Source organism: Gossypium hirsutum, chromosome D04 (genome assembly GCF_007990345.1).
Source record: "Gossypium hirsutum isolate 1008001.06 chromosome D04, Gossypium_hirsutum_v2.1, whole genome shotgun sequence".
NCBI classification, from domain to species: domain Eukaryota; kingdom Viridiplantae; phylum Streptophyta; class Magnoliopsida; order Malvales; family Malvaceae; genus Gossypium; species Gossypium hirsutum.
The window spans coordinates 11,127,539-11,199,627 of NC_053440.1; the positions used below are offsets into that span (position 1 = coordinate 11,127,539).

A 72,089-nucleotide genomic window follows, 5' to 3' on the forward strand; every position below is an offset into this window, starting at 1 on the left:
TGAACGAAAATAACTATAATGAATAGAAAATGAACCTTATGATTTTTTCTGAGTTGTAAGAAACTCAAAGCAATCCTTAATACTAAATGCCTGCCGGCCACTAAGCTGAGGCTAGAAAATGTTGGGAGGAGCCTGATGAGATAACTCATTGCTATATGCTGGCAAGCCTGACTAGCACCCTTTGTAAGAAAATAGAGAGATGTAAGATTGCTAAAGCAATTCTAGAAAAACCTAAAGGACATGTTTAGAGGCCAATCTACCTTGGCTCGACAGTCGGCTATAACTAGTTTATGAATGCTAAACAAAAGTTTAACATTTCGATCAAAGACCATATGATCACTCTTATAGGCTACTTTGCTGAAGTCGTGGATAATGAGGCCAATCTGGATCAGAACACACAAATAGAGATGATGTTCAAAAGCTTTTCCAAGGCTTTTGTAGGCTTTAGGGCCGCATATAATCTTGGAAACAAGAATATGACACTTACACAACTCATGAAGGAGTTATAATCCTATGAGTTGATGTTGAATGACGACAAACTGGTCCAAAAAGTAGAACCAAACTTAGCATTTGCTTCTTTCTCTAAAAGGAAGGGAAAACATGTTAAAAGAAACAAGACAAAGTCCTTTAGGCCACCTAAAGTGGAAAGGAATAGAACCAAGAAGCCTAAATATGTATCTAAGTCTAAATGTTTCTTCTGCAACAAGAAAATGAATTTTAAGGCCAATTATAAAGAGTGGAAGGATTACCTAGCCATTAAGGGCAAATGTATAGAACTCTTTATGATAGGAATTTTCTTAGTGAAAGATTCGATATACCACTGAGTCGTTGATTTTGGAGTCACTAACCATGTGTGTGTTTCTCTACTAGGGTTTGAGGAAACAAAAGATATTAGTTTTGATGATTTTAGAAAGAATGAAAAATTTGTAAATTGAAAATAGGGCAAGTCTAGCAGCTGAAGCAATGGGAGACATACGTATTAATTTTGATAGTTTTAGGAAGAATATTTTGAAAGACGTTTTCTATGTACCAAGTTTCAAAAGAAACTTAATTTTTGTTTCATCTTTATTTAAAGACTGCTTGACCGTAACTTTTAATAATAGTATTGCAATACTTAGAAATCATATTCTTATTTGTAACGAATGGATGGATAATAATCTTTATTTTATCAGACCAAAAATGTACACATTGCTTGAAACTGAAATTCCGAATAAAAGGCTTAAAACTTCTCACTCTAATGAGGCGTACCTTTGATATTTGAGACTTGGTCATATTAACCAAGAAAGAGTCACAGGACTTGTGAAAGATGACACTTTAAGTTTTCTTAAAAAATTTGATCTTACACAATGTGAATCTTTTTTTGGAAGGTAAGATGACTAAGTGATCTTTTAATGCAAAAGGAATGAGGGTCGTGAAACCCTTAGAACTTATGTATATTGACGTATGTGGTCCCATGAACATCAGTGCAATAGGTGGTTACGATTATTAAGTAAAATTCATACATGATTATTCCATATATGAGTATATATAGCTAATACATCGCAAGAGTGAAACCTTTTATAAATTTAAAGATTTTCATACGGAAGTGGAGAAATAACTCAGTTTACCCAAAAAGACACTTCGGTTTGATTGAGGTAGAGAATATTTATCGAATGAGTTCTTAGGGTATCTCATAAAAAATGGGATATTATCTCAATTAACATCACCGAGAACTCCACAATCGAATGAAAGGAATCAAACTTTTTTATACATGGTTTAATCAATTTTAAGTTATTCGAAGCTACCAATATCCTTTATGAGATACGCCTTACAAATGGCTTTCTATATTCTGAATGATGTAGCAACTAAGGCTGCATCTAAAACTCTATATGAATTGTGGCATGACAAGAATCCAAGTGTAAATCATTTAAGGATTTGAGGATGCCAATACCACTATTAGGTAAAGATGCAATGAAGTTGGATTCATGGATTGAACTATGCATGTTTGTGGGATATCCTAAGGGAACAAAGGGTGGTTTGTTTTGTAACCCGAAAGAGTAAACAGTGATAGTGTTGAATCATGCTACCTTTCTTAAGGAAAGTTACATGAATGAATTTAAACCTCGAAGTAAAAAAGTACTTGAGGAACTTTCAGGAAATACACAAAGCCCTATAGTAATTGTTCCAGGACCAACTTCTAATAGTAGAATTGCAAACGGCCAGCAAAATAGAAAGCTTTGTCATAAAGGAAGGGTCTCTCGTAGGCTTGAGTTCTTCCAATCTGAAGAAAGTGTTCTAAACATCGAGTCTACAGAACATGATGATGATGACCCACTCACATTTGATGAAGCGATGCAAAATGTTGATTTCAAACTCTAGAAAATAGCTATGAAAGCTTAGATGAATTCTATACAATCTAGCTCAGTTTAAGAACTTGTAAACTTCCCGGAAGGGATGAAACCCATAGGGTGTAAGTGAATCTACAAGAAGAAAAGAAATATTGATAGAAAAGTGGAAAATTAAAAGGCCGGACTTGTAGCAAAAGATTATATTTGGAAACAAGGTATTGATTACGAAGAAACCTTCACTTCAGTTTCCATGCTCAAGTCAATCCGCATATTGTTATCCGTTGTGATGGCTCCTAATTATGAGATCTGACAAATGAATGTCAAGACAGCATTCTTGAATGACTAACTTGAAGAGAGTATTTATATGATGCAACCCACTAGATATATAGCTAAAAGAAATTATCATAAATTTTGCAAACAACTTAGACCTATATATGGACTTAAACAAGCATCCTTCTCATGGAATCAAATATTTGATTTAGTGATAAAAACTTTTGGGTTTGAGCAAAACTTAGATGAACCTTGTGTTTATAAATGTATTGGGGATGAAATAGTTGTCTTTCTCGTTCTATATGTCGTTGGAATTCTACTAATTGGAAATGATATAGGGAAATTATCATCAGTTAAATTATGGTTAACTCAACAATTTAGCATGAAAGACTTGGGAGAAACTAATTTTGTTCTAAGTATTTGAATCCTAAGGGATTGAAAGGATAAAGTGATAGCATTATCACATGCTTCATACATAAATAAGATATTGGAACATTATGCAATGATCGATTCTAAGAAGGGAACCTAACCCTCAGTATCAAGATTTCATCTCTCTTTGGAGGACTGTCCTAAGACAATGAAAGAAAGAGAAAACATGTGAAAGGTTCTTTATGCTTCTATAGTAGGAATTCCCATGTATTTGTTATGAACATGTCTATATATCTATTTTGCAGTAGAGTTGGTGAGTTGATATTAGACAAATCCCAGTCTAAGACACTATAAACAGTTAAGCATATACTCAAGTATTTACGAAGAACAAGGGATTATATACTTTTGTATTTTGGAGGAGACGTTACTTCTACCGAATATACCAATTTTAACTTCCAAACGTGTCAAGATTTGAAGAAATTGACATCGGGTTGTTTCTTTGTCCTAGGCTACAGGTCCATAGTGTGGAGAAATGTCAAATAGAGTTGTTTTGTTGACTCCACTATGAAGGTCGAATATGTGGCTACTTCTGAGGCTACAAAAGAAGCAATATAAATTCAAAAGCTCCTTACAAATCTTGAAGTCATTCTTTGTATAGAAAAAAATATCACACTGTATTGTGGTAATAGTGCAACAATAGCTAAAACAAGAAAATTAGAAACTACAAGAGGATGAAACTCATTGATAGAAAGTATCACATCATAAGGGAGGCAGTAGCAGATAAAATCGTGGATGTAGTTAAATTCACATAAGAAGATAAATTTGTGGACCCATTTACCAAGACTCTACTAGCTAAGAGCTTTGAGAAACATGCAAAGAGCATGAGAATGTGAAATATGACTCATCTACTTCACTAGGCCAAGTGGGAGATTGTTGGATCTAGTGCCCTCAGTGTCCCTCAGTGTAGTAAATTCATTTGTATACCTGTATTTTTTTAATAAATTGGTTTAATAAAATTATCCATGAATTACATTAATACCTTTTAAATATTGTCCTCAATGGTTTTTGCATGCAAAGCAAAATGGAAAAAAAATATTATCTTATTGGTTATTTAATATTTAACTAATACTAAGTGGTATTATGTGGTCGAATCGTAATACGAAAAGACAACTCGTATTAGTTGGTGAACTTAAACATGTCCATAGTCTAATAAAAAATGAGAAAATTGATTAAAATACTAATATGTCATCTATCAAGTTCAATTGGGGAGATGCTTTGTCGTGAGCATAAGAACATATCACTTCTAGAAGATAGAGACATAGATGTGACTGACTAGACTGAAAGTATATCAGACAAGACCCAAATATAATAGATCCTAAATTTGTTTATAGATTTATTCACTTGTGACATTCATAGTGTGACATAACTTAATGTTGAATGGATGGTGGACTATGTATGCGTGACTCATACACTTTAATGTAAGTAAAAGCCTGAGTTTAAATAAATAAGGAACCGAAAGCCGGTGTGTTCGGTATACGACTTCTGCAATATATAGCACCATTAACAATAGTGGAATTCATATCCCATAATATTGGTAAATGATATTCTCTCATTGGCATTACATGATAGATGATGTCACACCCAGAAACCTTTTAACCAGAAAATTAAGAACTTTAGGGGTTAAATTGGAAGAGATAAAAAACTAGCGGTCTCTACTAGAATGTTAGGAAAATTTAGTAATTGAAATTGGATAGGGTCAAGAACCAAGTCTGGTTCGGTTGGATTAGAACCAACCAGTCACTTAGTGGAAGAGAAATTAATTACAAATGAATGGTTGATATACAATTGGAAACTGAGCATGAAGGGTTATAAATAGCTGAGAAATAAATCCTTAGATGAATTCCTCTCAGTATGTTTCATTTTCTCCACTTCTTCAATCTCCATGGTTGCTTCGAGGAAGTGATGATCAAGGAAAGTTCTGCACGGAGCGATGATTGGGAGGTTTAAGTTGGAAAAGTATATAACCAGTAAACTGGTAAGATTCTAATCCCTTTGGTATACATAAAACTTAGAAAATAAAGTTAAGAGTTTCCATAAACCATTTTGAGGGTTCTACATGTTTTTTTTGTAAATTGAGGTCTAAAATGAAATCACTGGGTTTAACCCATGATTGGGTTGCGTTGCTTAGCTTCCAAGAAGAAGAAAGCTCTAGCGTTGGGAGAAAGTAAACAGACAAGGCGACGAGGCATCAGGTGAGTTTCTGTTCTCAAACCCAGAACTACAAATGCATGATACATTCTTTCATAAGATTATGAGTATTTGCCATCTTAGTTTAATATTCATGAATAAGGGAAATAAAGAAAGGGTGTAAAAAAGTTAAGAAACGGAAAAATAGCGTAATTCTATTAAATACCGCCATACAGTATTGTAGAGTGCAAACCATGTTCGCACGGAGCCTTGCAGAAGGGACACTGCGGTGTTCGAGCATCAAGGTATAGGATGGAAAAATGGAGGAATGGATGGAAAGCAATGGGGAGAGTAAATAAAATTTCTTGGCTAGGTCATAAGACCAATCGGAGGCTATACGCCTAAAAATGAGTAATAGCATAGCTAAAAGATGCTATGGCATCATGATATAAATGAGTAAGACCATGGCTGAAATACACCATGAAATCGTGTTAAGTAAGATTAAGACCATAGTTGAAAGATGCTATGGCATCCAAGCAGTCCATCAAGACAATAAACACAGGGAATATAAGGTGTAAGGCCATAGTTGGTGTAACAGCCTGTTTTTCAGTGGTTTTGGGGCCACAAATCTAACAAGTTCGTTAATGTTATTATTTAATATTTACGAGTCAAATATGATATTAAAATAAATTTTGAATTGACAATTTATGCTATTTGAATGAATAATTAGGTTTAAGTGGTATGACCCTAAAGTCAAGTGGTTTTAGAAAATGAGGTATCGGGACCTCGTTTTTATAAATCGAGCCGTAAATATTTTATTAAATGATTTTTATTTTTAAAGTTTCGTCAAAAAATTTTGATGTTTAAATGATTAATTAATTGGAAATGACTAAATTATAAAGATGTGAAATTTAATAGCTATAGATTTATTTGTATTTAATGGATATAAAAGCATGAAATAAAGGCCTTAAGTAGTAATTCAACCAATTTTAAGGTTAGTGGATGATCATGGCTTGGCATTTGGTGAAATTTGGTTTAATATTTAAAGGTAAAATGGTAATTAGCCAATTAAACTTAAAATAAAGTAAGGAAAAAGATATCATCTTTTTCATTTAGAGAAGGGGATGATCGACACACCATTTTTTTAGGGAAAAAGTATTTGGCCAAATTGATTTTGATGCATGGCAAGTGTTTTGATCCCGTTTTTAATGATTTTTATATTTTTTTACTCGTATTAGCTTAATCTAGCTAACCCGAGGGTCAATTTGTTAAATTTTCAAATGTAATGGAATGTGCCATTGATGAATTTAAGATGTTCTTGAAAGTTTATGGTAGAATCTTAAGCTTGGTTGCTAGATAGAACTATTTTAGTAACTTTTGGTAATTTTAATGTTTAAGGACTAAAATGTGAAATTAGTAAAAGTACAAGGACTTGCTATGAAATAACAGAAAATATGGGCTTTAATAGGGTTCCAAACAATTCGGTTAAACTTGAAATTGAATAAAAATGGTTAATTTGCATGTTTTGGAATAAGGGACTAAATTGTATAAAAGTAAAATATTGGGAGAAATTTTGTAAAAATTTCAAAAATGACTTAATTGCATAAAATGAACTGAATTTTCTATTAGAATTAGTAAATTGAATGAAATTATTATTTTAGATCAAGAACGAGTGGAAAATCGAGGAGAAAAGAAAATTATCAAATAGCCCTATACTTAGTCATTGATGCAATTTAGTCTGGTAAGTTCGTATGAACTGTAATCGTTATAATTTTATTTAAATTAAATGTTTACTATGTTGTTTTTAATGTAAATGAATCAATATATATGATAATGTATCCACATTATGATGAATTGAAGGATATCTAGTCCCGATTGAACTTTAAAAATTCTTAGGATACAAATGACATGTTACTAGGGATTTCATGTTTCGAGTGCTGGTCTTGAATGTCCTACTGATGGCTGAGGTCCTACATTTGTTGCAGATTCTCCACAGCTCGTGTGAGCAGCATCATGTAGCTTACATTCCGAACTCACAGCTCATGTGAGCAGGCCCATTTCACAGCTCGTGTGAGCATTGATGTAAAGGAAATGTTACGTTTATTTGTAAAGGCACACTTTTTCTGAGCTTTCTCGAGTATCTGACGTAATTCTAGATGGTTCAACGAGTAAGAAAAGGAGTGGAATGGTAAGTTACTTAATGGAAAGGTTCATGACTATATTAAAGGGTTGATGCTTATGTAATGTATCCTATGAAATTCTACTTATGATGTAAATGAGTTTATATGTGTTATTGACGAACCTATTAACATGTGAGTTTGATGATGCTTGAATAGGCTTATACTAAACTCATTGCATCGGTAATGGTTTATGTTTAATCTGTGAATTGTAATATTGGAATTAGTAAGTAAGCAAATGGAATGAATCATGATTGTATGTTAACAATGTTGAATTATTTTGGTATCTTTAAATTATTTGTTTTATAAGGTTCTCTTAGTATGTTGATGATGATTTGAAAATGGTTAGTTGTGACATGTTTTAGTTCATATTTGAACTAGGTTAGTATGTACCGAAATGGCAATACTAACATGTATAGGGTGGTTTATAATGTTGTTTTGATGAATATGTAAATGGTAAATTCAGTATGTTTGTGCCTTGATGTTTATGTATGGTTCATAGACTTATAATGCTTGTTTAGGTAAGTCCTTTTGGTCACTTTTTGATAATTGATGTGTATGGCATTTTGGTACAAGATGTTGACTTGGAAATGGTCATTTATGATGTGTTTTAGGCACAAAATAGAAAGAGGTCTTTATGCATGCAATTAGGTAATGTTAACATGTTTCGATAAGTGATTGAACTAGGCTATGATGCTTGAAATAAGGAATTGTTGATTTGTTTTGACATGTTATGCTTGGTATATTTGTGGTGCCTTTGAATGGTATATTGGTTAGGTAATGTAGGATGTTTGAAATGGTATGTTTATGCAAGTTTGAATGTTTATGCTTGGTTAGGTTATGAAATGGCTTGATTTAGGTGAAGTTTGGGCTCACACGGCCTAAGACACGGGTGCGTGACTCAGCCGTGTGAGGCACACAGTCTGGCGACACGGTCGTGTGTCATTGGAGGTTTTCTTAGGCTTCAAGTCAGTGAGTTACACGACCTGACACATGCTTGTGTGACACAGTCGTGTGACCCTACTCAATGAATTACACGGTGAGGACACGAGTTGTGACACGACCATGTGTCCCTTGTTCGAAAGTTACACTGCCTGGGGTGCTTTCACACAACCGTGTGACCCTTGTTTCCAATTTTTGCAACTTTTTCCTAAACTTTCTGTTTAGTTTCAAATTAGTCCCGAATCGTTCCTAAGCTATTTTTAAAGCCTCAAGGGCTCGATTTAGGGACAATATGCATGTAAATGAATGGTTTATGATATTATTAACATGTTGAATGATATGATGTTTAAATGTTTTTTATTGTACGATAATGCTTCGTAGCCCTAATCCGGCGACGGAGACGGGTTAGGGATGTTACAATTGGACTATGGCAACCCAGGTAGTCTATCGGGACAATAAACACATGATTATATTGAGTAAGACCATAGCTGAAAGATGCTACGACATCAAAAGAGGATTTTACAGTGTAATAAGTAAGACCATAGTTGAAAGATACTATGACATTGTAGATGTCCGATGGGACATTAAACATGGGATAGTCCAATGTGACGTTAAACACGAGATAGTCTGACAGGACGTTAATCATGGGATAGTTTGATAGGACGTTGAACATAGGGAAGTCTATCGAGACGGCAAATAAAAGGATTTGGGAGGTAAAACTCCAGTGCGATTGTGGCAACCAATGGAGTCCGCTAAGACATTAAACATGGGGTTCTTGCGAAGACCTTAGCTCAACTATGACAATATGGAGAGAGGAGTGAAAGTCCGCAGGGACAATAAACATAGGAGAGAATTCAGATCAAAGATCTTAAGACAACCCGCTAATGGGGGAAAAGTGCCAAAAGGAAAAATGAAAGTATGGATAAGCAACAGACGAGTGGTGAGTCGAAGATTTCCACTAAGGAATGGGAACTTAATGGGAATGAGAAAGGACTACGAGAATAGTAGTCGTGTACCTAGAGGGGTATAAAGATGTTAATTAGGAGGTAGTTGTAGAAGTCGAAGGACCAGTGGTGCCCAATATACAAACGTATGAGAAATGGTAAAACCAAGAATCGTGGATAAGGATCTGCCATTAAGGATTTATCGAGAGTGCTTCAGACACCCAGCAAGTTGTTAATTGATCGAGAGTATGAGACTCTCCCCTAATGAATGGAGTTAGCTAGAATCCAAAGGATAAAAAGGAAACCCTAATAAGGGGGAAACATCTAGTGACAGACTTGTTTGTCCAGACTATTCCTCTCTAAGGGGGAAGAACTGGTGTAAAGGTATTCGCCAAATTTTTAGTTCCGTGAGAACCAACAAGGTAATGATAGCTAGAACAACTAGTTAGGCAAAAATAAAGTAAGGAAGGGAACTCGGGAAATTGTATGGTCACCCAGCGGCATTTACTGATTAACCTAGGCCTTAACGTTCAGTAGCAAGAGAATGTGCTACGCTTAAGGGTAAGTTAAAATTATTAAGGCAGAGTACAAGGAAGTAATCCAACTGCTGTAACACCCTAAATCCAGTCTAAACGTTATGACCGAATCTGGCGATGTCACATTGTAACACCCCTTACCCGTATTCGATGCCGGTATAGGGTACGAGGTATTACCAGAACACATACACTTATAAACATGTTAAACCGAGTTATAAATTTTCATTCAAATTTAAACTCTTCAAATTTTTAACATGCTTTTATAAATCTTCACGTTATAACTTCAAAATACTATATTTGTAACAAATAGGGTTTCTGAGACCCAGTACATACTCATACAATTCAATACTTCATTTCCATTTCATTTAATTCACGATTCTCATGTTCACGATTCAATTCAATTTCTCAATCCAATATACATTTCAATACCACAATAATTCATTTAATTCAAATCATATCATTTGCAATTTTCATTTAATTCACGTACAATTCAATTTCATTAAGTTCAATACTAATACATATTTATCATTTAACTTAACGTCCCCTTTTTGCATCATTTTACACTTCAAGCATGAACCTAGTATTTCATTTCCTTTCCACTCCCGTTTCCTATGCATATCACACAAGATATAAACATTACACTCAACCATAGTCGCAAGCTAGTCTTTTTGAAGACTAACCACATAATAAACCATTTTAATAAAGATTACAAACTTTAAACCTTACCACTCTTTTATGATTACAAGCATATTTCCATCTAGACATTTACCATCTCAATGCATAATTTTATAAATTTAATGTGGCGTAATCCAGCCACAACTTGGCCAAAGCCTAAGCATACACACCAAACATGCTAGCCAAATAAACATATAGTATAAGCATTATAAGCATGGATAAACACCACATTTATTTATGTATCAAATGTATCAACATGAGTTAATTCATAAACCATTTCTGACATTGCTACATACCAAACCATATACCAAGTATACCACATACACATACTATGAAACTTTATTTTCTCACATGAACTTTAACTATAACTAATAATGCACAATTATAAACATCATTTCTTTTCAATCGTTTATCGATTATAATTGAGCATATGGCAAATTATACATAAATAATTCATATTTTCTTCCAATTTTCGTCCTCCTCCTCTCCATTCCACATCCTTAATGTGTATAACACACTTAAACAACATTAACTACAATTTCACTATTCACTCACATGTATATTCAAAGCTGTCTATTCGAGTCAGATGCACTAAATTATTTTTACCTAGAGCTAAAGAACTCCAAATTAAGATCTGTAAATTTTCAATGAAACTAGATTTACATATCTTCTTACCATAAAATTTTCAAAATTTTTAGTTTAGCCAAATAGTACAGTTTATTCTTTAAATTTTCCCCTATTTCACTACTTGACAGTTCTGACCTCTCTTCACTAAAAATTAATTATCTCATTGTACAGAATTCAAATATTGTTTTTGTTTGTTTCTACTGAAAATATATTCACTTAATATTCTAAAAATATAAAATTTATCCCATAATTATTTTTGTACAATTTTTTAAAATTTTACAAAGTCAGAATAGGAGATTCCAAACTCATTCTTACTCTGTCTAACTAAACTTCAAATATCTCAAAATATATAACTCTTTTTTTTGCTCTGTTTCTTTTATGTGAAAATAGACTTATTCAGATTCAATTTAATATATTATTTAGTCTCTAATTAAATCTCTCCCATTTTTGGTGATTTTTCAAAGTCACACAACTGTTGCTGTCTAAACTATTTTATTGCTAAATGTACTCTTTCATAATTTCACTTTTTCACTTTTAATCACAATTTAATTCAAAATTCACTATTCCATTTCTAAGTCGATATTCAATTCCATTCCATACCTATATTCATTATTCAATTACACTTAGTCAATTTCCAGATGAACACTTCGGAATAATAACAGATACTCGTTGGATTCAGCACATAGCAACCACCTTATTAATCAATGATGTCCGGTGGAATCAGCACATAGCAACCACTTTACTAATCAATGATGTTCGGTTCACATAGTAGCCTACATATAGTACTACACATGTGACCATTACCATTCGATACACGTAGTAGCCTGCACATAGTACTACACACGTGATCGAAACTATCCGGTACGCATAGTAGCCTACACATAGTACTACACATGCGACCTTTCATTCCTAATGTGACACCCCAAACCCGACCGGAATAGGCCGGCCCGAATCCAAAGCGACACATTAATCACCGAAGTGACTCTCCAGCCCAAAATCACCTAAAGCACACCCCGACCTTATAACACCTCAACTCTAACTAATAACTATTTAATTTTTTTTAAAATAGCCATTTTTCATTAATACGTTTATTAATTAAGGCTATATTTGCTAAGTTTTATTACCTTAATTCATATATACAACTCTAATTAATCCAATTACAACTAATAAACATGTGTATAAATTTAAACATTCAAAATCATGCTTAACAAACAACAATTAAAACATACAATGGACTTACCATAGTCACAAAGCTATCCACTCTTGGACAAACTACAAATAAAATGTATTAGTGAAAATTTCATGCTTCAATCACCATGATTTCAATCACCATGTTATCACTTAGCAACATACAATAATACACTTAACATTTAACCATAAAATCAAACATTAAAACAAATATAACATCGCAAAATTAATGTCCAAATGCAAGTCTCAAACATCCATTACGAGTGTATCAAATTATCCCAATTAAGTGTCACAATGCCCTCTAATGTATCTATATAAAAGTCCTTAATCTATACTACCAAGTAGTCTTAAACTTGGACCAGCTTTGCCCTTGCTCCTCGACGGCCCAAAGCTAGAAAAATTTCACACAAAGCTGTGAGGGTGTGAGCTAAAAAAGCTTAGTGAATGGCCATAAATTCAATAAGTAAATCACACTAAAAGCATATTTAAACCAAGGCAAATCATGTATCAAATTTCAGGTATAAGACCCATAATTTCAATTATATTTTCATACTCAATTATAGAATTCAATTGACTAAAATTTCCAGCAGCAATGCAACATCATAACATCATAATTCTACATGTTATTCCATGAGTAAAAATTACATTTATTATGGCATATGAAAACATAATATTTACACTTATATTTGCAAATGATATCCATGGAAAAATATAAACATGTGATCATTTATTGGACAAACGGATCTTCAATCTCCCAAATATCGAATATAATAATCTGGTTGAGTGGGGCATAGCCACACACTCCCTTATGTTGCCTCGAAATCGCCAATGATTCAGTTGCGAAAAAGGCTCAACACTCTCTTATTCACTCTAGCAAAATCAATACACCTAGAGCCATATGCTCACATATAACACATGTAATGGTGAGTACTCACTAATCTTATGGCATGCCTTCTATATTTGATGGATCCACCATGCAATGTTGCCAATATAACCAAACACACAAGGCATAAACACTAATATTTAAGCACTTAATTCAAGATATAAAAATTTAATTTAAAGCATGTCACTTAGCAATTTTAACATCCACATAGATAAGCTCAATAAGTGTCTTTGTCCATGGATCTAAAACCAAATATAAAATCATCATCAAGTGCTCTAATATACATTAATCTATGCTCCAATTATTAATCAATACAATTTCCATAAATCATTTACAAATACGCTTTCATAAAATTAAAATCAATTTTGAAATCTAAACCATTTGAAATACAATTGAATCTCTAGAAACACAATTCAAAACCTCAATTCAGAATATAGGCATGTCTACCAATTGCCTTTAAAAACCACTCACATTCACAATTTGTTTATCAAGCCAAAGTGTATTAAGTAGCTGTGTTTGGACCTCAGTTCTGATTAGCAGTGACCCCTCCTCGATGTGGATCTTAAACAGAGGTAAAATACATGTTACAAGGTATCATTAACAACAAGAAAATCAAAAAATTATGAACTACACAGATCTAAAATGCCTCTTCAATCTACCTTACTGAAAACTCACAATCTAACCGAAACACAAATTGCAACCCCTAAATGACCTTCTCTGCACCAAAAATCATTTTTAAACATCATTCTTAATCTATAAACACAAAACCTAAGCAACAATTTCATCAAACAAACTGTTTCATAATTTTCTAGAAAATCAACTCATGTTCTTAGTTAAAAACGGATTTGTCAAAATTGATCAACCAAACGAGTTTGATCTTTTGTTTTCTGATAAAAAAATCTTAAAAAACATTATTTGAGCTTAAATATCCATTTAAACTTGGATTCCAACTCAAAATCATGAATTCACCATTGATGAATCTCATGTTTAAGAGCTAAGAGATCAAGATTTGAAAAATCATTTTATTCAATTTAGATTGAAAATAATGATTAAAAAAACCTTAGAATGAATTTAGAGTTGAGAAAATACATCCAATCGATCCGAAATCACCAATATTGAAGATTGGATAATTTACCATAGGACCACTCAAATATTTCCCTTGGTTTGCAAAATGGTCCTATAAAATTAATATTTCAAATTCTCTAAATTAAAGCCCCATTTTAATTTATTTTTCAATTCTAATTTGACCCAAAACATTTTTTTTACCAAAAATTATTTAAAACTATAAAATTAAATTTTCTAAAAAAAATTATTTTTCAAAATATTATTTCCCGATTTTTAAATGAAATTAAGCTAACTAAAAATTTACTAATAAACCCGATTAACTCCTAATTTTCACTCGGAACTCGGTAAACTTACCCGAAACTACTAGACCTATTTTTAGGGCCTTACACCATCACCCTACATTTTATTTCATCTCTTTTGTATTTAGGTTAATTTGCATCTAGTTAATTAATTTAATTTTAACATCTATCACTTCAAAATTATTGTCTTTTCTTTTACAACTCGTAAATTCATAATTTTGTAATTATTTGATTAACAGATACAGTCCCTATGGAGACGATAACTCTTTTACTTACTTATTATTTGATAAAGATTGTGTACACTTTCACAAACCTATGCGTTACATACACATACATTTATATAAATCTTGCACGAATTGTGAATAATTATGTTTGTGTATCTGTACTCGTGATTTTCATATTACATGCCTTATGAAACCGCTAAACTGGATATTTGAAAAGCATGTGTTTTTGCTTCTATATTGAATAGTTGAAAGTATTACTGCTATATTTCATTACTTATAGGCATGATAATTGTTTTTGTTATGATATGTTATAAGCATGTTTGAATCGTTGCATTGGATGAGACGTTTTGAAAGGAGGAAGTTCTGGCAAACTATAAATCTGCAAAATCTGGTGGTTCATCCACATATTATCTGTTAGCTTTCATTTGCAAACAGGTTGTGTATTCACAACCAACTATTAGCATATTAACCTGCAAATTTGGTGGTTCACCCACCTATTATCTCGCAACTTTTATCTGTAATAAAGTTGTGTATTCACAACTATCTGGCAGCGTATTAACCTGTAACATTTGGTGGTTCATCTAAAACCCGATGTGTAGGGATGAACGGATTCTGGAGAACTCATGTGGTAAGTAGTGGTCGGGTAGGATTTTATCTATTATACCGAATATGTTTGCATCTGTAAAGCATGTGCTTGAAATTCTGAAAATCTCAATATGATATGTTATATGTGTATTTGATTATACATTGTGAAAATTGTTATGTTATTCCAATATTCTGAATTTGCTAAGATGTGATTTAAGCTATATAATTTGATTTAATATGCTTATTGGTTACTTTGGTTATCTTGTGATGGAACTCGCTATAATAACCCGTTTTTTAGTGGTGTCAGAAATAATGGTTTTAGGACTATTCCAATGAGTGAGTCCGTAAATATTATTATTTAATATTTAAAAGTTAAATATGGTGATATTCTGAATTTTGATTTGATAGATTTTATCAATTGGTCAGGTAGTCAATGTACAAGTGGTTCGTATAGAAAGTCAATGGTTTTGGGACCTCATTTTCATAAATTGAGCTAGTAAATATTTTTCTATAATATTTACGGAGTTATATTATAGTTGAATCAATTTTTTTTCAGTAATTTTAATGTTTGATCGGTCAATTAAGGAAAAATGATTAAATCGTAAAAACCATAAAAGTTAATCGGTATTAGTTATTATTTGTTAAAATGCATAAGTAACATTTATTAAAGGTTCTATATTACAATTAATCCATTTTTATCTTAGCAGTTGGTTAATGTATATGATAATTAATTATTTATAAGTAAATATTTAGTTAAATTAAAGTTTAAGTAAATAAATTAAAAGGTTAAAAATATAAAAACGAAATTAAGTCATCTTCTTCATTTCTTTTCGTCTACACCGAACAACCATTTTTGGAGCTTCTCGTTTTTAGCCAACAATCCTTCTTGCATGGTACTGTTTTCTAAGCTCATTTTTCGTAATTTTTATGTTTTTGAGATCCTTACAACTAGGTCCAGCTAATTCGTATATTCATTTTTAAAACTGTTAAAGATTTCCAAAGTTACCATTGATGTTAATTGAAGTTTTTGAATATTTATGGTAGATTTTGAAGCTTAGAAATGAAATGGGATTAATTTATTAAGTAAATTTTATTAATGTTTGAGTTTAGGGACTAAATTGTGAATATATTGAAATTTATATGAATTTTTTGTAAATTGTGATCATAGTAGGCTGTATATGGACATAATTGAAGTGGTTTTAAAATTGGAGTTTAAATTCGGAAGATATGATAAGTTCGATTTTAGGGACTAAATTGAATAAAATGTAAAATTTTAAAGAGCAACCGAATAAGGAAATTGAGTTGATACATGTTTATAATTGGATGAAATAAGAGGTTTGAAATTGAATTATTGAATAGATCAGAAATTAGACCAAATTGAAGGTAATTGGGGAAATGGCAAAATTTGTTGATTAGTCCTTAGAGAGTTGTTTGTTTGTTGTCTTGACCAGATAAGTTCATACGGTATGTTTGTGTTAAATTCTTATGTATTTAGAATTATAATTGCAACTTTGTGTAATTACAATTTCACCAATTTCATGCTAACTGAATTTTCCATTATGCCATTTCAGCTCATAATTATTAAAATTTCACAAGAATTTCATGCCTAATTTATTATTTTATCAATTCAGTCCTTTAATTAAAAACTAACCAAAATCACTTTACAAAATGGTCTCATTTAACTATCAAGCTTAATAATCTATCATCAAACTTCAAAAACACGACAAATTCATCAATGACATAAATCAAAAGATTTAACAATTTTATGAATTAGTCCCTGGGTTAGCTAGATTAAGCTGCAACGATCTCAAAAAAATAAAAATTACTGAAAACAGGTAACAAAATGACTTATATGCATGGAGTTTTGTATTGCCGAACTTGGGAAGCTTTAACAATGGTGTTTTGGGTGTTTATCAATGATAGACAAATGAGGAAGATTATTATTTTCTTTTGTTTATTAATTATCATATAATTATTAATAATTAAACATATTTTAACATATATAATACTTAAAATTAATTATTTAACCGTCCACTTAGATTACTAAAGGTCTAATTTCCTTTTAAAGCCTTCAATTCATGTTTTTATACCCATTTAACACTTATATCCTAATAGCAATTAAGTTTTTTGACTTTTACGATTTAGTCCTTTTTTAATTAACCAAAAAATCACTAAAATTTTTGAACTAAATTTCAATTTACCTATATAACAACTCCATAGAATATTTATGGGATCAGTTTACGAAAACTAGGTCTCCGTACCTCATTTTTCAAAACTACTTAACTTTAGGGACAAATCACTTGTACTTAACTATTTATTAATTTAGCAAAGATTATCAAATCAACATTAAATATAATACTATATTTGACTCATAAATATTAAATAATAATATTTACGAACTCAATTATCAGATTTGTGGTCTCGAAACCACTGTTTCCAACACCACTGAAAACGGGTCGTTACAACTCTCCCCCTTAAAAAATTTCGTCCTAAAAATTTCTTACCTGATAATAGTTTTCATTATTGTACTCTCAAAGACTCTTCATTTTTTCAAGTCAAATCAAACCCAACTAGCTTGTTCTCACGCAATTGAACTCGATGATATAACACTGTAATATGTCCTCTAGAATCTAAATTATCCGTTCCAACTGTCCATTTGTTTGTGCCATAGCTTTGTGAAGTTTACTTTGGAATCTATAGGTCAATTTCCAATACATACAGCTTAACTGGCCTTTCAAACAAGTAATCTGTTCTAACCGAAATAAAATGAGTTGATTTCATTAGTAACAATAGTAACCCAGACAAAACTTGATATTCAACTTTGACCTGTTGACATACTAGACATCTCGATACAAACTTTGAAATTTCAAATTTTATTCTCGGCCACCAATAAATTTGTCTTAAGTCATTACACATATTGTCGCTGCCTGGTTTAAATTAGATAGATGTTGCTATGAACCTCATGTAAGGTGTCTCGTATAACCTCAGCATTGTTCAGCACAATATTCGATTTTAGAAATATATACTATTATCATAATCAATATTAAACTTAGTGATCTCATCATTCTGAATTTGTTCCCGTTTAGCTAACAGATTCGGATCTTTTCTTTACAACTCAAATTTTTCTGAAGAAATAATGTTTTAACTCTCAGCTCTATAATAATTAAACCATCTTAACTCAAGATCAACTAAGCTTTAATCAACCTCAATACAAATAAATATTTCTGACTCAAGGTATCAACTACTAAGTTATCTTTTCCCTGATGGTAGTCAATCATCAAATCATAGTCTTTTAATATTTCAAGTCATCTTTGTTGCCTCAAATTTAACTATTTCTTATTCATCAAGTATTTCAAGCTTTATGATCAATAAACACGTGTCATTCCTCACCGTAAAGAAAGTGTCTCCAACTACTCAAAGCAACACAATAGTTACCAACTCAAAATCATGTGTGAAATGATTCTTTTCATGAGTTTTAAGCTGTCGAGAAGCATACACATTAACATTGTCATCTTGTATCAGTACGCAACCCCAACTATTGAGTGAAACATCACTATAACAATGAATTTCTTCTCAGATTCATGCTGAAGCAGTACATGAGCTTCTGTTAGTAAATTTTTCAACTGGTCAAAAATCTATTGGCACTTATCCGATTAAATGAATTCAATGTTTTTCTGTAATAACTTTGTCATCGACAATGCAATTATCAAGAAATTCTTCACAAATCGTCTGTAATTCAAATTTTCAAATGCTAAGCATGCTCTAATTTAGTTTTAGAATAGATCATTGTGTCATCAATAAAACAACAATGAAACTATCGGAATATGCCCAAAACACCCAATTCATCATATCCATAAATGTCGTAGGGGCATTAGTTAATTCAAAAGGCAAAACTAAAAATTTGTAATGTCTGTAACGCTTTCTAAATATTGTTTTCAATACATCTACATCTCTAACTCACAACTGATAGTAACCAGATTAGAGATCTATCTTCAATAACATTGTAGCCCCTTTTAACTAATCAAATAGGTCTTCAATACTAGGTAATGGATATTTATTCTTTATTGTGACTTTTTTCAATTGTCAATAATCTATACGTAATCTCATTGACCCGTTTTTCTTTTTACAAACAAAACAAGTGCACCCCTACGTGATATACTCGATTGAATAAAACCTCTTTTAATTAATTCTTGAAACTGAGCTTTTAATTCTTTTAATTCAATTGGAGTCATTCTATACGGAACAATCGAAATCGGAGCAGTTCATAACATTAATTCTATAGAAAACTCGACTTCTAGCTTTGGTGGTAAACTCAGTCATACCTAAGAAAAAACATCTATAAACTCACAAACTATTCGTATTTGATCAACTTTTATTTTCAATAATTTGGAACCCAGGATATTAGCTAAAACACATTACAGTCTTTTTTAATTAATTTTTGTGCTAATATTGCTGAAATCATATTTGAAACACAATCATACTTACCAATTCAACATTATTTACTTCACCATTCTCATATTCAAACCAATTCATTTTTGTCTACAATTCACGATAACATCGTATACAGTTAACCAATCCATCCCTAGAATAACATCAAATTCATCAAAAGGAAGTAACATCAAATCAACAAGAAAATCATAACCCTGAATTTTAGTGAACAGTGTTTGCAAACCAAATCAACTATGACATTTTGGCCTAACAGGTTCGTTACTTTGACAACATAATTAGTTGACTTCACCGATAAAATATTTTCTGTTACTAACGTAGTGCATATCTATGAATGTGTCGACCCATGGTCAATTAATGCATACACAATAACATCAAAGATAGAAAAGGTACCAGCAATATCATTAGGATCGAAGGCCTCCTCGTGCACACAAATAGAATAAGCTCTAGCAGGAGCTCGAGCTTCAGATTGAACTGTTGTGTCTCTGGTCCCACTTCTACTAACCCATGTGGTACCACTATTCCCTGGCTATTTGCCTTTAGTAGAAGTAACAATAGGTTTTGCATTCTTATCTCTATTTAACTTAGTTCGATTCAGGCAATCTTTCTTGAAATGATTGGGAGATCCACGATTAAAGTAGGATCCATTTTTCAATCTACACACTCCAAAGTGATTTCGGCCACAAAGTTTGCATTCAGGTTTATTTATAATTTGGGCGCTACCTGTGTTAGCTATTGAAGGCACTAGTGATATCATATTTTTCTATTTCGATCGATCTCTACCAAAAAACTCTGATGGCGCTAAAAAATGGCTACTCGATTCATTCATCTTCTTCGGTGGGGGAGCAAAAAATGTTCTGGTTAACTTGCGTTTATTGAAGTCACGAACTTTCGCCTCATTTTGTTTCTTATGTTTGTATACCTCTTCCATTTTCTAAGTTATATCAAACAAAACCACAAACTCTCTAATTTTAATCGCTCCAACTAACAGCTTGATCTCATCATTTAAACCATCTTCAAAATGAATACACATTTCTTCCTTATAAGATACAATTTCCCGAGCATACTTAATGAGTTAGACAAACTTATGCTCATACTCTGCAACTGATCTATTTCCTTATTTCAACTTGAGGAATTCATTTTTCTTCTTATCAATATATCGTTTGCTGACATATCTCTTTCGAAACTCAGTTTTGAAGAATTCCCAATTAACTATTTCTTTAGGTACAACTGTAATTAAAGTCATCCACCAGTAAAAAGCCTCCTTTTTTAACAATGACACTACACATCTCAAAAAATCTTCAAGAGGACACAATATTTCATCCAAAACTTTCTGTGTGTGTTCTAATCAGTACTTAGCTCTGACTGGATCACCACCCACATTATCGCAAAACTCTTCAGCCTCGCATTTTCGAACTTTATCAATAGAAAGTATGGGAATATTCTATCGTATAGGACTTGAGGATGAGGGGTGGAGGTTTTTGAGCCACATAATTGACTCTCATATACGAGTTAAACATATCATTCATCATACCGAAAAAAATACTATGAGCCTCTTCTCCAGGATCTTGAAACTCAGGCACATTATGAGCAACCCCTTGATCAATGGATGGAACATAACTCTATACTCCATCAAAATATGTTCTATTGGATTCAGTTAACATCTTTAGTCTATAATAAAGCAAGTCAAACTAATCAAGAGTCATTACACTATCACAAGTTATAAAATGACATGTATTTCTAGACTCAATACATGTTACGTTCAGTCCTAAAATTGACTAAATCATAGGTCTGATACCACTAAATGTAACACCCTATGCCCAGTTCAATCACCTGACCCAAGCTATAACGTATTACAATTGTAAATTATTAACATTGTTTACTATCTTGTTGTAAATAACCAAATAATTCATTTAATAAATCAATTACAATCATTTCCATGTCAATCAATCATATTCAGATCTAAATCGAACATACGAAGCAATTAAAATAAACGAAGAAAAATTTTGGACTAAACTAAAATCTTTACAAAAATTCAGGTAAAAAGTAAAAATAGAGGTCACACGGCCGTGTAACTCACTGTAACTGCATGGAGAAACCTGTACCAAAAATCAAATAAACCACATGGTCATGTCATGCAACCGTGTGGGCCACATGATCATACGGTCGTGTGACAAACTGTGCCACAGGTCATGTGTGCCCAAAAACACCTTCACAGACAAGCTAAATCACATACCAATTCTTAAGTTCCAAGCCATGCATTAACCAACATTCAAACTTATTCAAAATCTGCAAAAACATGCCAAAATATACCATCTCACAACCAACCTATGTGCCTAACCAATATGCCCTCATTGGCACCACAATTCAAACATAAACAACAACTATCCAAAGCAAAACAAACTCAACACATCAACCTTATTCAATCATCAAATAAGTCTCAAATAACATATGTCATAATCAACCATTTATACCAAACCTTTTAATGAAAATATAACCCAATCATCCATTACATGAACTCAATACCAAATTAAACATATTACACCATTGCTCATATTGCCAACATATTACCAACCAAAGTTTACCAAGTTACCTAGACATTTATACCAAAATATCAATTAGAATTACTTCAATATACATATTATATACTTCAAATGGCATAAAACATCACTAAGATGCCTATTAACATAAACATACCAAAACCCTATTTACATGTCACCTATAACTGACCAAAATAAACAAATAGCTACCAAATTAGTTGTTGGATAGTGTGATCTCCAACGATGTCCAATCGACGACAAGAGTCTAATGATCTACGAAGAAGAAAACCAACTAAGGTAAGCTTACGTAAAGATTAGTAAGTTCGTAAAACAAACATTACATACCTGTCAATTTAAGTTTACTACTCATACACAACATCAAAATTACAATCCTTTGTCTTGATCCATAATTTCTACCATGTCAACTGGTTAAGCCTGGATAATTTGAATCATCAAAACATAACTTGCCAAGATTCATATATCAAGCTATACTCAACACAAAATAATTCATCAAATTATCTCGTCATTTCCATTTCAGTAATTAACTGTTTTGCCTGAAGAATAATAGGAAATTGACTTCGAATACACGGAAGGGTAATGCTCACACAAGCTAACGAAATGACATTAATTCGATACATGATGCAGCCTATACAAGCTTTAGAGAATCTACAACACATGCATGATCTCAAGTTATCGGTATGGTATCCATTACCGATACATATTACTTGCTAAATATAACACCGACACAAAGTGTATGCTACTGCAACATCGGTAAATAGTACCTTCTAAATATAAATGGCACATAGCCAACACCGGTACATAGTACCTGCTGAATATAAATCCTAATGACATGTCAATTGTATCCTAGCTATTCACTACGTTCACACGGGCTATAACCAATATTCTATAACCTTTTCATCTTTTTATTATTATATCATGATCAACCTGGTCATATACAGTTCATATGTTATACCTTCAATTCACACATACTCATTTACCATGTTTTACAAATCAATCTTTTATTTCCAATCTCATGTCTTTCATTAATTAATCATGTTAACTATAATGTATATTTTCATAAACATATATATAAATTCAAATCATTATAAACAAAATAAACCTAATAAAAACTTACCTAACCACAATAGCTACGAACACTTCAAAGACGACTACTCGTTGACTTTTCCTTTCCCGCGATTATCAACCGAAGGATCCATTTCTTCATCTAAATATAATAATTTTCATTCAATTAACGAATTCAAATATCATAAAATACTTAAATTCACATATTTAACCCTTTTATCATCATTTTATAATTTGACCTTAAAATTTTTCCTTTTATACAATTTAGTCCCTAAACCCGAAACTTTCAAATCTGTTACAATTTCATCAATTTCATGCCAGCCAAAATTTCCCTTATGCCATTTCAGCTCATAATTATTAAATTTTCACAAGAGTTTCATGCCTAATTTATTATTTTATCAATTCAGTCATTTAACTAAAAACTAACCAAAATCACTTTACAAAATAGTCTCATTTAACTATCAAGCTTAATAATCTATCATCAAACTTCAAAAACACCACAAATTCATCAATGACATAAATCAAAACATTTAACAATTTTATGAATTAGTCCTTGGGTTAGCTAGATTAAGCTGCAATGATCTCAAAAAACTATAAATTATTGAAAACAGGTAATAAAATGACTTACATGCATGGATTTTTGTATTACCGAACTTGGGAAGCTTTAACAATGGTGTTTTGGGTGTTTAATTCGGTGGTAGACAAATGAGGAAGATGATTCCTTCCAAAAGGTAATTGATAGGTCTATGATATCTCTTGAAAGTCTAGACATAAGATCAGACACAAGTTTATACAAACAAAAGCCAACTGAACAAACCCTTTCATAATGTCCTTTAAAGGAAAAGGTGACTCGCATCGCCTCAATTTTTCCAAAAGGTGAAAAACACATTTTTATGCAATTTGCTGAAAGAAAATGTTGATGTGTTTAGCCAGTCAATAACATATATGCTAGTACATAGCTTGAGTTTGGATCCGAGTGTAACACCTTATTCCTAACCTGATCGTCGAGTTTGAGTTAAGGGATGTCACATTCGTTGTCGCTACGATCAATTCACATTTGAAATTATGCAATTCTAAAGATAAAATCAAACAATTGTGCATTCAAGGTGTAATGCAATCATTATCGAGTTTTGCACGAGTTTACTAAAGTTTTAAAGCTAAATCGAAATAAAAAAAAGACTAAAATGACAAGCTTCAAAATTTAGGGTCAGCGTCATGACATGAGGGAGTTACTTGTCACAACGTGACTCACTGTTATAGACTTGTCACGGTGACGGGTTACCTCGTCGCACCGTGACCTAAAACTCAAGCTCATCTCGACGAAAAACACACTACATCACAATGTGATATCCTCGTCGCAACGTCGTTCAAACGACGTCACTAACTGTTTCTGCAATTTCACATCCTCAAAACCTACAATTCAAAGGCATAACAGTGAAAACCTACTGCAATTTCAATTTAGACCAAATGAAGAGTAGCTAAACAATTTTAACATGACTAAAGCACATTCAAACTATGAAATGGTTAAGTTGCATACTCATATTTATATGCATCAAACATATGCCATTCACATAATATACCCACAAAACACCTAATTCCCTAAAGGCATAACATTAACAACACTTTCAATTCATGCTCGAGGTATATTCACAACAAAAAACTAATTTACCATTCTATAACTTGACATATCAAACTTCCAAGCATATATACTTTTATACCTATGCATATCAAAAACATAGATATTGTACCAAAAATGAGCTTTACAAACCAACATCCATGTTTAACATCATTTACAAAAATAAAACACATATAAGACTCACTAGGTACATACCAAATTCAATTAGAAACAAAAGGCACAAACTTTATGGAGTCGGGAATCTTGATGAGATGCTGAAGTGGATGTTTGAAATGCAGCTATGAACCTATCCTGCACACAAGAAATAAATTGTGTGATGAGTATATCACTCAGTAGTATTCCTATGAATCCAAAATAGTATAAGGAGACAGTATAATTCACCACACATGGAGTTGTTATCTAAGAGTCTTGTTCTTTATAACTCAAGCATGAATTCGTCATTCAATATACATTTTTATATGTAAAATCTCAAACCGTGTAAACTTCTTGATGATATCCTGAGTTCATAAGCTCATTTTCAACTCATTTCAATCTGTTATCTCAGATTGCCTGACAATGATGGTTTATCGATTCAATCCTGTCATCCTGAGTTACCCGGCAAAGATGACATGCCACCCTAGATTGCTTGGCAATGATGGTTTATCGATTCAATTCTATCATCGCGGGTTGCCCAGCAACATTGACCTCCCACCCCAGATTGCCTAGCAACGATGGCTTACCACCCTAGATTGCCCGAAAATGATGGTTTATTGAATCAATTCTATCATATCGAGTTTCCTAGCAACGATGAACCACCCCCAGGTTACTCGACAACGATGGCTTACCACCTTGGATTACCCGGCAACGATGGTTTATCAATTCAATTTTTCATCCCGAGTTGTCTGGAAATGATAGCTTACCACCCCGTATTGCCCGAAAATGATGGTTTGTCGTTTCAGGCCCAATGGCTCACAAATTGCTCCGTCACATGTCGTATGTTACAAATCATCCATCTACCATTTCGTTTTATACGAACCAATTTATATTTCCTAATTCAAAACTTATCAATTATCATAGTTTCAATATGCTTCAACTTAATTTTCATACTAATTATTAAATGCAAATTAAATCTATAATTTCTAGTTTATTCATTTCAGTCCTTGTCTCAAATATTCAACCTCAAATACTCCAATTCAATTCAATTCATCCTTAATAGTTCATTATGATAGTATACGATGTAAAGTATCACAAAATATGAAAATTAAACAAGTGTTAAATCATAGAAATACTTACTCATATTCATCATTTATTTTATATTTTACGATTTAATTCCTCGTATGCCAAAAATCAACAACCTTTTAGTTAATGTAAATTAAAATACACTAAGTATAATTTTAAACATAAGTAGAATAACTTAGTAAGTTTCATATGAACTTACCTGACAAAAACAATAACAAATGAAACGTCGAAGACTAATCCACAATTTTGTCTTTTCTTCAATTATCTTTCGGTTGATTCAAATCCCGATATATAATAATTCATTACAATTTATCAATTATAACCATCTTTTAAAAACCTATTATAACCATAAGTTAGTTTAATTTCACTTTTTGAAAATTCCCTAATTTTTTGCATTTTATTCAATTTAGTTCCTAAAACTGAAATAGCTATATCTTTCATATTTAAGCTTCATTTGTAACTACCCGAATTTTGGGCTAGTCGGAATAGTGGTTTCGGGACCACAAATTCAACGAGAAAAAAATTTATTTTCATTATATTTTTATGGTCTACGATTTCACAAAATTATTTTGTGAAAATTTTGTTCGAAAATTTTGACGTTTGGGCACTCAATTTGGTCAAAATGACTAAATTGTAAAAAGTACAAAAGTTGAGTTCTACATGTTAGAAGTGTCCAATTGTTATGAAATTTTAAATTGTAGGTCCTTAAATGGTAATTAGACCATTGGTTAACTTGTTGGACAAAAATGGACAAGAGATAAGTGAAATAGGAAATTTTTAAGTTGGGGGCATTTTGGTCATTTAGTATTAAAAGAATTAAAAAGGCCAAAATAGCCAAAAATTTGTTCATCTTCTCCATGGTGAACGAAATCAGCAAGGGGGAAGCCATATTTATGGTTTTCAAGCTTCCAAGCTCCATAGTAAGTGATTCCAATCCCCATTTTTAATGTTCTTTACGTTTTTGGAGTCCGGTAACTTGATTTAGCTTATTCTAGCAATAATTTAATCTAGGGTTTATATTTCAAAAAATACCCATAGGTGAAATATGTTTATTTTTATGTTTTATGGTAGGATATGAAGCTTGAAATTCTGTTAAATAACTTTTGCTAGCCGATTTTAAGTGAAAACGAGTAAATTGACATAATCGGTAAAAATACCTAATGTTCATAAGTGTTAGAGTGAGAATTTGATGTTGCCATAGAAGGGAAAAATGTTCAGCATGTCATAAAACATAAGAAAAATGAATAAAGTTTAATTTCCGAGCCTAGGGGCAAAATTGTAATTTTGTGAAACTTTAGGGGCAAAAATGTAATTTTTCCAAAATGTGAATTTTGGACTGGATTGAATAATGTGAGTGTTAAATAAGTTAAATATGTTATTATAAGTCAAGAAAGACAAGTAATTGACTTTGATTAGTGAAAAAGGAAAAAATGAGAAAAAGTGAGAAATTTCCCGATTGAACATTCGGAATAAAAAGGGATACGAATGAAGTGACATAAATGATCACATGTGTGGCATGGACTGTGTGTAGGCCACTATGTGAAAGTGAAAGTGATGGTCACGTGTGTAGTACTATGTGCAGGCTACTACGTGTACCAGAATGATAGGTCCTATGTGTAGTACTATGTGCAGGCTACTATGCGTACCGGATAGCTTCGATCACATGTGTAGTATTATGTGCAGGCTACTATGTGTATCAGATAGTGATGGTCATATGTGTAGTACTATGTGCAGGCTACTATGTGAACTGGTATCATTAATTATAATGTGGTTGCTATGTGCTGATCCTACCGGATATCATTGATTACAAAGGGTGGTTGTTGTGTGTTGAATCCGCCGTGTATCTGTTATTATTCCGAAGTGTTCATCGGGAAATTGACTAAATGAAAATACATGAGATCATGTAACGATTAAGTGTGATTGAATGATGAATATATTTTCGATTAAGTGTGATTGAATGATGAATATATTTTTGGAATTGAATTGAATAATGATTGAAAGTGAAAAAGTGAAATTATGAAAAAGTAAAATTAGCAATAAAATAGTTTTGGACAGTAACAATAGTGTGACTTTTAAAAATCACCAAAAATGGTGGAAATTTAATTAGAGAGTGAATAAGAGATGAAATGAAATCTTAATGAGTCTATTTTTACATAAAAGAAACAGAAAAGGCAAAAGAGTTATATATTTTGAGATATTTGAATTTTAGTGAGGCAGAGTTGGATTGATTTTGGAACCCCCTGTTCTATATTTGGAAAATAATTAAAAACTGTAAAAAAATAATTATGAGTTATAATTTGTATGCTTAGAATCCTTAATGAGTCTATTTTCAAATGAAATAAATAGAAATATCATCTGAATTTTGTACAATGAGATAATTCATTTTTAGTGAAGAGAGGTCAGAGATGTTGAGCAATGAAACAGGGGTGACTTTAAAGAATAAACTGTACAAATTGGCTAAGCCAAAAATTCTAAAAATTTTAGGGTAATAATATATGTGAGTCTAGTTTTGGGTAAAATTAATGGAACTTAATTTGGAGCTTTTTAGCTCCAGATAAAAATAATTTAGTGACTGTAACTCGACTAGACAGCTTTGAATTTAAATATAAGTGAATAGTGAAATTATGTATAATGCTTTTTAAGCATGTTATATACATAAAGGATGTGGGATGGAGAGGAGGAGGAAGACAATAAAGTATATGAATGAATTTTGTATAATTGGTTAAATGTCTGATTATAATCGATAAATGTTGAAATAAGAGTGATGCTTATATTGGTGCAGTACTGGTCATGGTAAGCTCATGAGAGAAAATAAAGTTTCATAGCATATGCGTGTGGTATATTTGGCATGAAATGATGTCATAAGTGGCTCATGAAATAACTCATGTTGGTAAGTTGATGCATAATTATAGTATTCAAATATATACATATTTGTAATATTTTGCTATGTGATTCGGAAAAAAGGGAATAAATATCATACTGAAAATTCGGCCATGGTGCTAGTTTATGTTAAAGAAGTGTTTTATGGCATATCTTAAGTAATGGAATGTTATGAATTTTGAGATTAATTTGCTAGTAAAATAAATGACAAATGAATTGATTACGTATTCGTAATTTTGACATATGCTTGGTATATGAAACGTAATAATATATGCTTGAATAAACTTTAAGTATTCGAATGACATGGATTTGATGGTGATGAGATTTGAACATTGAATTCATGAAGCACAGGTGATGTATTATTGTTGTGTGATAGCTTGGTTCGATAAATTGGTTAGGTAAATGGTAAGTGAAAGCATTTATGGATATAGAAGAAAATTCGGAGTGAATATGAAATTTAGCTCAATTAAATGATTTCATTAATTAAACATTGTGTATACAAGAATGTGTTAGTGAATTACATATTCGTAAATTGACATTCAAAGTTCAGTTAGTGATATATGAAAATAACATGAAAAGATTTATGATTGTGATTAATATTGATTCTGACTTAAAGTAGATTCTTCAATATTGGATTGATTTAACGGATATATTGAGCATATGAATAGGTATGTATTGGGCCTTGTAAACCCTAATTAGCGACTCGAAGATAATAATTTGAAAGTTTTTAATTTGGATGAAATTTTATAACTCGGTTTAATATGTTTATAAGTGTATTTATTCTGGTAATGCCTCGTACCCTATTCCAGCGTAGAATATGGGTAAGCGGTGTTACAATGTGACATCACCAGATTCGACCCTAATGTTTAGGCCGGGTTTGGGGTGTTACATCATTTTTCAATCCGATTTCAATTTCATCCTTATATAATCCTCTATCATCTATAATTATATAATTTCAACATCAATTTTAAAATATTTAAACTTTAGCCCCTATGTTCAAATTTAACGATTAAACTTTACAAACTAGCCCTTTTTCATATCTAAGTATCAAATCTAACCAAATAACACCAATTTAATCAAGAAATTGATCAATAGAAATATTTTTAAACTTTAATAGTTTTGAAAAGTAACATACGGGTTAACTATATCCAGCTACCACAATCTCAAAAATATAAAATTTATGAAAAATAAGCTTTGTATACCTTACCATGCAAGGGCTAAAAGATTGAAGCTCCATGCCTTCTTCTTCCTCATAGGTTCATCCAAAAAATATGAAGGAAATAAAGGTATGCCTTTCTTTTCCTTTAATTTTTATGTTATAACATGTTTTATTACTGTTTATTATAATTATAATATAATTTTTAACATCTTTTTACACTAATGGACACAACCAACCGTCCACTCATCTTTAAAATGGCTAAATTGCCATTTAAAGCCTTGTTTTAATAGTAATTTTCCCTTTTAACAAATAAAAATTAATAGTGATTAACTTTTACCACTTTTACAATTTAGTCCTTATACCTTAATTGGTCACTAATTCGGTGAAATTACCTATCCAAAATTTAATTCACCTATCTAATAACTAAATATTTAGGGGCTCGGTTTACAAAAATAAAGTTCTGATACCTCTTTTTCCAACAGTACTAACTTTAGGATCGATACACTTGTACATTAACTAACTATCCAATTAACAAATTCGTCAAACCAAAATTTAATATAATATTATAATTGACTCATAATTATTAATTAATAACATTTATGGACTCGATCATCGGAGAACAGCGTTCTGAAACCACCATTTCTGACACCACTGGCTTTTGGCTGATTACAACTCTCCCCCCTTAGAAATTTTCGTCCTCTAATTTTTTACCTGCTAAAAGGTTAGGGTACAGTGTTTTCATAGTTTCTTTTCTTCCAGCTCCACGTAGCCTCTTCACTGTCTTTTCTTTCAAGTCACATAAGATTTCTGACGGTCTGAGGTAGGTTTCTAGTAATATCGAATAAACCTAACCTTTCCTTCTATCTCACATATCAAATAAGTTCCTACCAGTTTTCTATCGCTTAAATCTGACTAGCGCAAAGGAATTATGCATTTACATCCATATAAAGACTTGAATAGTGTTATTTAATACTCAACCAATAACTGTTATCATATGCAAACTCTGTTAATGGTATCACCCGTTCTGATTGTCTGTCAGTCTAAGGTTGAAATGTTGTACTGAAATTCAGTTTTGTGCCTAGAGCTTCGTGTAATTTATCTCAAAATCTGAAGGTAAACCTCGGGTCTCGGTTAGAAATGGTAGATAATGGCATCCTGTACAATCTAAAAACCTCATAGATATATTGTTCAGTCAACTTATTAAATAGGTAATTTGTCCTGACGGGAATAAAGTATGCTAACTTGGTCAATTTGTCAACTATTACCCAAATGACATCTTACTTAAAAAGCAAACAATAGAACAGTGTCATATTACATCACTTCAACTAACTTAACAAGCTACAAACTTTGTCCAGGCAATGTAATCAAGTAAATGTAGTGCAAGCCAACCTGAGGGTTTGCTATGATACGTGACTTGGTAAACGTGATTGACAATTATATGATATCTCTTGAAAGTCTAGACATAAGATCAAACACAAGTTTGTATAAAGCAAAGCCAACTAAACAAACCCTTTCATAGTGTTCTTGAAAGGAAAAGGTGACTCACATCGCCTCAGTCTAGCCAAAAGATGCAAATCACATTTTTATGCAATTTGTTGAAAGAAAATGCTTGTCGAAACCACTTTTTGAAAACAAAAAGTTAGTATTCGACTTAAAAACAAAAATTGGAGTCGCTACCGATCTTTTATTGAGGTGTGATCAGATCAACTTGAAAATGATTTTTGGTCTACGAATTTTGAGAAAATAGGTTCGGGAGTCAGTTACGCACGAGGAAGGGTTAGCACCCTCGTAACGTCCAGAATTGGTACCGAATTGATTATTTAATGTCTTAACGTCGAAAATTTGAGAAGATTCTAAAATACGGTTTTTCTTAAAAGAAAATTTTGAATAAATTAAATTGGATGATAAGACCCTCTTATTTCAGAGAAGTAAAATGTCACACCTAGTGAGTTAGGGTACAACAGTTCCAATCCCCAAAATTAAGCTTGTCTTTTGACTTTTAACACTCATGCTTTAAAACTTAAGAAGGATATTCGGTTATTTAGGTCAAATGAAAAAAATCGAAACCCAGTAAGTTAGGGCACAATTTCTCAAAATTCCAAATATCGAATATTGTCTTTATTTTCTTAGAAATTCTTAATTCGATGTAGCAAAATGTCATATCCAGTGAGTTAGGATCCAACATTTCGAAATCCCGAAAAACTTTTATTTAAAATTTGTATGGTTTTATGGCAAAAGAAATACTTGGCTATCTAAATTCATCGAAAAGAATTGAAGGCCAGTAAGTTAGGGCACAATCCTCTCGAGAATCATGAACACCGAGTATTTTTAAAAATTTACGGAATAGAATGATTTTAGTGCTTTAATGAAACAAAATTTTTAAAACAAATGTAGCATGATGAATAGTAATGTGTAACGTAAAAGATAATTGGTAATTCGAACACACACTAAGAAATAATGACCAAGCAATAGATAAATGTTAACAAGAATAGCAACAATAATTTTAATCCTATTATGTAAATATCAATATAAACAATTAAACATCAAATGAATTAATAGTTAATTTTAAAATATATACTAAAAAATGGCAAAAAGAGAAATCACAATCAATAAATTATACATGCCAAAGTTTTAAAATGAACAATATGTATATATATAAAAATATGAAATGGACTCAAAATAAAGTTTAAAATAAACACTACATAGAATAATAGTAATAACAATAAATTAATTAATAAGCTGGTTAATAGAAAAAATAAAAATGACTAAATCACAATTCGAACTGAATTAATGGGAAACAAAATAAAATAGAAATTAACAAAAACAATATGCAGGGTTAAAACGCAATTAAACAAAATTAACAAGGAACAAATGAAATAAATAAAAAATAAAACGAGGGATTGAAAAGTAATGCGCGGATTACATGAAGGACTAAAAAGGGAAATACCCCCTATCTCAAAATGCGGCACTTTGATGCAGATCAAATCGAAACAAAAATAAAATAAAAGATTAAATTTAAAAAGGAAATAAAATAAAAAAATTATCGAATTGAAATACTATTGCAAGACGGAGGGGTCATGGTTGCAAATAACCCATTTAACGAAAAAAACGCGGATCCCCCATGAAGCGGGTCGAGTCACACGGATTAATGGGTTATAATGTTAATACGACACCATTTTAGAGCCATTAAGTCAGACCCCAAACGGTGTCGTTTCACGCACCATACAAAAACCAAATGAAAGCTTTGAAACCCAAAACCCTCATCAGACTTTTAACCTAGCAGAACTAAAGACCCCTTTTCCCTCTGGCGCTGCAACCCCGAAATCCCATCCGACTCTGATTTCAGACGGAGTGAATGGAGCTCCGATGGCACGCCGCAACGGTAAGAACCCTCTATTCTTTCACTTTATTTCTCTTTTGCGCATACAAAAGAAACAAAAATCGAAGACTAAAAAAATCTAAAAGAAAATCACCTCCCTTTTCATATTATGTTTTCCGATTGTTTTTATAACCCTTTTTATACAATATTCATCCCCCTTTCTCTCCTGCGCTGTTCTCTGTTATGGTTCATATTCTGGTTTTATTCTCGTTAAGTTGGTTAATAATAATTAGTTAAGGTGCTGCGTTTTTGTTAAGACGTTTAGTGATACGGTGAGTTTGGATTGAACAAAACGGGTGCGTTTAGTAAAATACGGTTATTGTTTTCACTATATTACGTGTAACAGAAAGGAGGTTGGACATGAATATTGAATACAGATTTTCTCAGCTTCACTGTGCTCAAGCTTCCTTTTCTTTCTTTTCTAAGATTTCTCACTTCTTCTTCAATTCTATTTCTATCTATGAACGTTCTTCTACAAAGGTATCAGAGCCTGACGATCTTCATGACTTGCGACGGTGTAACCACGAGGATGCAAAAGGAGCTTGGTCAAATCCAATGTGAACTCTCTCACATCCAATTGGAGTTTTCTCAATTAGATGCTCAAATTAATGTTCGTTTGAAGGGACTACAGGAAGATATCAAATCACAGGTACGTACAGAACTTCGTTCCGAACTGCATACTCTGTTTGAGTAATATTTTGGTCAGGGACCTCTAGTGGCGTGGGATGCACGAGTGGCAGCAAGAGGAAGGGTATTCTGGGATCTCCACCAGGATTTCCATCGCAGGAACATTTGATAGTATCTCTGATGGTGGATCTGGGTCATTTTAACTCCTCGTCGCGTGGAATGCTAGCAGAAGCGGATCGATCTACTTTTAGAATGGCATGTCCAATGTTCAATGGTGGCAACTTTAGAGGATGGTGGTCCAAACTTGAGCAATATTTTGAAGCAGAAAAGATCGGGGACCATGCTAAGGTTCGACTTGTGATGCTACATTTGGAAGGTAAAGCTCTTGAGTGGCATCATTTCTTTGCCAGGAGACATGGAGGGTTGTATCAATTGTCATGGGAAATGTATGCAAAAGGGTTGAGGGAACGATTCGGTTCAGAATCTTTCCTTGATCCGATGGGAGAGTTAGTGACCTTTAAACAAATCGATTTTGTCGATTAGTACCATGATGGGTTTCTGAGTTTGTTGAATCAGCTTAACTTGCCTAAAATGTATACATTGAGTATATTCCTCAGTAATCTTAAGCCTAAGATAGGCCAATATCTCAGGTTGTTTAAACCTCAATCATTAGTTGAGGGATTCAACTTAGCTAGACAAGTGGAAAAAATTGTGTTTGGTCCAGCTAAGCGTGAGAATATACCGCCTACAGGGGTAAATGTGGGCAGACCTTTGTTGCCTGTAGCAAGAAACTTTAGAGGAAATAGTAGCTCCAGTTCAATAAATGAGTCAATAAATGGGAAAGACGGCTCTAAAATGCCTTCAAAATCCTTGTCGCAGGCAGAATTGGAAGATAGGAGGAAGAAAGGCCTTTGTTTTTGGTGTGGTCTTAAGTATTCTCCTGGTCACAAGTGTTCTAAGTCCCAGGTGTATCAGCTAGTGGTGGAACCGTAGGAAGATAGTAATTCTGAAGCAAAGAGTCATTCTCAAGACGATTTCCAAGACTGTCCTGAACAGTTGGAATCTATGGAGTTGGGTTCAGAAAGTTCTACACCGGTGTTATCTTTGCATGCATTGCATGGATCACAAGGTCACAACACCATGAGGTTTCCAGCAATGATCGACTAAGTTGAGGTGGTGGCTTTGGTAGATTCAGGCAGCACACACAATTTCATTGATTTCAAGGTAGCTAAACTACTATAGTTGACCATTGAATCTGAGCCTAGCCTAAAGGTGATGGTGGCAAATGGTGTCAAACTGAGCACCCAGGGATTATGTAAGGTTGTACGATGGGAAGCACAGGGGTATAAATATACCACGGATTTTTTAGTTCTCTCAGTCAAAAGGTCTGACTTAGTTCTGGGAATTCAATGGTTGCTTTCCTTAGGACCGATTGTGTGGGACTTTGCAAAACTGACTATGAAATTTCAGTATAGAAACCAAAAATGCAATTTAAAGAGTACTGTCCCTGGGCCAATGCAGATTGTTCCGAGTGGCCGGTTTTCTAAATGCATGAGTCTAGCAGGTAATGGCCCTTGTCCAATGCTGCTAACTTCTTGTGATCAGACTGTGCTTGAGTTGAAATCAGATTCTTCACTTCCCGAGTTATAAAATTTGCTTGGAGATTTTGAAGATGTTTTTCAGGTACCCACACAACTACCAACCCCTAGATTCCACGACCACAAGATCCCATTAGTGGATGAATCTCAGGTGCTGAAAATGCGCCCTTATAGGTATCCAACAGTGCAGAAAACTGAAATTGAAAGACTAGTTCGGGAAATGTTACAGGCTGGGATTATTCGAGATAGCAATAGTCCTTTTGCTTCTCCAGTGGTTATGGTCAAGAAGAAGGATGGGAGTTGGCGCCTTTGTATAGACTACAGACAGCTAAATCAGTTGACAGTTAAAGATAGATTTCCCATTCCCATCATTGAAGAATTGTTAGATGAGTTGGGACAAGCACACTTTTTCTCTAAGTTGGACCTGCGTTCTGGTTATCACCAGATTCGAATGAGTGAGCAGGGCATTTTCAAAACGGCGTTCAGAACCCATGATGATCATTATGAGTTCTTGGTCATGCCATTTGGCTTGACCAATGCACCATCGAGTTTTTAGTCCTTGATGAATTCAGTTTTCCGATCTATGTTAAGAAGATCAGTGTTGGTATTTTTTGACGATATCCTTGTCTATTCGTGAGGTTGGTCTGACCACTTGGATCATTTACATGAGGTTTTGCAGGTGCTTCGAGAAAATCAGTTGTTTGCCAAGAGGTTTAAATGTAGTTTTGGAGCTACACATGTGGAATATTTAGGCCACATCATTGCCCAAGGGACTGTTAGCATGGATCGATCAAAGGTAATGAGCGTACTAGATTGGCCTCCTCCAAGATCAGTCAAAGAACTACGGGGATTCCTTGGCTTGTCGGGTTATTACAGTAGGTTTATAAGGGGATACGGGTTAATAGCTAAACCTCTCACTGTACTTTTACGTAAGGGGGTCTTATGGGAGTGGACCGAGCAGGAACAACAAGCATTCGAGCAACTCAAGTCAGCAATTTGTAAAGCCCCAGTTCTGACTCTGCCAAATTTTCAAGAACAGTTTTGTGTCGAAATAGATGCTAATGGGCAAGGAGTGGGAGCTGTTCTTCAACAAAAGGGAAAGCGAATAGCTTTCTTTAGTAAAGCTTTGGGAGTTAAATACCAAGCTCTATCCATCTATGATAAGGAGATGATGGCAGTGTTACTAGCAGTAAAGAAGTAACACTCTTACCTTATGGGTAGAGCTTTTGTCATCAAAATAGATCATCAGAGTTTGAAATTCATTTCGGAGCAACAAGCTATTACGCTCTATCAACAAAAGTGGGTGGCTAAGATGCTTGGGTATGATTATTCAATCGTGTATCGAAAAGGGGCGCAAAACGTAGTGGCAGATGCATTATCCAGGAAACCTTCAGAATTGGAACATCAGTTGTTGCAATGTGAAGGCAATCTGGAGTCAGATTGGTCTACAATTTGGGACAAGATTGTAAGTTTGTATGAGAGGGATCAGAGTCTTGCTCAACTTTGTGAGCAAGTGCGTGCGTAGCCACAGTTGCATCCTAAATATTCGTGGCATGGCACCTTTTTGCGTAGAAAAAAAAAGTCGTGGTTGGAAAAGATGCAACACTGCGAAAGCATATTTTTGACATCTTCCACAACACACCCTTAGGAGGTCACTCTGGAATCCTTGCGACTCGCCAGAGAATATCTGTTATATTGTATTGGAAGGGGCTGTCCAAAGATGTATATGATTGGGTTAGCGAGTGTGTGATGTGTTAAAGGTGTAAGTAGGACAATGCAGCATCGCCTGGTCTTTTGCAACCGTTACCCATTCTGGAACGGGTCTGGTCTGACATCAGCATGGACTTCATTAAGGGACTGCCACTTTCTCAAGGAAAATCAACCATCTTTGTAGTGGTTGATCGTCTAACCAAGTACGGTCATTTTTTGGCACTTGCTCATCCTTTCACAGCTCTTATAGTGGCACAGGAGTATTTCAACCATATTTACAAGCTTCATGGGATTCCGGAAACCATTGTCTCCGATAGGGATAAAATTTTTCTAAGTCAATTTTGGCAGGAGTTGTTCAAACACTTGGGAACCAAATTGAAGAAATCTACAGCCTATCACCCTCAAATAGATGCGCAAATCGAGGTGTTGAACAAATGCTTGGAGGGATACTTGCGATACATGGTTGGGGAAAAACCCTCAGCATGGTTATCATGGTTACCACTGGCTGAGTGGTGGTATAACACGACATACCATTTAGCAATTCAAACAACGCCTTATGAAGCTCTTTATGGACAGCTCCCACCTATCCATCTACCTTATGTGGTGGGTGCATCCCCAGTAGATTCAGTAGATTGTACCCTACAGCATAGAGAGATTATGCGCAAGATTCTCAAGTTCCACTTGTCCCGGGCTCAAGATAGAATGAAACAAATGGCTGACAGAAAAAGACTAGAAAGGGAGTTCCAGGTGGGTGACTTAGTTTATCTAAAGCTTCAGCCATATCGTCAACACTCCCTGCGCAAATTAAGAAACCAAAAATTGTCACCCCGATATTTTGGTCCTTTTCCTGTGGAAGCTCGAATAGGGCAGGTGGCTTACAAGTTGACATTACCCGCTTCAGCTCGAATTCATCACACTTTCCATGTTTCACGGTTAAAGAAGCATATTGGTTCAGCAGTAAGCGCTTCCACGCTACCATCAGTCGCTTCGGATGGTGCTCTTCTTAAATCTCCAGTGCGAGTGTTGGATAGGAGGATGGTCCGACAAGGTAATCATGCTGCGGTGGAAGTATTGGTTGAATGGGCGGACACTTTTCCTAAGGATGCTTCCTGGGAGAAGTTGTCTGAGTTACAACGCAGGTTTCCTACCTTTGATCCTTAAGGACAATGATTTCTTTTAGGGCGGGTAAATTGTTATGGTTCATATTCTGGTTTTATTCTCGTTAAGTTGGTTAATAATAATTAGTTAAGGTGCTGCGTTTTTGTTAAAACGTTTAGTGATACGGTGAGTTTGGATTGAACAAAACGGGTGCGTTTAGTAAAATACGGTTATTGTTTTCACTATATTACGTGTAATAGAAAGGAGGTTGGACATGAATATTGAATACAGATTTTCTCAGCTTCACTGTGCTCAAGCTTCCTCTTCTTTCTTTTCTAAGATTTCTCACTTCTTCTTCAATTCTATTTCTATTTACGAACGTTCTTCTACATTCTCTAGCCCTAAATCCCCATTCACCCTTCGATTGTGACGAAGCGATGAGGATTCGACGGCACCGATCAGGTAAATTTCTCGTCCTCTAATCTCTCTCTTTTTCTATGTACCATAAGTAAAAAAAGATTCAAGAAACAAAAAGCGAAATAATCGAAGGCAAAAAACGAGATTTCAAATCACCTTAAAAAAACTCTGATTGTTTTCTTTTTTTTTCTTTTCGTATTTCTATTCAAATCTGTGAATCCCCCTTTACAAAATGAATCGATCGGCTTTTATATTGCCGACTATTACACAGAATTATTTTTCCTTTTTTGTCTTTTTTTCTTTTTTCCTATTATCCTCGTGTATATCTTCTGCTATTGCTGGTTTGTTACACTTGCAGGTACAGCCAGCTGTGGAGACGCACGTAGGACGTGTACGGGGCTGCTGCGCATGGGTGAAGGGGCTTGGCTGCTGCGGCACTGCTGGTTACTGAAAATTAGGGTTTTTGGAAACTGTTTAGGGCTAGGTATTGGGCTTAGTTTTTTGGGTTTGTATAACTAGACATTTGGACTGTTATTTAATTTTTATTTATTTTTGTGTTTTATTTTCGATTTTTCTTTTGGTGTTTACTGGGCCGGGCAAATTGGGTATTACAATGCTGATGTGTTTAGCCAGACAATAACATATATGCTAGTACATACCTTGAGTTTGGATCCAAGTGTGTAGCCTATCAAACCAAAAAAGTTCACTCCACCAATGGTCCGCGTTATATAAAGAAAGGTTGATAAGCTTGTAGCTGATAATTTCACTAGAAAAGTCATGTATCAAGATTGGATCTCAAATGTCGTGATAGTTTTTTTTTAAACATTAATCTTATTATAGGTTCTTATCGTATCTGTTCTTTTTGATACAATGTCTAGAACTACCCATAGCCCCTTCCCAACTCTTAAATAAGAGGATAATGTACTTTAACGCACTCAAACTCACGTTCTCTTACACTGGCAACAATGCCGATGATAATCGAGCTAAGACTCAATCGGCCAAATGTCGTGATAGTTAAAAAGCGGAATATTAGGGATAGTTTCCTTTAAATAAATACTAGAAAGGTTAGTAAATTTTAAATGAAGGTTAAGTAAAACCTTTTTAAAAGATAAATAATTTTTTTTATGCAGATTTGAATAGTTTTCTTTAAATAAAGAGACTACGACAAGTATGTTCCTTCCCATTCCATTTGCTGTTTTATTCAACAAATATTGAAATATATAAAAAGAAAAGGCCGTTTTTTATAATTTATATTTATTTAAATAAAAAAAATCTTAATCTAAATAAAAATCCAACCTTTTTCGCCAAAATAAATAAAATCCCTACATATCTAAATGGAAATGACTTCACCCATGGGACCGATATTCATGTCTTTCTTAACAGAAAAACACAACATGACAATGAAACTTCATCAGGTACCGTTCACAGATCAACCACACCGTTTCAATTTATTACCCAACTACATAATTAGTTAATATTCAATGTGACATTGAGAATATTTTAGTTCATTATATATTTCACTTTTTTAATATTTAATATTTTAATTTCTTTTTCCCACACATGTTTCACCTTTGAATCTTGCTTGTAAAATCCTAAATAATTTTTGCAAATAGATATATTAAAACTCATAATTATATCATCTTATTTGGATTTTAAAATTTATTTCAAGATTTAATAAAACAGGGAAGTAATGCAAGATTTCTATGGTAATGTTGATTTGATGTCAATTTTTTCCATCATTCTTTTTTTATAAACTAGATGATGTTGGAAAGCCCGAATCCTCAGCAAAATTATATTAAAAAAACCTGCAATTATACAAACGAGCCAAGTTCTTTTTTCTTAATTTAATTTTTAATTGTTTCTTTTTTCTATAATAGTCCAGTTAACCAAAAATAAAATAAAAAAACTGAACCAATGTTGCATGGGAGAAATTTAATTTGAGTCAATTCGACTATCAACGATGACTGGATATTTTCTTTTTAAAACAAAACCGAAGCGTGAACATCAAACTTCAAAATATATCATACAAATTCACAAGATGATCCCAACTAATTACAACAACAACAAATGTCATCTCTACGAATACTAACACTATTTTTTTGCCTCTAACGCCAACTAGTTTGTTTGATTATGTAAAATTATCCCCCTCAGTTGCCTAGTCTTCTCGACTTGACTCGTTACCTCGCGTTTTCAACTTGACTTGCCATGTGCAATTGCTCCTCACAACTCTGACACCACGACTGACTACCGGCAACTCTTGCTGACAACTCCAGGTACACTGATACACAAAGCACAAACTACTCTTCAATATGCAGTTATACTACTCGAAACGCTGATTAAACCGCCTAATTACAGTTCAAGCAATAACACTAAAGGCTAAAATATTAGGGAAAGAAGCCCTGAACCATGTCACATTCTTAAATAACCTCCTAAACTTTGATTGTACAAAAAGAAACCTTATCCTCCAATTTTTATCCAGACAAGCGGTTAATTTGTTTCAAGGGTTTATTGAAGTATAAATTAAAAGTCAGGGACTTGTTCAAAGGCTTATTTGTGTGTAATAAAACCACAGGGGCTTATCCGGATAATGTAGTTAAGTTTAGGGTCTTTTCTTTGTTATTTTAGCCTACTTTAAACATAATTACGTAGATATAAACCAAAAATGGTACAGAAAGCCAAAAAAGGAGAGGGAAGGGAAAAGCACCTTTAACACGATGCCGTTAGCTATCTCAGATAATCTTGTTTCGGATTTCTTCAAGTTTCTTCAATATCTCCCCTGGAGTCCGATCCAACTCATCTGCAATTTTCTCTGCAAATCCAAAGGTAGGGTAGGAAACTGCTCACACAAATCCCATCAATAACGTCCTGCAAAATCATTTCAAACTTTGAAAACCAGAACTAATAAAATAAACTACATCTGAGAACATGATGATCTGAAATAAACATATCATTTGAGGTTCACCTTGACAGGGAAATATGCAGATCTATAAGCCATATGATCTCGTCCACACAAGGCGGGTGCTCCTGTCTCATATGCATCTCTAGGTGAGAAAAGAAGTCAACATCATCACGGGAAGTGAATGGAAGCAATGCCCCAAGCTCCCCATTACTGTACCATAAAGAACACACTCTCCACCACCTGGTATCAGAGATGCCTTCTGCAAGCAAGTTACCACATCTCCAATATGGAACTGAACGATCTCCTCTACCTTGTTAGGAGCTCCATTGAGCCTTCCCTGTTCCCATTTTATCTTTCCACCGGTTGGGTCTTCTTCTATCTCATCTGATACATCTTGTGGTAGCCGCACAAAATAGACATTCCCAAACTTGTCTGCACCAGCCATGGTGTCGAAATCTATATGGTATGATGCAGTAAGCCATCTTGGAACAACATCATCAGCAAAAATATACAGTTGATTTTCATCCCTTCTGTACTTGCAAAAATGGAATGACTGCAATAAAGGATCATATTTGTTATTGATCTAGAATAACCGACAAAGAAAGCAAACAGAGGAACACATAATCGGAGTGCACTACAGTTTTGGAACAAAGGGAGCATTAAAACTCAACTTCATCAATTTTTCAAAACCCATTTATTAGACGAGACGTGCATACAAGATGTAAAGTAGTTTTTAAAAGAAACTGCTAAAGAAGTGAGAATTCAGAAAAAATCAGAAATCATACCTCTTGGATGTCCCCAACATATATTCGATCACGGTAAGTGTGGATAGAGACAATAGTGTTAGGGAAAAGCTTATTTTCACACTTTCTAAGCAATCTCTTTTTCCCCAAGTCATACAATCGGAGCACGGATCCTATTCCAGCAAGTAACCTTCCCTGAAACTGGCATAAAGCAAGAGGAACACCTTCCACTTGTGTCTTGTGCAAAAGTTCAAGTGACCTGCCATCTTCGAGAAACCTATAAATATAAATAAATCCCGCAACTAAGCTTTTTTTCGGCCAAAACTGCAGGCCCTTGGCAGTTCCAACAGCCAAGAGAGCTCCATACTCTTTATCATGGAAATTCACGGTGCATACACTGAAAGCAGCTTCACTATCCTGAAGCTCCAGAAGACAAGTTGTGGTAGCAGTCCTCGGATCAAGAATTCTAATGCAAGAAACCCACTTGTTCGACTCTGCCTTTGGATAACCATACTGCTCATCAGAGAGGGGATCCTCTTTGTCCTCGTCATCACCGCCAATTTCCATTTCATTCACATTACCATTACCATTTTCACCCATTCCAGCAGCCTCAAAGCACTCCTTTCTCGCAGCTTCACGCTCTTCTGCAGTATATGATCCTTGGTCGCTCTCGATAATTACCAATAATTTCCTCTTTGGTTGCATGACAAACCTCCTAGGAGTATACCTCAAAGGAATAGCAGTCTCATTAAAGGTTTCCCCAAGACGCTCGATGGTGAAAACCCTCATGCATCCCCAGCAACAGCAACAACACCTTCAGCACACTGATCAGATGAAAATGAGGCAGCAAATTCAAGTGTCTCATAAGAAAGCGGAGTTAGCAGAAAATGTCCTTGATGAATATAACCAAGCCATGGCCGACTGGACAAGCAAAGCATTGCAGGTCGGCCTCTCACTTTAACAGAGAACAACTTTGGGGGTCTCAGCCCTAAGAACCGTGAACGGGAGTCAGAGAGCTGCCCTGTAACCATATCTACTACCGTTCGGAACAACACTCCGTTCTGCAAACCAGCATTAAGGAAAAGATTGGCAGGGTGATCAGCACCATCCTCCCCACCAACTGATGCCTTAACTTCAAGGAAAAGGAGAGACTCAGGAGGCGAGGACACACTCTGAACACTCAGAATCTGCATACAATCATCAGGATCCAAAGACAATATACGAATTGTATTATCATAAGAACCCACTGCAAGAAAACGGGATCTCTGTCTTCCTTCAGGAACAGGGGCAATGTCAAGACAAGCCACATCTCCAGACATTTCATGCTTCTCCACTTCCATTAATTGCCCAGTCATATCCACCTCAAAGTATATAAGCTCCCCTCCACTCAATGCAATAACCACTTGAAGCCCATTTGAGCCAACCTTAACAATTGTCCTTTTCCCAGGAGTTCTCCACTCATTAATACGCCCATCTTCCCTTATATGCCTAATACCATTAGGGTGGACTTGCATTAGTGAATCATCACCAATCAAGGAAACAGCAAGAGAAGGAGTGGTATCAAGAAAACCACTATCACTAACTTCTTCAACCGTTTCACCAATGGAAAGAACAAGAGTAGCATTGGCAAATGACACTACAATGTACGCATCAAAGGCATCACTAACATTCTTTTTCACCGTCCACACAGCACTCGGGACACCAGGAAGCTGTGAGACAGCCATCTCACTGATGGCCAAACCGGGCCTTAATATCCTCAAAGATGAACGAGGACCACGCCCACAGAGTGAAAATATCTGAGGTGTTTCTTCCTCAAAGAGATTAGAAATTTTCATATCCATTATTGGCATCAGGCTCTCAGCTTGGTCAATTCTAACTAGATTCTTAAGCCCTCTAGGCTGGAAAAACACTGGCTGGAAACCTTCTTCAGTTTCCATCAAAGTAGATGACGAGGACTCAACATCAGGGTCATCTCCAATAGCCTGAAACTGATATAAAGCATGATTTCCAAACTCCGAAGCTGCAAATAGGAAGCCAGTCTTCAACACACACATTGATGCTGTAACAGGAATTGTATCAAAATATTTAATCTTTAATTCTGTAACTCCTTCATTTCCATGTTCCAGTGTAACCTTAAAAATGTCCCCATATTCTGTCTGCAAAAGGAAGAAGAACATAGATTTCTGCTTATGAGTAGCCGCAGAAACAATCAAAACACCACGTTCTGCCGGCAAGTCAGCACGTCTAGGAATGACGGCCCTAACTTCTGGATGCCCCTGGTTCTTATAAATAACGAAGTTTTCTGCACAAACCAAAACCCCACTCGGCCCATCACCACCACCAGGTACCGTGACCAACATATTTGCCCCATTATCAACTTGTTCTGACCACTTCCTAGACACATGGTTAAGCCCTAAATCGAGTTCATAAAACGTCAAATGCTTCTGCGCCTCATTAGCAGCCTGTCCCGTGGAATCCTGATCAGCCTCCGAGTAATCCAATTCAATGGAAGCAAAAATAGGGTTATCGAAGCCACAATCAACACCGCAAATCAAATAAACAATAGTATGTGACTTATGAGCTTCTAAAGGTGACGAAATGGTTAACCTAGCGGCAGTATCTCTATTCAAAACATAAACTAATTTCTGTTTCTCACAAGCACCAATCATTACAGCTCTTCCTTTAGGGTCAATAGCTAAGTACTGACCCGGGACAATTCAGCGACATCCAGATTTCCCAAAAGTTTCTTGGTGAACTTTATCAAAAACGTTCTTTTCTTTATTGTATTCAAGGATAACGATCCGACCAGAATCCGACCCTACTACAATATAGTCCTTTTGGGCTCCGGTTAGCCGGAATTGAGCTAAAGAACGTATGCAGCCAAAGATTTCGACAGAGTGAAGTGTTTGGAGCTTACCGAGATCGTCGGGACGGAGAAGGGAAAGGATCTTGCCACGGGCGACGACGATTTCTCGGACTTTGCCACTGGAGAAGTTTCCGTTTATGGCGGAGACGATGCCGGTGGCTTGTTGAAGAGTTAAGTTGTAAAGATACATTGCTGGTTAGGGTTACAGTTAGGGTTTTTGGTACATCCAAAGCTTTGAGAGAGTGAATTGAGAAATGAAACGAAGACACAGGGAGATGATTTTTCCCTCTCTTTGGTTTTTTGGGTAAATCACACATATAGTCACCAACTATAAAAAAAACTTCCATTTTAGGTACCTAAAATAAAAAAATTGTAATTTAAACACCACGTTACATGATCTGTCATTTTGGCTACTCCAGTTGAAATCACAAACAGCAAAATGACTTACAATCAAAAAGTTCGATATAATAAAATTTAGTCCTCAATTTTTACATATTATATCAATTTAGTCATAATTTTAAAAAATTAACCCTCAAAATTTATAAATAATCTCAATTTAATCATAATTCTAAAAAATTAAAAGAAATATATAAAAAACATAAATATTTTTAAAAATATAATAATAAATTTAAAAATATATAAAAATAAAAAATAATCTTGAAACGAAATAATAATATATAAAATATATAAAAATAAATATTTTCAAAAAATATAATAATAAATTTTTATATTAATATTAAATAAATATAATTATCTTAATATTAAATAAAATAAAATAAAAACCCCTACCCCCCAACCCCTCCCTCTCCCTCTCCCCCTTTCCCACCGGACTTCCCTCTCCTCTTCCCCCACAACTTTACACTGTTTGTTATCATCTTAAATGAGTTTGTCTCAATGGCTTCTTAGGAAAAAGATAAGCAGAAGAGTTCATAGGCCTGAAACGAGAAAGCCAATAAGAAAACCCCATGGTGTTGTTACAGATACTCGAGGTTCTCGGGAAATTAATGGTAACCATATCGAAACCTCAAAGCAAAGAGGGGGGGGGGGGAGGGACGGGAACGGTGATGGGGCAGGGAGAGAGGGACGGGGTGGGGATTTTTATTTTATTTAATATTAATATAAATTTTAAATTTATTATTATATTTTTTGAAAATATTTATGTATTTTTATATTTTTGTATGATTTTTTTAGATTTGGAATCAAATTGAAATTATTTATAAATTTTGAGAGTTATTTTTTTTTAAATTATGACTAAATTGATATAATATGCGAAAGTTAATGATTAAATTTATTATTATATTAACCTTTTTAATTTCTACATCAACTTTTCGTTTGTAGTCTTAACAAGAATGACCAAAATGATAGAATTAAATAACGTGAGTGTTTAAATTATAATTTTTTATTTTAAATGTCTAAAATGAAAATATTTAATAATTGAGTGTATATCTACGCAGTTTACCCTTTATTTAATTAATAAATATTGTTGGGAGTAAATCCTAAAGTACCAAATATTTAAACCCTAAAATCCAAAATTTGAAGGGCCGAAAATGGATTAAGATTTAGAAAATGGCTTCTTCAAGGGATTTTGGGCTCACTGTGAAGCCCATTATATATTGTAAACCCTTAATATAAATTACATTAGTCATTAAATTATGTATAAGTTTTTGTTTGTCATTTAACTAAAAAAAAATTAATTTAATCATTAAATTATTTGAAAGTTTTCATTTAAGTTACTAAACTATTCAAAAAAATTTATTTAAGTCATTGAATTATTGAAATCGATGTTATACGACTTTTTCTATAGCGGGTGACTAGGGCATTTAGCGTCAATGGTTCAGCTGTTTAGTGGGGAACAATGTTTGGGACCATGATATGGCACTTGTGGAAGAAGCGGAATGATTGTCTTTGAGAGTGTCATACGGATTGTTCAAGTGGTTCGACAATGTTGGGTGGAGGCAAGCAGGTATGAGTGGGCATTGGTGTAGTGTCGAAGCATGGAGGATGGTGGAGCATGTGTTGGGTGGCAAGTGTCACCACAGGATTGGGTGGCTATTAACTTAGACATTGTTGTTGATGTGGGTTCTGGAGAGGCCGCTATAGGATGGGTAATACAAGATGCCCAAAGAGCATCGATTTGTGGTCTTGGGAGGAAGATTAGTGTGGCCCCTCTACTTTCTACCGAGTTGAGAGCAGCTTACAAGGATCTAAAGATTGTGTGGGGTAAAGACTATCGATTGGTAATTTTGAAGAGTGACATGGCTGATTTATGACGTGCTAGATGATGGACATGATTGCAATATTTGATCGATGCTGCGGTGGCAATGGACTGTCAAGGTGCAATATACTCTAAGGGAGAATAATAGAGCAGGAGCGAAGCCAAAAAAAAATTTTAAGGAGGGCCAAAATTAAATTGTAATTTTTTTATAGTAGAAATATAAATTTTATAGAATTAAATTAAAATTTTATCATTTTTAGAGAGGCAAGATGCAACTACCAGCCCCCCTTGATTCACCCCTGTAATAGAGTAGCAATAATATTGCCAAGTTATTTCATATAGAAGGCTTTGAACTCAAGATGTTAAAGACCTAATTCCAAGTTGTTAGGTAATCCTTACCCAAGATTCAACATACACGAGCATCTGATAATATATGATGCAATTGGACATGTATGTACTAGAGTTAATTAATATCTACTTCAAAATAAAAATTAAACAATCAAATTATTTTTTTAATTTTAATATGATTATCACTCCAAAAACATTTTTCGATGATCTTATTCATTATACACATTTCAAAATTAATCATATTGAAATAAAAAAAAGAGATAAAAATAGAAAAATAAACATAAACTTTAGTTCAACGTGTAACGCTACACATGAATTTTGATTTTGTATAATTTAGAATATGAAATTTTATTTTGATGAAATTTTTACAAGCTACTAATAATATCATTAAGACAGCACCATTTTATGTTTATATATTTTTTACTCAAACAATTATATTAATTCAATATAAAAATAAATAAATCTATATATTTCTATAATTTAATCAAAACTAAAGTTAATGTATATATTTTAACCATACACTTAAATTTATTAATTCAACAGCATGCCAGTTACAAGAATTCCATCTCAAATTTGCTAAATTACTAAAAATAAATAATTAAAAAAGGGGAAAATATGTAAATCAAATTAATTTAAATATATATAATTGTAAAAAAATTTAGTAAATTAAATTTTCAAAAAATTTAAAAGTGAAAAAAAAGTAAGAAAAAGTTGAATTTAAAAAAAAAACTATTACCTTATATCTTTGAGTTTTATATCATTGTTATAATATTATAAACAATTTTAACTTTTCGGAATATTATATAATTTATACATTATAAAAAAAAACTGAATTCTTTTGAAATTTCAAAAATAATATCATTCTAGATTTAAAAAATTCATAATTTTTTTTTGAATTTTTAAAATTTTATATTATAGAAGTATTATGAAAATTCTCATAGAATTTTAAAATTAATATTTTTCTTGATATGTTCATGTCTGTTCTATAGTCCATATTTGGTGTTCATGATTACCCCTCTACAAGTAAATCATAGATGATTAATTTATATAGTTATTCTATCTTATATTAAAAATAGAGATAAATATCAAAATTATATATGAACTTTGATTCGATGTTCAGTGTTATATATAAATTTTGATTTTGTGTAATTTTATACACAATTTTAATTTGATTCAAATTTCACAAACCATTAGCAACATTACCAAATTAGTACAATTTTACGTTGATATTTGCATACACCAACAATTATATTTATCCAATATGAAAATAAATGTATGTATTTATTTTTTAAAATGTTAAAATTGAATCAAAATTAAAGTTTCATACATATATATGAACCACAATTCTAGTTTCATTCGTCTAATTACATTAAACTAACGTTCATGTATCAAATTGCACATTAAACCTAAGTTTGTATATAAATATGATACTTATCCCTTAAAAGTATAATCATGTTGATATCACGAATTAATTGAACACTAGCTCAATAAAAAAAAAACTAACAAAAATTTCTATTCATAAAGTAACAAATACAACTACAATAGTGTTATTATTTTCTTATATTATTATATAAAATATGTAAATAATTATTTAAAACTTAAATAAAATTACACGATGAAGATTTCAAAGTAGATATTATGATTTTCAATTTTACTATTCCAATTCCAGCAAAAACAATATGACATTTTATACCATACTCTAGAAATATTAAAATGCGAAGACCAGAAATTTATTATACATCTTACATGCAATGTCGTAATAAAAATCCCAACATGAAAAAAGTATTCATTTATTAAAAAATAAATAGTATTAATACTTCTAAAATGTTTTTTTTTAATGCGGATACTTTTAAAAACTACTTGAAAATCATTCTCATAAAAATAAATGAATCAAATTAGACGGTAAGATTTGAAAATAAATTAAAAAAGATCATCCTGGTAGCCATTCTCCTCCAGTGAGACTGGTGTTGCGTTCAAAAGGTTGCGAACTGACAGGTGTGTCCATTACCTTTACTTCTTTTTGTCGTGTAACTTCTGAACACAATTATATGTTGCTGCAGGCTAAAACCGAAAACTTTTAAACCATGAATTGTTGGGCCCGTTCTCGATAAACCGGCCCTCCAAAAATAGGCGTATGCCGCTTTAGGCGACGAACACACGGTATTCTTTAGTAAAAGGCGAAAGAATAGTTCGCTCTGTGCCCATCGCACGGCTCCGTAAGATTTCAAAGCATACTCGGGCTTTAATTTATAAAGGCACTTGGGATGCACTTGCTTGTCGCTTTACGATGTGGGATTGTTGCGTTAAAAACTTCAGCCCGCCTCCTTTCAACTCTTCCTTCCTAGTTTTCATGCTTTTAAAGTTTTAGTTAGAAGTATTTCTTCCATTTGATGAAATGGAAAGGGTTGCTTGAAGCTTTGTATTAGCATTAGTTTAGAGTGGGATCTCTACTAACAAAAACATGACCTTCTGTAATAACACCATTTAATGCTCATTGTACTGCTTTTGATTCATTAGTTCATCGGTCTTTCTAATATTTTAAATCTATATTCTTTAATACTTAAATTTTTAAAAATAAAAGAAATTATTATAAAACTTCAAAATTAATTTAAAAACAAAATTTTGTAAACCAAATTAATTATACTTTATTATTATCGTAACTTATTTAATAAAAACCAAACCGAAACCTTTGGCAAGTTAAATCAAACCTTCTACCACTGATCTTGAACAAGGATCCGTATCAAACTTAAACAAGTTCAATTCCTTAAACCTAATGGACAAGTATGATGCCCAAAATGTTGCAGGTTATCATCTTTGGTTCTTTATATATATAATCAAAATTGCAGAACAAATATCATATATATTAAGCGAGAGAGAAATAAGCAATACCCAGTTTAAGAATCCAACATTTGCCATAGAAAGTTCATGCTAAAGAGTATTGAATTGAACAGTTTTGAGAAACGAAATGAAGTTGCAGGCACAAGGGAAATTACAGTGAATCTATTGAGGCTGGAATGGATAACTAAGATTTTAAGAATTTGATTCTAATAACACTGAATATACAATAACTGTCTATCGAAACAAATGATTATCAGTTACGATGGTGCTGTACAACCAGGCGAATTCCGACATGGTAGCCACCTGCAAACATCCAAAGACAAACAGTGAAACAAACTGATGATGTGAAAAACATGCAAGGCTAGATTTGTTAACGGCTGCATGCAATGCAAGTAATTTCCACCTATTGTAACCTGATTGTATGATAACGAAGCTCAACTCTATAAAATTTTCCAGAAACCCAGGTTCTTGGTCACCCTACTTCAACATCAGTACAGTGAACAATCGATCTTCAAATACAAAAAAGTGTGCAAGTGTTTACCCAGCAGTGGATTGAGCCAAAACAATAAAATTATGGCAGCCAGAGGACACTGTAATGGGACATCCAGGGAAATTACATTTACTATGGTGTCACCAAGGTCCTGACTCTTACATGCGCTAAGCTTCAGCATATATAGCGTGAAACTCCCAATTTGTCAAATTACATGCTTTGAGCCCCTCCCTCCCCCGGTCTCTAAAGCATAGTTTCTTAGATAACACATGCCGACTGACATCTTGCTTGCATTCTCTTCATGCTCTAGAACTGAAGTCTACTTAAAATGAACTAAAAACAACCAACAGGATCTGATCTTCACATGGACTTCCCTTGTAGCTGAATGACATCTGAAAGTAACAAGTAATATGGATAAAAACCTGCAGGGGACTATGCTGGCACAATCGAAAGTTGTGCATAGATCATATTCATGTTTTTATGTTAACAATGGAAGGGTCACGCAAGAATTTAGCCCTCAAATAAACACCAAAAATGATTGCAAAGAAGCAAAAACAGAACAAGTTTTCCTGTTGATCTATCACTCTAATGATCAATTGTGGCCTACAAAGCCATAAGAAAAACAATGTTGTAGAATATCTGCAAACATTTAAACCTAGTTGAAATATGAGTCTTAAAATCCCTGAATGCAGCAGATGGCTGGAAGAGTGGTGCATAATTGAACCATATCAACCTGCAAAAAAGCTGCTATGCCAACTACAGCACCTAGCTATGTACTCAGACTCCGATGTATCGGGCACAGATATTTTGAAAGTTTTCCAAGATTTCCATGTCTTAAGAGTGTTTCTTTTGGAGAATCATGCATTGAACATGATTATGGGCACAAAAACTTCAACGAAAATGAAGACTCGGAGCAACAGAGGTATCTTGCTGGAAATTTACATTGCCAATAAGAAACAACAGAAAAAAAAGGGCTACCTACCTCATTGGTTTTCCCATGGGAATTATGCCTGATGCCTGAAATTCCACAGCAAAAAAAAAGCCATTTGAAGAGACAAAAGATAATCTATGAACTATTGGCCTGCAGATATATCCTAGATTGCAGTAAAGCTACAATGTCCTCAGCAACATAAGAAATTCCATTGGTTCTTCATCTTCTTTGACAATCTGCAAATAGTAAATATCAAGGTACATATAGAAGGTTAAAAGGCAATATAACAGAACAAATCAAAATCAAACGAAATACGTTGCAAAACAGAGGTTATAGATGACTTTTAGAAATTTCTTTTATAGAGGTAAATAAGCTTTCCGCCTTGACAGATGCATCCAGAGAAAGACAAGTGAACATCGAGGAATAAAAATCCAGAACGGGAAACCACCGTTGGCTACACGTCGAACCAGTCAAACACCGATAAAACTAGATTGGACGGGTAAAAAACTGGTTTCTTATAAATCCATTTTCCCTGAATATTTTATTTGCAATGAATGAGATTTACAACTTTAAAATTTAATCTCTTAGTTTTATATTAAAGATATTAACATTAAGCTAAATGTAATTTTTGTTAATTCTTAATTATTTTTATAATTTATTTTACATTAAATAAAGGTTAAAAGCATTTAAACATTGAAAAATAAAGAAAACATCAAACCGCTTGGTTCAACCATGAACTGAAGGTCTGACTGGTTCAACATCTTGTCCGGTTTTTTTAACATTGGTGAAAATCTCAGAATAATTTACACTGGCATAAGCATAACTAGAACCTTAAATTGATATTCTGAATAGCATATCCATTCCCGTAAAAAAAATCTATGACATTGGTCCAATGCTTGATTAAAAATAATCAAGCAGGCAGCTTGACATATTTAGTTAAAGTCAACAAATCAAACATGTATATAGTTTCTACTTTTAAATGACAAGAATTAAGGTATGATATTTCAGACACATCTTATGGTATGATATTTTTGAACATAGATATACGGTTGTTAGTGCTTCAATCTTATTAAAAATCTAAAATCAGAAGCAAACATATCATAATATATAACATAAATCTGTACATAAACATGGGAACAAGGCGCAAATAATATAATGTAGAAAACTTCAACATTCCGTACCTTAACAGGGGTATCATTCGGAAGACCCACTTTTGTGAGTACATCATAAGCAACTTGGTTCCAGTCGATATCTTCTCTATCCCCTACCACTCTGCTGCTATCTAGTTGAATTGATCTTTTTTCAAGATGAAAGGATCTTCCTATCCAAAAATATAGAATCCTATCTTTGTTTTCGTCTACAGCTGCAGTCGGCAAAAAAATTGCAAAAGCGGACTTTGAATCTAGATCACTTCTAGTAAAATTTGTCATCTTCTCTATACTGGGCCAGTGGCATACTAAAGGCTGAACTACACCTGTGCAAGCTGGAATAATTTCCTCCATCCTGTTTGGAACAGCAGACAGGAGACCATCCTGAGGAGGATGGTTTCTTGGACTTTCACAACAACTATTAACAAAAGTAGATTCAGAATCATGTTGGCCAACATTAGCTAGTCTACCTGGGGATATCTTCAAACCAGAACCTTGAACCAAAATATCCCTACCATTTCTAACACCACGCTTGGAGTCAAAGACAATTTCAATATCTGATTCACATGATGAGCTGGTATTGTTATCTATCCGAACCCCATCTTGCTTAACAAGAAAACATGACCGATCGTTTGTTCCTCTTATACTATCGCTCATCACTGGCAGCTTGAGAGACTTTGACAAACTACCTCGGCGTTCAGCAAGGGAAGGTGAAACCTTTTTTAGCTGTGAAAATGCAGATTTTGAACAAGGTTGAGAAGTGAGATTGACACTGGCAATTTCTGAGCTATTAATTTTGGGGTGCAGAGAACTTCGGGATGAAATGAGAGACAAATTAGAAAAGTTAGACAAAGTCGAAGAAACCGGAAGAGAATACAAAACAGCTGAAGGTGAATCCAGAGAGGATTCAGAAAAGTACTTTGAGCAAGTACTGGAATCGGAAGAGATGGAATCTGGAGAGAGATAAGGAGGTGAGGAAGAAGAAGACGAAGAGGATGATGCCGATGACGGTGATGATGCATGAACTACCATCATGGAATCTGAATAAACCCTGGAGAGTAATATCTTCGGTGCCGAGACAAACTCCTTCATTATGCCAGAGGCAAACTTACGTCGAAGCATACTCCAACTGCTTTCTCTCGCAGGAAGGTGGGTTTCATGTTCATTCTCGGATGAAGCAAATGGAGGGACAAAGCCACCCTTTATAGCCTTCTGAAAAATCTCGAAATCAACATTATACGCATCCACTTTCCTCTCACCCAAGCAAATTTTAATTGCCGACTCCCCTACCTCAACTTTGTTTCCAGATTTATCCATCAATGGTAGAAAGTTTGAAAATGCATTCCAAAAATAAGCCGGTTCTTCTCCTTCCTTGATCACTATTACCGGTCCCTGCACTCTCTCATACCGAACAATCTGACAAACAGCACCTCGCGCATCTCTTTCCATGATAGATTCACAGTTTTTACCAATCCAAATATATATTGCAGAAGGTATATGAACAATAAATGCACCTCGAGAATCTAGACCCGAAGGAGATGGATCATTCAGCATTTTAGGGACTAGGTGCAAAGGATCATAAGGAGAATGAGGTGCAATTCTATACATCCTCAACAAGGAACTAGGGCTCAAAGGGAATGCATGGACCCTCTTTTGGCACTGTAACAACTGGCAAGCGAAACCCATATTTGGATCAGCAATTCCTCTTGCAGCCTTTACGTACTGAAAGGCATCATCGAAACTCTGTCTCTCTCTCCACATAAGATATGCTATCACCAACGATGTGGACCTCGATACCCCCTGGCAGCAATGAACGAAAACCCTTCCACCCAGTTCCCGAACATCCTCAAAATAATCAAAAACATCATAAAGTATGCTAGTAATATCTTCCGATGGACTATCTTGCAACCACAAAGTTCTGTACACAAAATCAGCCTTGAAATACTCTGGACAAACAAACCCAACACAATTTAAAACATGAGTAATACCATTCTTTTTAAGTATTTCCCTGTCCTTTGCAACAGCATCTCCACCAAGATAAATATGTTCTGCCACTTTCGAGCATTCTTTATCAAAGAAAGCAATCTTATCCCTCTTTACAAGCCCGCCATTCTTATCATTATTCCGCTGAATTGATGATAAATCAAGCTTTAACCTCTCCCCACTCTTGTTCCCACTTGGGGTTGGCGGTTGTGGCCACTCACCAAGGTCATCAGAACCGGCTTTCGGCCACTCATCCAAACTCCTTCGTGCAATTGACAGTGGCTGCAAAGGTGGCAAACATGACCTGGCCTTACAATTCTGTTGAGAACGCGGAGTTAAAGGAGGAGGAGGAAACCGGCGAGTTTGCCCATTATTAATACCATCATTACCATTAGAACCTGCTCCTAGATCTTTGTCCTCAGTTAAGGGAATTTGACCACTCGTCCGGGAAGAGGACCACGAAGCTGAACGCCAAAACATTTTTCGCGAGCTTGAAAGCTGGCACGATGGAGCCCTAGGACTAGCAGGAGGATCCTCTTTGCCCACCATTTCCACTTTACAATATGAACCTTCAGTAATATATTTCGAAAGAAACACAAAATTGCAACAAAGCCCTACTCCTTATTCACAATGCTGCCACCATTATAAATACCTCAATAAGCTCATCAAACATATATGACCCAAATCCTAAATCCTAATAAAACCCCTAAATTTTACCCACTTTCACCATGACTACTTTCAATAATTCAATATAAATCTAAGGCAAAATATGGAACCCTATAGAAAAAATCCAACTTCGAATTTAAAAAAGAAAAAAAGAACACCCTTACTTGAAAGGACGAGTAGAGATAGTAGAAGTTGAACTAACCCCAATATGTGAAGAAATCAAAAACCCATATCAGATCAACCATGAAGAACAGGTCACTGCAAATGCAAAAAAAAAAAAAAAAGAGAATCAAAATCCCATCTTAAAAAATACAACTACAGAAAAAGAAATAAAGAAGCAAAAGAATCAATATAAAGCAAATTAATCAAAAAAGAAACAGAAAATGGAAACCCCAATCTGTAAATCTAGCAGGGTATGTTTAGAAACAAAAGATTAAAAATAATAAAATTAAAAGAAAGAAGTATGAAATAAGGCCACAAGACTCACAGGGAAGTGAAAGGAAGATGAAGAAGAAGCCATGGAAAGAGAGAGAGAGAGAGAGGGAAAAAATAATAAAAATGAAAAAGAGGAAAAGGAAGAGTGATGAAGCGATGATAGCAGTCTTTTTCAATAATTTTCTTTTCTTTATTTATTTGACTCTCTGTGTGTTTGAGGGAGTGAGAACGTTTAATGGTGTTTATATATTATTTTCAGGGTTAAAATATCACGTCAGTCCTTTTATTTTGACAAAATTTAAGATTTAAATCCTATATTTTAAAAAGTTTAAAATGTAGTATTTTTACTTTTTAATGCAATTATTAAAATTATAAGTAAATTTTTATTAAATTATTCGAATTTTTAACTTTTATATAAATATGAAATTTCAAAACTTATTTTTAGAGGAGTCCAATATTTGATTTTTTTAAAAAAATATTATGCATTGAATAATTGAATTGGGAATGGGTTTCAATTATTTCAACCTTAAAAAACAGATCTTTTTCCTATGTTTTCTTATTACCTATATTCATGACGGAATTAAAAATTAATTAAACTTTAGCTGTCCCTTCTTCTATGCCTTCCTGTTTTTGCATGTTCAACCATTCTTGCCAAAAACTATGCAACTCAAACTTGCTCATATTTTATTCATTTATAGGTAAATTACGAAAAAGGTCACTTTATTTGCCTTAGCTTACATTTCAGTTATTTATGTTTGAAACTTTATGTTTTAGTCACTTATGTCATCGTGTTGTAACATTTTAGCCACTGAGCCGATAATTGTCGTTAATAGTGTAACAATAAGCTAGTGTCACGGGCTAGACCTTTCGTCTCGCAAATCGTGCGGCCTTAGGGGATCCGTTTGCTCCAAACTTGCCTAAGTCAGCCTTAACTCAAATGAAGATTCCTTAAGAACTCCTCCAAGGCACCAATTGAAGGGCGGAAGCGATTTAAGCCAAAAGAAGCTAAGCCAAAGAACAACAGAAAGCCACAGAAAAGAATGCACACAAGGTGTTTGAGTAAATGCTCTCAGAACTCTTATTACTCTTAAGAATTCAGAATACAATGGAATGAGTACAAATGAGAGGGAGGCTCTCTATATATAGTTGAGCTCCCCCAAAACCGACGGTCAAGATACAATTACATCGACGGACGAGATTAACTATATCCCTTTATTTTAGGGATTTACAAGATAAGCCTTATCAAATCTAATCTAATCTTTACAAGATAAGATCCCCTCTATCTTCTAAGATTAGTTACCATATCAACCTGAATCTCTTCGTTATCAGGCTAACCGGGCTTCAATCTGACAAGCTCCTCCAATTGCTCATTGAATCGGGCCAGTTATCGTGGGCCAAATGATCCCCATCTGAGCAATAGACCTCCATTGGATGCATTTGGTGCGATGGTCACGGGCTTTAAACTACGGCCCGTGACATTCTCCCCCACCCATTCTCGCAACGTCCTCGTTGCGACTTCTGAATGGCACTGACTTGATTCGCCTTGGTCTCGTCTTGATGCCTTAGCCTTTCCCTTCCTTTGGGACTTTTGCCTCGGCTTCCGCCGCTTTTTAACTCGAACCGTCCTACTCGTTTGTACATCTCGACGACAAAAAGCTATGTCGCTCTCTTGCCCACATTCTAACTTGACTCGAACAGAATCCTCTTGATTCAACACCCTTGGCCTCGCTTTGCCCACCGTCTCTCGGCCTCTTTGCTCAAGAACTTCGAAAGGGCTCTTACGTTCTTGCCAAGTACACAAGTTAGAATGCAAAACACTATCACAGTGTTCGGAATGAACCTTACTCGCAACATTTACTCGTCCCGACTGTCTTTGCATCGCTCCATTTTCCTTGAAGCCCGATGCACAACCCACCTTCCCCAAAGGTGTCGGCTCCACAGTCGAATCTACAGGCTTCATATCGAACTCTTGCGCCACTAACACTTCCGAAGGAGCTTTCGTAACCACTCGTTCTATCGAGTCGATGTTCCTCCCATACGAAACATCCTCGACTAGTTGGATCGACGACAACACATTTGCCCCTATTATTTCGATGCACCAGAACAACAATCTTTGTTAACGGACCGGTGATAATATGGATTTGATCGGCCCATGGATACAGAACTGTTTGAATCCTGTCAAGGAAGTTTAAGTCAAGTACATAATCGTAATCATCTAATTCGATTACCTCAAAGTCTTCATTGCCCTTCCATTCGCCGATGTGTAGCTCCACATTCCGAACTACACCCATAGTTGGGGCCTCCTTGGAATTTACTGTCTTGATCTTCTTCTTCGATTTCTTAATCGGCAGACCAAGCTTCCTTGCAGCCTTTTCCGATATGAACAAGTCAAATGCTCCCATATCAATAAGAGCATTCTGCTTCTGACCTGCAATGTTGATGTCTACAAACATCAACCCTTCTTTACCATTCCTCTTCTCAGGAATGAGCACCATCGAATTGACCCTCGATGGCTTTTCCTCAATATGCTTCGCCTCTTCCGGCTCATCACTTCTCTTGATAGCCGAAACTGAAGATACCTTTGGGCAATCCCTCTTCATGTGGGGTCCTTTACAAAAGTAGCACCATAACTTTCCCCTCTTTTCTTTCGGGCTATTAGGTCTCCACTTTCCATTTCGTAGTTTTCTATCATCACCATCACTGCTACTACCATTGCCATCATAGCTTTGTCCATCTTCACCCTATTCATGGTACCCACCATTGCCCCTCCTATTGGGCTTGGAAGTTTCAAACCTGTCCCTTCTCGGAGCAAGTTCCACTATGGACTCCGCTACCATCATGGCTTTGGTAAGTTCTCGAACTCCTCGACGTTGCAATTCTTGCTTTGCCCATGGTTTCAACCCATCTGTAAAGGAGAAAAATGCTTCTTTCTCGCTCAAATCAAAGATCTGGAGCATGAGTTCACTAAACTCCCGCACATACTCCCTAACCGTGCCTCGTTGTGTTAGCCGACGCAACTTCGCTTGGGCTTCATCCTCGGCATACTCGGGGTAAAACTGTGCTTTAAATTCATCTTGGAACTCCTTCCAAGTCCCAATCTCAGTACCACCACGTCTCACATCAGTGGACCTACGTCTCCACCATAACAAAGCAACGTCAGTGAAATACATAGCAACAGTGTTTACCTTTGTAACATCATCCTCGATGTTCATCGCACGAAAGTATTGCTCCATGGCCCAAAGAAAGTTGTCCACCTCACTTGCAGACCTTGCCCCTTTAAACGCCTTCGGCTTGGGCACATCCATCGCTTGTGGCTTTGGCTTTGAAGCCAACATTCCATTCCTTATGGCAGCCTTGAAAATCTTGAGCTCCCCCTTAAGCTCATTGATCTCCTCTTTCAAAGCTGTCACCATAGCCTCGAGAGCATCGTTCTTTTCAGCCAGCTTATTCTCCGAGGAACCGATAGTATCCCACACAAATTCCCTGAGCTGTCCTTGCAATGTTCGCAACCCATCATTGTGTCTATCATCGACATCGTCGATCCTCTCCTTGACGTCCCCCATGGACTCCTCGAGAGTGACGACTCGATCCTCCAAAGCTGAAATTAAGTCCCTTGATCGACTCGCTTTTCTGGCCCTTCCTCGAGTCTCCATTGGCTCATTCTGACCAACAACTTCTTTCGACATCCCAACAGTGCCTTCGAACCAAAAGCTCCGATACCAACTGTCACGGGGCTAGACCTTTCGTCTCGCAAACCGTGCGGTCTTAGGCGATCCGTTTGCTCCAAACTTGCCTAAGTCAGCCTTAGCTCATATGAGGATTCCTTAAGAACTCCTCCAAGGCACCAATTGAAGGGCGGAAGAGATTTAAGCCAAAAGAAGCTAAGCCAAAGAACAACAGAAAGCCACAGAAAAGAATACACACAAGGTGTTTGAGTAAATGCTCTCAGAACTCTTATTACTCTTAAGAATTCAGAATACAATGGAATGAGTACAAATGAGAGGGAGACTCTCTATTTATAGTTGAGCTCCCCCAAAACTGACGGTCAAGATACAATTACATCGACGGACGAGATTAACTATATCCCTTTATTTTAGGGATTTACAAGATAAGCCTTATCAAATCTAATCTAATCTTTACAAGATAAGATTCCTTCTATCTTCTAAGATTAGTTACCATATCAGCCTGAATCTCTTCGTTATCGGGCCAACCGGGCTTCAATCTGACAAGCTCCTCCAATTGCTCATTGAATCGGGCCAGTTCTCGTGGGCCAAATGATCCCCATCTGAGCAATAGACCTCCATTGGATGCATTTGGTGCGATGGTCACGAGCTTTAAACTGCGGCCCGTGACACTAGTCTGGCATGTTAAATTATCATTTTAAACGAAAATTTTAGATTAATTTATAAAATTAGTCCCTATATTTTTTCGTTTTGAGCAATTTTATTTTCTTCTTTTATGTTCTTTTAACTTTTTTTTTCTTGATTTTTTATTCTCTTCTTCTTCTCCCTTTGTTTTCCTCCATTCTCTATTTCTTTTAACATAGTTTTTTTTTTATGTTTTCTATTTGTTAAAACTAATACCTATACTTTTATTTATTTTTTGAACAATTTAATTTTTTTTCTTTTTATTTGTTTATTTTAATTTTTTTCTTCCCTTTTATTTTTCTCTCTTTTCATATTCCACTTAATCTCTACCCACCAAATAAACCAATTCCTTTTTTTTTTCGCATTATTTCTAAATTGAATTTCACTCAAAATCAAATACCAATAATTTTTAATCAAATCTCGATTTGAATATAACCTAATTTTAAAATTAAAATTGGATCTAACTAATCAATACAAAAATCATATCATTAATTAAATCTAAACATAAATTGAATTATTTATATTCAAAATAAATTTTTTCGGTTTTCAAATGTTTACAGAATCGTATGAATTATTCGTTTTCTTTCCTTTTATTTTCTGATGAATAAAATTAAGCAAACGATAAAATTGATCTAAACCTTCTTGGATATTCCCAAGCAAGCTTGATTGGAAGTCAAGCATGGATGAGTTGAAGAGAGAAATGGAGCCTGGAAGCAAACTAGTTTGGATAAAGTTGAGGGTAAGTTCCGTATGGTGGTCGTTTTAGTTATTGAGAGTGTAGAACTCATTTGAAGAATTCATGAAACAACATAATCGAGAGGGCAAGAATGTTGTAAGTAAGATGGATAAGGTGGTCGTGGAGGTTGGTTAGGAGGTTGAGGGAACGGGTTCGAAAAACTTTGTTGAGGGTATACTGTCATAAGTCACAACTAGCGAGGTCTTCGAGTGAGGCGAACTTATGGACTAGGTCATTGAGGGATTCAAATTGGTTTGTTAAAGCAGTGATGGATGATGACGGTTTGTAAATGTGGGGTAAGAATATGCGAAACTAGTTTAATTTTGGTTTAAGCTTTCGCCTTTTCTTTTTTCATAAACATAAATAAGTTTTAACAAATGGAAAACATAGAAAAATTATGTTAAAAGAAATGGAGAAAGGAAAGGGAAAGTTAAAAGAATATAAAAAAAAATTTTAATATTCAAAATGAAAAAATCTGAGGACCAATTGTATAATCCATTACACCGTTAACGATAATTAGCAGCTCAGTAACTAAAATATTACAACATGATAACGTAAGTCACTAAAATATAACCTGAGGTAAAAAGTGACTATTTTGATAGTTTACCATTTATTTATTCATCGTGGTAATTGTATTATATACTGTCTAGCATGTTTTTTTCGAAATCAAAATATTCACTGTTGATAGCAAGCGCTGACCATGAAATATACTCAATTTTCATGAATAAGAATCAAATCCCCGACCACATAATTTAAGAGCAAGTTCAGCCACCATAATGTCAGCTTTTATGAAATCACATTTCGTGCCATAATCGATCAACATGTTTAATTTCCAAGTAAAACACATAACCACACCCGTAACTCTGATCAAAGTCCGAATAACATAGCTTACTGATGGCAAGTTGCAGAAAAGATTTTATCTATGAAGTTTATACCATGGAGATAAACTAGTCAAACACAAACAGGTACAAATTTAAATTAAGTGTGATAATCACAACATCAAACTAAAATATAGCACAAGATGAATGAACACCAGTTGATTGTTCTAAAACACCGAAAATGTGGCGATTTAAGCTTTTGAATGTACTTTTGACGTATACATGAGCATATCAGATGAGATAAACACCAATGGACTGTCTGTAAACACAGAAAATGCGGCAATTTAAGGTTTCAGATGTACTTTCAACATATACAAGAGCAGATACAGGCAGTTCTAGAGCAATCCGACTAGTAATGAACTGAGGAACTACTGCTCGTAGCATGATCCGGCACCAATTGGAGGTTGTCGAGCGTATTTGTTTGTGACGGGAGCAGCTTGAACCCCGCGCCTATTCAATAGGCATCTGAAGTAATGAAGCCGTGGTAATATGGTTAAAGTAATGTTTCGTGCAGATACAGCCTCCCTTTTGCTCCACAACCGCTCTGTAGGAAGACAATTCGAAGCAAATGGCATCATTCAAAATAAGAACCAAGCAATGAAGAAGCAGAGTAAGTAAACGGATCGTGTCCATGTTAGTTTAACCATTGAGTCCGACATGATATGCGGAAATACGAAATTTAGTTGCTTGCCCTAAATGCTTAATTGCGTCTAAACCAATCTATGTTGAATGCAGCCAACTACGAGATTCTAAAAAGGGTGATTTAGTTATAGTTATCTAATATGCATATTTTGGAAGCCATTAATCATTACAAGGGATGAACGAATGAGGTTAACAGGCAGAAATCCGAGCATTTGGTTTCACCTGTATGGCATGAACATCAAAAAGAGAAGTGATACAGAATCGAAAGTCATAATTCGAAATGGTTAGGACACATAAGAGAAAAATATTCAGCATTCCAAAACAGTTTAAATAAATTTCTTTTGGTCCAAACATTATAAATCACACATGTTTTACCTATGCCATATCCTTTAACATGTATATCGAAGAGCAAAATTGACAGCGTGGGTCAAAAAACTCCCAAATAAGTAATTGCTAATTTTATTGTACCCTATGGATGGCACCTATTAAAACTATGCTTTTAAGATCTTTTACATCCTTTGCTTGATATTTACTTGTTCGTGTTTTGGGTCAAGATGGGGTCTTGGTGGAGAAAAAGAGGAACTCATCACGGAAAAGAAAAAGCAAGACTCGAGCATTTATGTTTTAAGATGATAATGACTTCAAATAACTACTCAGGTTTTAATAACTTTTTCTTGAAGCATATAACATACCTGCTGCAGCAGCAGCTCGAGGCCATATTGTTTGCTGAACATCTGATGTATCAGCTGTCTCACCCCACATGCAAACTTCACCTCCTAGAACAAGGTTTTGCTCGGACACATTATTTATTCCTTCTAGTGGCTCTGCACTATAGACTTCATTCCAAGGAACATCCAGATGGTCAAGATACCAAGCACCTTGATTGCTGAAAATGCATCTGAATCCTTTCGCAACAGCCTTCGGACAAACCCCGGGACCCAACCTAGCATTTTATATCAAATCATTCGGGCGTGAAATTTAAAGTAACAACTCTTGGATGAGAACCTTTTCAGTCAAAATTAAAAGGAAAAAAAAGGGTCTAAAACTCACCAGTTGTGCACAATAGTTCGTGGATTAAGCTTTGACGGAAAAGAATTGAAGGTTTCTTCCCTGCAAAGAAGAATTGTCAGATTCTTCAGATACAAGGAAAAGATGAGAAAAATAATCTTTTGACGGCTGAACTTTATATTTACTTAAGCAAGCTTATAGAAAAAACATCTTGGTTTCATCATAAGTTACTCGGACTTAGGTGTGAGTGTTAGACATAAATGTGTATGTTCACATTTTTCTAAGTTATTTTTTCCATATATTTATAGGGTCTTATCCCTGTAAGCCATATCCATGTCCAGCAATGCATCAGGTACGGGTGCCAGACAGAGGTACTTACAAAAAAGTGAAGAGTCAGAGCAGCATAGGTTTCATCTCATGCATGTTTTTAAGATTTTAGGTAATTTACTTTATATTTATTTTGCTATATCCGAAAACTTTTATGTTATCGTATTGAGAACTTAGTGAGAAGAATAGCTTTCCATGGACGAAAAACCCAAACCGGAAGTCATTCTTAGAACATTAAACAGCAATCGTAGGGTATGGATACAGACATACCAGTTGACAGGCGTCCAGTTTTTTGAGATTGCGATTTCTTGAGCCTTGAGTACAAAATATTGATAAGCATCTTTAGCAGTCATGTTTTGGTCATTGAGCCTGCAATTCGTTTTCATTGGATCAATGGTTTATAAGACGGCACAGCTTGAAGCAAAAGGTTACAGTTAATCCCAGTATTACAACATTGAATGGCTAAAGTATCATCAAGTTCAATTTATGTAGAAGTTACTCCAAACATGAACCGGCATACAAGTACTGATCAACAAGAAGAGTTGGGCACGTACCACTGCTTTATGTGTGGAGTAGAGGTCCAGCAATCTGTCAAAATAATTATTATCAATATTAATAAACTTCATATAGGGAGAATAAAATGCATAACCGAGCATCGAAATAACAACAAACAGAGTAGAAAAAAGAAGTCCACTCATTTATATAAGCAAAGCCGCATCAGAAAATCAAACTGTTCATTTCATGCTTTTAAACATAAAATTAAGTTGATGACAATGAACAGCCTTTACTCATAGACTTGCACTTGATAATCACTTAAATGCTTTGTCTCTAGTGAGAAGATAAACATACAAGATTTAGGGTGAAACAGTGATGAATTATCAATCTAAAATTTTAAAGAAAAGGATAAATTTAAAAGATTTCAAAGACTTTACGAGCACACATATAGTTTAAATTACATGGTTTGTATCATAGTATCATGGTCTAGCGTGCTATGTTGTTCCCACTCTTTTTCTTCAATCATCCATGTTCATCTGAATATAGGTATAGAGATATGACTCCAAATACATGAAAAAACTTAGGAAAAATTAAAAATACCTGTGTCAGACATATATCCAACCTGACACTTACAATTGAGTCCAAGTAACTTTGCATGCACATATATAATGAATCTTAGCAGACAGCACTCAAAATCGAAAGAAGTTCAGTGAAAAAATTTGCTTTCAATCTAAAAAGTGGGAAGAACACAGTCGCATTATTAACAAAGAGAAAGCAGAAATGCCTGTTAACAAGAAGAAATCAAATCTACCAACCTGTATGAACCTCATCTCCACCCAAGTGGAAAAGCTCAAATGGGAAAATTTTTCTCATCTCTGTAAAACAAAAACTTCAATCATAACTAGATAGCAAATGGGAAAGGTAACTGTTACTAATTAGAGCATCCGTGTGCGATATGTGTCCGTAACAAGTAGGGTAGTACCTACGGTGATCAGCAAAACTGAAATATGTGCTTCTTTCAGTTTTCATCATATTCAAGGTTTACTTCTTTCATAATTTTTTTTAAAAGAAAGGTACTTAACCTGAATTAACGATGTAAATAGTTATATCAGGGATAAAATGTTTCAGATTATCAAGACAGCATGAAGTTATTCCAATACATAGGATTCATGACCTAAAACTGAAGCTCGACAAAATTTTATATTACCAAAATTCTTTTGAAGTCATTTTGCAGTAGAATAATTTGACTTGGTTAACTAGATGTGTTGACAGTTGACTGCAACTTTACTGAAAACTAGCCGTCTATGCCTATAGGTGAACCAACCAACTCGATGATAACTAATCTGCTTTGATAGGATTTACAGAATAACATAAAGAACAAAACTATTATTCTTGAAAGATTATTGTCAATCCACAAAACTAGCACAGATGCGGACTAGGACTTATACTACCAAGGGAAAGGCTTTTGCAGATCTTAACCTGATAGAATGCCAGAAATCAAATCAAAAGTAAAGCTTTTTGAAACATCAAGTGGTTCTCTGCAGGTAGAAGAAGGCCAAAGATCAGGGTACCCAGCTCCCCTACAGAAGACAAAGTAAGATTAAATCCGGGTTTAAGAAATAAGTGAACAAGAAAAATAAAGCCAGCATGCAAATTAAGATAAAACTTTTCCATTTCTTTTATTGAAATGAAATTAAAGAGTAGAAATAGGAAATCTTTCATATTACCGGCCTTTCAAGATACATTACAGTTGGATAGGTTTAGCTAAGAAACTATGTCCTTCTTATTGCATGATTACGAGAAAAAAAAACGAAAAGTGTCAAGAAGATTCAACTGCCTCATGATGAATTTCCTAGTGGAAATACTCAAAAGAGAAAAAAGTTTTATGTACTCAGAGTCCTATCGTATAAGGCTAAGATAATACTGGCATTACAAAGCAACTTACCATGACTCTGCATGCCCAGGAACATCTACTTCTGCCATTATGTGGATGCCTGCCATACATCATAAGAAATAATAAGAAAACTTATCTTCAGTATAGACAGCATGAGACCGGCAGTCTTATTAATTGTTTTAATTAGTTGCACTATGCTTTTATTTCTAAATTGGATTAAATAACAACGAATTTAATTAAAGGAAAACGGGAAGGGAAGAACTATGTTGCTCCAATTCTTCATTTTCTTGTAACACCTGTGTCTAAAGTATATCAAGACATGGATATGGAGATATGGCTCCCCTAAGATCCTCCAAATACATGAAAGAACTTTTAAAAAATAGAAATACCTGTGCTAGACACATATTTGAATCTGACACTCGTACCGTGTATTATAAGGGAAGAGAAATCTAGAGACCCCTAGAAAACGTTGAACATTTACTTAAATTGCCAACAAAAGTGAAAGATCAATCTCACCTCTCATTTTGGCAAAGCTTCACATTTGTGCATGAAAATATGTCCAAAAAAAAAAAGCACATAATTAATGTATGTTTGAGCAAGAAGCATGAAATACCAGAAGAAAGAAAATGGAGAAGCAGAGATATATATTCAGTCATAAATCTGGATAGCTAATAAATCCGAAAACTAAACTGAGAATCTTGGATAAAAGCAGTACAAAAGATGACAACTTTATCCATTGAAAGCCTTTAATTCAAAGTTTAACAACTTTAATCCAAGCTGACAACATATCACTTCTCTATGTTTTTCAGACATAATTCCAGATTTTAGAGCATTTAGTTTAATCTGCTGAAAGTTCAGTTTTTACAAATCCAGCTCTTTGAGCTAGGCTGCACAAGCATCTATCATTGTACCCAACATGCAGATGCAAAAGTTTCTTGCTTTACAGATATAAGTAAGCATAAAAACCAAAGGAATGTTTAGAAGTTAGCAAGGAACATATTCCGGGACTTATATGTATCATACCTAACAATTTCACTAGCATCCTCAATCGTATAGCGTTCCCATTTTGTATAAGCAGCGTTCCACAATTTTGGATATGAGGGTACTTCTAGAGGAAATGACTCTTCATCTATGATGTGCCAATGAAGGACATTCTACTGAATGCAATCCGCAAAATCAGAATGACATGTAAAAAAAAGATGGAGCAATAATTTCGTGAGAGCTCAAATGAATTCTGACCATGAAAATATAGGATTGAACAAAAAATAACAGCTAGTAGCATTTCTTACAAGTTTGGCATAAGACATAGATTCAATTATCTGCTTAATGACATCAATCGGTAAATAGTGCCTCGATGTATCTGTAACAAATAAGCATATACAACTGAATCAAGTACTATTTCAGAAATTGTTATCTAAAGGGAAAATAATGGAAGTGAGGCTTACCAAGCATAAGCCCACGAAACGCAAACCTTGGCTTATCTTTTATGTACCATGGTGCTTTGTATATTTGCACCGACTTAGTCTCGTAATCAAAAGCACACAATTGGCTGAATGTCTGCAACATTGTAAAAGAGAAGGATGCAAGAAGAAACATAAATAAAACTTCAATGTATTGGATCACAAGCATGTGCCTTAAGGAGCAAATAATTCCCAGAAAATTTCTGAATACCAGGTAGTCATCATTATACTACATATGGTGGCGCAGAGGTGCATTAGGGAGGAGTATATTTCACCCATTTATTGGTATCCCTTTGATCGACATTTATAACCGTCACATAAAATTGGGAAACAAACACAAAAGATTATATGTACACGATAAACAGCATATAAGTAGCAGATTGATCGCATACCTCCAACCCTCTTAAGGCACCATAAACAGTATTTGCCTGCGAAAAATACAAAGAGAGACAGAGGAGTGAATATCAGCCGTCATCACACATTTACTTCAAGATTTCAAGTTGACTCATCTTCAGAAATAGTTTAGTTCAATAGAAATGAATTTTAAACTTGAAAATTAGAAAATTCAAAACTAAGCATGCATTATCCTTGCCTACTGAGGATGATTACCAGTAAGGAAGTGCATCTCCACAATGTATTCACACCTAGGAATGCCATACACTTATTGCACTAAAAACACCATCGAAGACACTACTAAGAAGACAAGCTATTCCAGATTTAGTGGTGAGTGTCAAATGCGGGTATTTATCTGACACAATTGTACTCAATTTTTTTAAAGTTCTTCTCCTATATTTGGAGGATTGTACTCTATACCCATGTCAGAACATGTGCCCATACACTAAACACCGCCAAAGACAATTCTAAACACCTGTGTAATCAATTTTGGATGCGGGTATGTTTCCTACACGATTATATCAAAAGTTTTCTAAGTTTTTCTATATATTTGGAGAATCATACTTCGTACCTATGTCCGAATATATGTTGGAAACAAGTGTTGGACTTATTACATACACTAAACAACCACCAAAGACACTACTAGGCACCTATGTTACCAGGACTTGATGGTCAATGTTGTATGCAGATATTTTTCCGATACCCAAGTCTGAATATGCGCAGGACACTGATAGAAACCAATGATCAAAGCTAGAAACATCTGGAAACAAAACGGAAAACATATGACCATGATCATCAATATGATAAACCTTAAAAAGCTGTCTCAAACTTTACCTCAATTGTGGCTTCTCCAACAATAGATTTCCCATCTTTCTTTGCCACAAACAAAGTATAACTTTCATCCACACCCAATTGAAGCTGCCATAATCAAACCCAAAAATGTCACCAATATATATGTATATGTATATAATGTTCAAGTGAATTTTAAAGGGAAAAAGCAAGTTTCCAACATACCTCTTCACTGTCGGAATTCACAATGAATCTCAATTCACTAATATCATAAACAGATCTTATCCCTCTCGATTTATCAAAAAGTGAAATCCCAGAAACATGTTTTAATATAATCTTCTTATATCTCTCAAATCCTTCAATCAAAATCTTGGAGTTCCCTCCTTTTCCTAAGGCAGAGAAAGATAAAGTTGGGTCCACGGTCAAGGTTTGATTGCCAGAAGTGAACTCAGATGGCAAAGGCCAAAGATAAGTCAACGACTCATCTAACTCAAACCCAGACTTTGAATCAACAAGGTGAGAAACCCATAATACTAATACCAAGAAACGCAGTTTATAGTGAGAATTTTGAGAAAATGGTAGCATTTTGATACTTTTTGGGAGAGAATGAAGTTGGAAGGGGTTGGTGTGGTAGACAAAGGGAGGGGATAATTTATTGTAAACTGCGGGAGTGAACTGTAAGTGGAGTTTTCTTTTTTATTTCTTTCCCTTCAGTTTCTTCGTAGTTGATGCCTTCAGACATCAGTGACAATAATTTTATTTAGGGTAAACTACTAAAATAGTCACTCTTGTTTACCTTAGTTTACATTTTAGTCACTTATGTTTGAATTGTTACATTTTAGTCACTTACATTATCTTATCGCATTGTAATCGTTAATTGTCGTGTTAACAGTGTAACGTTAAGCTGATGTGGCATGTTAAATTGTCATTTCAAATAAAAATTTTAGGTTAATTTATACAATAGTCTCCCATATTTTTCGTTTTAAGCACTTAAAATTTTTTTTATGTTCTTTTAATTTTCCTTTATTTTTCATTTTGTTCTGCTTCTCACCTTGTTTTCCTCCCTTTTACCTTTCCTTTAATGTAGTTGTTCTATTTTTTTTCATTTATTAAAACTAGTTGCTATACTTTTATTTTTTGAATAATTTAATTTTTTTTAAGTGAGGCAGGCTTGTGAACTAGTTTTAACAAATGAAAAACATAGAAAAACTACATTAAAAGAGGGGGAAATAGAAGAGAATAGTAATTAATGGCTCAGTGACTAAAATGTTACAGCACGATAATGTAAGTGACTAAAACGTAACATTTCAAACATAAATGAGTAAAATATAATTTGAGACAAATAAAAGTGACTATTTTGACAGTTTATCCTTTTATTTATTTATATATTTTGATTTCAATGCTTAAACCAATTATATGCCGTCAAAATATAACTTGTGCCAGATTCTAAGATACAACTCAAAAGTAAAATTTGTCCTTAAGCAAACTAACTCGATAAAATTGGTATCTCTCTCTCTCTCTCTTACTAAATGGAGTAATTTTATGTTTAATATTATATTTTTTATCATCTAAATAAAGTGAAAAAAAATTGTAAACTTAAATTAGTTATAAAAATAAAGTAAGAATTAAATTATAAATTAATTAAATATCAAATTAATTTAACTAATTCAGCACTAATTTAAATAAAATAACTAAAAATCTATTCTTAGAAAAAGTATTGAGAGATTCAACCTAATATTCATAAGCATTATATTAGAGTTATTTCTCTTTTATTTTAGTAGGATTTTAGTTGATTTGGTAGGTGAGTAGTAGTAGGTTTTAAAATTTTATTTAATTTATGTTTTTAATTAATTATATATATTTTAAATTAGATTTATTTTTTATGCTTCTTACCTAATGTAGAAGGATAGTTTGATATATGATGTTAAGGCAATTCTCCGCCTTAATGAGTGCTAGAAGACAAAAGCGGAAAGTTTGTTAATTGGAGGGGTGTTAGTACTTGAACAATTTTTTAGAGTTGCGAATATAAAATATAAAAAGAGACCTAGCATCAAGAATCAATGGATTTCATTGAGACGACCAAGTTTCTCCATCGATTTTTTTTCTTGTTTTTATTTCAAAATCTTTTTCAATTCTTCCATGAACTAAAATCTCTTTTCTAAGATTGCAATGTATTCCATGTTTAGTTAATTGAATATTTTTTCCACATCTCTTTATTTTTAGTAGAGATTTGATTATTTATTCATTCTTGCTCTTTATTTATAATAGTTGGCCAGCAATTAATCTAACAAACTTAACGAAATTGAAAAATGACTTTTCTTTTTAGGTCTTGAATGAATAGCTCTTTATCTAAACTAGATGGGTCAATTCCTTATCTATAATTAGGATAAAAATATACCTGATTATCTTGGTAGCAATAATTGGTGTTTGTTCTTAATCAATTTGGTCT

The 72,089-nt window shown here is 34.1% G+C and overlaps 3 protein-coding genes, 1 long non-coding RNA gene and 1 other non-coding gene across 18 annotated transcripts; 1 reads left to right on the plus strand and 4 right to left on the minus strand.

The window, feature by feature from the left end:
* The first annotated feature begins 38,974 nt into the window (after positions 1-38,974).
* Positions 38,975-39,656, plus strand: LOC107926042 (uncharacterized). The gene is made up of 2 exons (XR_001692108.2): positions 38,975-39,134; positions 39,448-39,656. It is a non-coding gene; the product is annotated as an uncharacterized lncRNA (long non-coding RNA).
* A 2,142-nt stretch (positions 39,657-41,798) lies between these two features.
* LOC107926073 (spliceosome-associated protein 130 A) lies at positions 41,799-45,916 on the minus strand. Its single transcript, XM_016856865.2, is given in 8 exon segments — positions 41,799-41,892; positions 41,895-41,942; positions 41,945-41,954; positions 42,052-42,101; positions 42,104-42,190; positions 42,193-42,541; positions 42,774-43,519; positions 43,522-45,916. Coding segments are annotated over 8 exon segments (3,630 nt in total). The 5' UTR covers positions 45,788-45,916; the 3' UTR covers positions 41,799-41,818.
* Positions 45,917-50,256: 4,340 nt separating this feature from the next.
* On the minus strand, positions 50,257-50,374 carry LOC121216698 (U5 spliceosomal RNA). Its single transcript, XR_005912877.1, has one exon. It is a non-coding gene; the product is annotated as a U5 spliceosomal RNA (small nuclear RNA).
* Positions 50,375-51,053: 679 nt separating this feature from the next.
* On the minus strand, positions 51,054-56,869 carry LOC107926060 (protein-tyrosine-phosphatase MKP1). 14 transcript variants are annotated; one of them, XM_016856836.2, is made up of 6 exons: positions 56,704-56,869; positions 56,419-56,474; positions 53,601-56,183; positions 52,471-52,655; positions 51,651-51,880; positions 51,054-51,301 (listed from the first exon to the last, which is right to left on the minus strand). In XM_016856836.2, the coding sequence occupies exons 3-4, from the start codon at positions 56,097-56,099 to the stop codon at positions 52,599-52,601; spliced, it is 2,556 nt and encodes an 851-aa protein (XP_016712325.2). In that variant the 5' UTR covers positions 56,100-56,183; positions 56,419-56,474; positions 56,704-56,869; the 3' UTR covers positions 51,054-51,301; positions 51,651-51,880; positions 52,471-52,598. The 14 variants fall into 14 exon arrangements, with proteins under 14 accessions (XP_016712325.2, XP_040947892.1, XP_016712324.2 ...); XM_041091958.1 differs by having other exon boundaries at positions 51,616-51,880; XM_016856835.2 differs by having other exon boundaries at positions 51,540-51,880.
* A 5,787-nt stretch (positions 56,870-62,656) lies between these two features.
* Positions 62,657-70,361, minus strand: LOC107926083 (beta-hexosaminidase 1). The gene is made up of 15 exons (XM_016856878.2): positions 69,866-70,361; positions 69,686-69,769; positions 68,851-68,886; positions 68,444-68,555; positions 68,288-68,358; positions 68,022-68,152; positions 67,515-67,531; positions 67,050-67,098; positions 66,584-66,684; positions 65,920-65,979; positions 65,164-65,197; positions 64,880-64,978; positions 64,325-64,384; positions 63,967-64,217; positions 62,657-63,176 (listed from the first exon to the last, which is right to left on the minus strand). Exons 1-15 carry the CDS (start codon positions 70,223-70,225, stop codon positions 63,001-63,003), a joined length of 1,641 nt encoding a protein of 546 aa, XP_016712367.2. The 5' UTR covers positions 70,226-70,361; the 3' UTR covers positions 62,657-63,000.
* Positions 70,362-72,089: the final 1,728 nt, after the last annotated feature.

What these genes read in the sequence shown, in the direction of transcription:
- LOC107926060 (XM_016856837.2), bottom strand. Translation starts at nt 56,099, where the DNA reads ATGGTGGGCAAAGAGGATCCTCCTGCTAGTCCTAGGGCTCCATCGTGC. An exon ending in CGAATGATACCCCTGTTAAG is followed by an intron (nt 52,656 to 53,600) that starts GTACGGAATGTT and finishes TACTATTTGCAG; the next exon opens with ATTGTCAAAGAAGATGAAGA.
- LOC107926083 (XM_016856878.2), bottom strand. Translation starts at nt 70,225, where the DNA reads ATGCTACCATTTTCTCAAAATTCTCACTATAAACTGCGTTTCTTGGTA. An exon ending in CTATGTCTTATGCCAAACTT is followed by an intron (nt 68,153 to 68,287) that starts GTAAGAAATGCT and finishes TGCATTCAGTAG; the next exon opens with AATGTCCTTCATTGGCACAT. An exon ending in TCGAGCTGCTGCTGCAGCAG is followed by an intron (nt 63,177 to 63,966) that starts GTATGTTATATG and finishes GTCTTCCTACAG; the next exon opens with AGCGGTTGTGGAGCAAAAGG.